The following is a 72089-nucleotide window of genomic DNA, read 5'->3' on the forward strand; positions in this document are numbered from 1 at the left end:
GCATAAAAAGATAGACAATAAGTCCCAAAATAGCATGAGAAAATACAAATGATTGTATATCATAATTTTCAATGATTTTCAACAATGAACATAAATCATGATATCACTATTTGACAAGTTTAACTCTCCCTAAATGAAGTATATTTCATATTCAATAGATTTAGAATTTCATTCATGAAGTATAAATTATGTATCCATGAATAGTATGAGTGTAAATATCATGTGAAGCTATCATCATTATCAGTCATCATTAGCAATCATCATTATCAATCATGCTTTTAAATTTATTATACCATGCTCATGCTCAGTTTGCTCACATTTAGCTTTTCCTAAATTTTCTCCCCCTTTTTATATAAACAAAAGGACAAACCGAAAGAAATATTATGCAAAGGTACTAAGGACTAAAAAATTTGCATTTAGATCGCAATAACAAAGTCCATAATCCAGCATATATTTCAATCATAACATGGTCATTCATCATTCAGCATGCAACATATATATAATATAATCCAACATCAATATGTGAACTAAGATGGTCAAGAGAAACAAGCAAAAAAATAATAGAATCAAACATTTCAACTCAACTTAGTGTTTCATTTCAGAATTTCTCTCGTTTGATTAATCCTTTTTCTAGTTTACCAAGCTTCAATTATCTTTCCAAATTCGCTTATTGAAGTATATAACTTCTTTAACTTCGAAGATAAGCCTTGTATAATCTATCCTTTGATATTGCCAACAATGCTATGTTTTTATATTCTTTTAATTCAATATAATAGTTATCAATAAGTTTAGAAACTTATCTTTTTAGATTTTCATACCTTGTTTGAACTTGTTCAATATCCTTGTATATTAGTTTGAACAAGGATAAATTTTCTTTTTGGAATTTTTGAATTCTCTGGATTTCTTAGATTTTCTCAGCTTCTCAGGTTCTCTAATATAATAGATATTTCAACTATTGATAACTTACATTTTAAAAAGTTTATCTACTATCCGAGCACTTTTATAGTCATTGCTAAATCTCTTAAGATTGGCTACTTTAAATCTTGTAGGCTATGGAGGCATTACCATATTTTCATTTAAGTACAAATTTATCTTTCTCAATTTCTAATAAGAATGACTATTCCTAAGATCTATGCAATTTTAGTTTGTGAACTAAGCTTTTTATCTAGGTACCCATATTTTCTTGGGTTCAGATGGTTTAACAAGAGATGTTTCTTTTACTTTTTAAACTTATTTAGTTTTCATATCCTTTCTCTTTAATGGACATTCAAACGTTATGTGTCCTTTCTTCTTACATAGAAAGCATGTGGTGTGAGTGTAAGCATTTGAAGAGGTGCTAGCATAGTCTTTAGAGACTTTTGCAAAATACCCCATGTAGAGATTTTTTTTCCTTGTGTTCTTAACTCCATTGAATCATATGCCTTTTTTATCCAAAGACATTCTTTGTGATCATTTTATCAAAGTTCTCATTTCCTTTAGTGAAGTTGTAAATTAATTTATTTTAATCCTCAATTTCACTTTCAAGGTAAAGTATTTCTAAATCTTTTATTCCTTTGCAGCTTGCTTGTATCCTTACTAGCTCTTTAGTCGTCTGATTTATTTTGCTTTCAAGTTCATCAACGACTAGGTCATTTTCTTTTTCAATAGAAGTTTGCAATCTTAAATCTTCTAGTTCTTTCATTACCTTTTCATTCTTACTTTCCAATTTTTTGATTTTTAAATTCATTTCTTTTTCAGCAAGATTTTTTATATTCTAATTCTTTTATTACAACTTCATTTTTATTTTTCAATGAAGTATATCGTTTAATTACTTTAACTAAAATCTTATGAACTTTAAATAATTCACTTTGTAGTTCTTTATAAGATGATCTACTCTCATAAGTGGATTCATCAAGTGAACTAGATTCATTGTATGAGTTATCACAAGATTTGGATGAAGAGCTTTGTTCCTCATTATCGTCTCATGCCATAAGACAACCATTTTCAACCTCTTGATCGCTTGATTTGCTTTCTGAGCTACTAGAACTTATATTTTTCCATATAGTTACCTTCATTGCATTTTTCCTTTTCTTTTTAGAATCCTTCTTTAACTGTGGACAATTCGGTTTTATGTGTCCAACTTTCTTGCAATTATAGCATGTAGGAGGTTCTTTCTTTATTTTCTTTTCATTAGTTTCTTCTTCATCTAATTTTAAATCCCAAAATTTTCTTGTAAATTTATTCTTCTTTCTAAGGATTTTTGCAAGTCTCTTGGTTATGAGGGCTGCATCATTTACATCCATTGTCTCTTCATCTTCATCGCTAGAACTTTCATTTGAGACTATAAGGACTATTGATTTCTTGTGTTTGTTATTTTCAGAATTTCTTTCATTCATGGCCATCTCATAAGTCAAAAGAGATCCAATTAATTCATTTAAGAAAGTATTTTTCAAGTTTCTTCCTTCTATTATAGCAGTGACCTTTGGTTCCTATATTGGAGGAAGTCCTCTAAGGATTTTTCGAATCATCTCATAGGTTGAATAATTTTTCCCTAAAGCATTGAGGGAGTTTATTATATGGGTGGCCTAATGTACATACTAGTAATAGTTTCATCCGAGTTCATCCTAAAAGTCTCATACTCGCTTGTGAGCATGTCAATTCCACTGTCTCTAACATCAATTGTTCCTTTATAGGTTATCTCTAATTTATTCCATATTTCTTTGGCTAATTTACATGCTATGACCCTATTGAATTTATTTATATCAAGAGCACAATATAATGCATTCATAGCACTTGAATTTGCCTGAAATTATAGAAAATAAATAAATGAAGAAAAATAAAATAAAATAAACTTAACTTATACATTCATGCTCGTATTAATTAAATTATTTGTATTGGTTTTTCACTTTCACTACGAGAGTAAGCAAACTTAACTTATACATTTGTGGTCGCATTAATTAAATTATTTTTCTAACTAAAGTCTTTGATTGGAATTTTTATAAATGACTTGAAATGCTTATAATTTTACATCTCCAACTATTTTTTTTATCTAATTAAATTCTCTGATTAGAATGGGTCTTGAAATGTCTCAAAAACCAAAATTTAAGACTTGATTCAAATACAACTAAATCAACACAAACTTTGATTTAAAAATTAAAATCAATGCTCTCAAACCTGATTTATTAGTGATTAGGAGCCTACGAATTTGAATACATAAAATATAAATTTTATATTGATTTTCATACAAATGCACTCCAAGCATAGCTTCAAACATTTCAGAAAAAAATTCAAAAGAACATTTACATCTAAAGAAAGTCAATTAGAAATATTTACAGAACCTCTGATTGCAGAGACAGAAGACGACATGGAAGATAATCCAGCAAAGATGAAGCAGTTCGTGCTGAGCAAGCTCGGCAAACTCTCTCAACAAGTCCAGAGCGTTGTGGAAAGAACCGAGCTCGTCAACATCTCCCGCACGCCGCTGAAGCTCCGGTGGCCCTGGGATCTTCTCCGGGGAGAGATCTGCAGAGGCAACGTCTGCGTCGCCGGCGACACCCTGCACCCGATGACGCCGGACATTGGCCAGGGCGGCTGCTCCGCTCTGAAAGACGGCGTCGTTCTGGCGAGGTGCCTCGGCGAAGCCTTCCTGGCGAAAACACAAAACGGCGACGAATGGGGAAGGATCGAAAAAGCAAGCGGTGGAGAAGTATGGAAAGGAGAGGAGGTGGAGGAGTGTTGGGCTGATAGCGACGGCGTACGCGGTGGGGATGGTGCAGCAGAGCGACGGGAAGGTGATGAGCTTCTTGAGGGACAATTTGTTGCCGGGAATTTTGGCCGGATCTCTTCTCAAGATGGCTGGTTTCGACTGCGGGAAGCTTAATTGATTCATCATGTGGGACTGATTTATTTGTTGATTTGATGTGTAACAAATGAGGAGTGCTGTGCGAATTGGAAATTTGGAAGTATAAGTAAGACAATTAAATCTGAATTGGAAGAACAACATACAATTGTTTGTTTTTTTGGTATTTTTTTTCCTAAATATAAAATTTAAATGTCTTTTTTATTTTTTATTATTTCAGAAATTATTCTCTTAAATATGCATACATATATCACAAGAACCCATTGATTAGCTTCTATACCAACAAAATAGTAAGTGGTCTCACTTCAAAATAATCAAGAGAGGCCCAAAAAAAAAACAGCCAAAGAGAAGGAACATAAAATCTGCTTACATATTATTCATATTTTATTTTATGCTTTCGACATGGCTCACTTACAATTAAAAATATGAAAACAATAACATTATAAGATGGATATAAAATTATAACTGAATACTTGAGCTAAATGTTGTTCATTGAATTGCCAAGAACAAGGATCTTCTTCTACAAAGATTCTTCTTTTTGCCCTTCCAAACAAAACTCTTTTGTCTTGAAATGCTTCAAAAGGAGAGAACCATCCACTATTGAAATGAAAAATTTCAATGCCGCCTTGAAACTCATTCTACTTTTATCGTTCAAGTACAAAAGAAACGATATGGAAAGTATAAACATAAGTGAGTTTATATAGAGTCGGGGGAGGGTAAAGTTTTAGATCTTGTAGTATCCTAATATTTTTACTATTATTACATTTTATGGTTAGATTTTTCCTTATTTGTTGTCATAAAGATACAACAAATCTTTCTTTTTTAGGCCCTTGTAATGACATGAGAATTTTAATGTGTATTTTCTTTTCTTTTCTTAGATAATTATTTCAATTATCATCAGGTTTATTAATATTAGTTAGGTGTTATCATTGCATTGAAATTATTAAATTTTTTAATTGAATTTCTATAGTAAGAAATGTGTTTGTCAAGAAAGACACCTAAATTAAATGCTCATCAATAATTTTAAGACTCATCTTTAATTGTGATTATAATTATATTCATAATATGTTAGATGAAATAAGTGTTCTGTTTAAACATTTCCAAAAAAATTACCTTTAAAAATCTTAAAAAGTTTATGATATCATGAAATATGCAATTTATTTATCAAAGAAATTTCAAACAATTTAGGAAAGTGTTACTAAAAAGAAATTAATTTTACAATTTTGAAACTATATATTTTCTAGAAAATGATGAAAATATATTTCCTAATTTTTCTATATATTTGAAAAATTGAAAAAGATAGTGATATTTTTGTAACAATTTGAAAAATTGGAAATGAAAATAAAATTGTTCACACATCTAATTAGTGCCCAAAAAATTTTTTATTGTTGTTTATTTATTTGCATAAATATTTCAAAAATAAAAAATAGCTATTTTTGTAATTTTTTAGAAACTAAAATAAAAAATAAAACCCATTGTCTAACAACAACAACACCAAATCAAATTTTAACCCAACTTGGTGAGATTAGTTAATCATTTTACACCAATTTAAATGTGTAAGGTTAATTTTCTCTGCAAATTCATGACTATAAACGAACCCTAATTAGCTCTTTTAAAATTTTTAAAAAAGAAAAATACGATTAATATTAGCACATTTGTAACGACCCGACCCTTTATACAGACTCAGGTGTCACTCACTCATACAAAATACCTGTACCTGTTCAAGATGCATAGACAACCCGCCCTAAACAGGGACATACGAGTGTAAGTCATACATAACAGGATTGTAAATGTTGCGGAAAAACATAAACATTCATCGGGATTTTTAATAGACATATACCAGAGTTTATTGTTGTATCCTCAAATACATTTATACTGACTTAGAACATATCCCACTAATACAACTCTAAAAGAGATATTCCAACTAAGTTCAATACACCCATAAACCACTTACGTATGCTACAACTAAAAATAATTCTCCAAGTCCCTTAAGCACCTAGGATCGACGTCCTGATGGACCTAAAAACAATCATTTTATGAATTCAACTCTTATGGTTATTTTTGGTCAACTCTTTTTCTTCTTTAGGTATTTCTTTACCATCTACAATTTTAGTAGGGATAAGGTCACCTTGTGTGACAGTTTTCCATGCTTTCTAATCCATGGTATGCAAGTATATCCTCATTCGTTGTTTCCAAAAAGTATAGTTGACACCGCAAAAGAGGGGTGGTCTATAAGAGGATTGAACCTCGACAAAGGGAGCTACACCTAGGTGTGCCATAGGGATCTTTATGTAACTTATAGTTTAAGATTTACTACAACCTCTCTCTGATACCAATTGATAAGTAAGGTGTACTCCCAAGAGAGGGGGTGAATTGGGTTTTTTAAAAATTTCTTTAGAAACTTTTTGTTTTGCAAATTCCTTTAATTAAGTATTTACCCCTTTTTAAGAATGAGTTGATTACTATCCCACCCAGAATCAATCTCTTATTTATTACCTCAATTATTGTCGTATAAGGACGATGTAATCAAATTAATATCAATACTTCAATGAATACCAATTTCAGATTAGATTTTATTTTCAAAAATGAGTGGTGATTTCTTCAATTAATAATTTCAATCAACCAATTCTTGCAAGATAAATAAGATAATCATACAAGATTTAAATAAACTTTTAATCCAATCAAATTCATTGATTTAAACCAATATTCATTATTCAATCTCAAGTTCAAATCTTTGAGGTAAATGCACAATAACTTTGACTTGTAATATTCAATTTATAACAATTCAGCTTTTGAATATGTCAATCCAATCAATAAGGTAAGCTTGATTTCTAAATATGAAATAAAATAGAAAATTCAACCAAACTTCCAAAACTCTGATATTGATATCAAATAAGTAACTTGAATTTAAGTATGTAACCAATCAATATATTAATGAGCTTTGGTATTGATCAATCAATGTACTCTCTTGCGGTTTCTGCAATATAATATTGATCAATCAATGTACTCCCTTACGGTTTCCGCAAACCACCCAAGGATTTCACTATACTGCTCTCTTAATTGGGTGGAGCAAACCGATTACACGCTCCTTCAAATAGGATGGAGCTCTCCTCTACAAGTGATACCCCACGCTCGGTAATCCAATGATTCAACAATCCTGAATCGTCAAAAAATCTCCCTAGCAAGAATCCCCTTTCGGTAGTCCAACGATTCAATAACTTGAACTGTCAAAAATAAGAAAAAGAACAAGAGCCTTGTGTACAAGTAATACTCTCAACAAGAGAAGATTAGTACAATTAAAAGCACAATATACTTCAATAGAAATCAATATAAACAAATAAAGCTCAAGAAGATATCACCGGGGTTCTTTAGATTTGAAAGATCTTAGTTTATGCACAAGAACCTCAAGATTTAATTTAGCAAATTTGCAGCAATAGCTTTCAGCAAACTATGCTTAGCAAGAACGCTTTGAATGTGGAAGAATTTGAACAATAGATGATTTGCTCAATTGTTGGTGTGTAAAATCCTTAGGTTTAGCATGTATTTTATAGAGTTAAAGAGCACATTTTCTTGTTACCCAAGTTGCTTGGAGTATTTTCCAAGTTTTTACAATGTTTGAAGCCCAAGAAATTATTTTTGGAAATATTCCCACCCTACTTTATTTTAAATTTGGAAAGTCACTCGCTTGTCAAAAAGAGGTGTTGTCAGCTTCGACCAGCATTCAGTATTTTGGGTATAACTTTCATTATACAACTCTGATTTGAACGTTCTTGGTATCAACAAAATTCTAAGATAAAATCTCAAAACTTTCATGTTGGACACTTTTTAAGATAAGAAGTTTTTGATAGAGAAAATTGCTCATCAATGCAAATATAAAAAAAAATAGCGGAATTTGGAAAAACCTGTTTTGGTGCTTTATATTTCAAAAATAATTTTAACCTTTTTGAAATAACTTTTGACTTTATAAAAATATTTTCCAAGTTTTTTAAAAGGTATCTAGGTCCAAGTAATTAACCTAAGAGTTTCATGCATTTATATTACAATCGTTTGAAGTACTTACATTAGACTCTTTAGAATTTATAAACTTCTAAGCACTATGTCTTCATGCACTTGCTTTGCTTCTCAATATCTTCATGCATTTGCTTTACCTTCCTTCATGATTTGTCTTTTTCTTAAGTCTTTCTTGACTTCAAGCTTTAATATACATTAAGCTTTCATTTGATTGTATTTGAAGTATAAGCTTTCACTTGAGTCACTTGATCTTGATACTCGAGTCCTGAAACTTCACTTAACCAAATATGTTAAGTCCCTTTGATCTTTTTTTCCATCAAAATAAGATTCTAAACCTTATGAGGCCAACAAACCATCCCATGACAACAAGATTAAAGAACAATTTTCTCAAACCTCACAAGCAATCACATGACTATCTTAGGCATCCACTACCTCAAGCATTGCTAGCCGAAAGATCCATCACAACTGTAGAACCGAGCTATTATACTGAAGCTTCAAAATCAATTCTTTGGCAAGAAGCTAGGAACAAAGAATTTAATGCATTGCAGTAAAATGGTACTTGGTCCTTAGTTCCACACTCACTAGGTACAAATATTGTGGGATGTCGTTGGGTTTACTGAATTAAAAGTAAAGTCTATGGAACTATTGAGCGTCAAAAAGGTCGACTAATCGTCAAATGCTTCCATCAACAAGAAGGAATTGATTTTTCAAAAACATTTAGCCCAGTTATTAAGCATGCCATAATTAGATTGGTTCTTTCAATTGCAATTTCTCATGATTGGCCCATTCACCACATTGATGTGCAAAATGCATTTTTGCATGGTGATCTTCAAGAAGAAGTTTTTATGACTCAACCACAAGTTTACATTCATCCTCAATTTCCAAGTCATGTCTGTAAGTTACAAAAATCACTATATGGTCTGTGACAAGCTCCCCGAGCTTGGTTTTCTAAACTTTAAGACAAGTTAAAGTCATTACACTTCCATGAAAGTAAAGCTGATACTTCACTATTTGTTCTTAAAACAAAAACAACAACTATTTATGTTTTAATATATGTGGATGACATATTAATCACTAGATCAAGTTTAGCTACCATCAACCGAGTAATTCTTTGCTTAAAAGAAGCATTTTCTATCAAAGACTTGGGCCCTCTTAACTTTTTTCTTGGTGTAGAAGCACTTAGATGCAGTGAAGGTATTTAGTTTACTTGTCGCAAATATATAGTGGATTTGCTAAAAAAGAGCGACATGGATCAAGAAAAACCATGCAGTGGCCCAATGACTTCCACTTGTAATCTCACTTCAACATATGGCAAACCGTGTGCTAATGCAAGCCTTTACGAGAAGTATTGTCAGCAGCAGGCAATACCTTGCATTTACATGGTCTGATTTGGCTTTTGCAATCCACAAAGTCAACAAGTTTATGCATAATTGTAACGCCTCGAACCCTTAAACCCGGTCTCGTGTGTTATACCCAATAAAATCCTGATAATCCATAAATAAATACCATATACGCAGCTAAAAACATAAACATAATCTTCCATCCAAAAAATACCAGAGTTTTTCTACATCTATCTATACACAAAAAATACATTGTTTATCCACATGCATTCACATGTTTATACATATCTCCAAAACATAACCTACACTTTTAGTATTCTCCAAAAGACTTAAAACATAAAACATAAAACATAACTTATATACATCCCAAAATATCATCAAAATGCTTATACCTTATAAACCAAAAATGCTATATCCAACTTAAGCTCTCTGAGCTTGATCTCGTGGAGGTCCTGAAAAAGATAAATTTGTATTCAGGTGAGACACATCTCAGTAAACGAAGAAACAATATATATTAAAACAGCGTGTGACCAACATGAGGTTCATAAATAACATATTAATATCATTTGCAAACCATTAACATAAATTCTTAAAAACGTTTCCTAAGCCTAATCAAACACATGCAAGATATTTACCCACGAGACTACCCAAGGATAGGAGTGATTACCCGCCTATACAAGTAGCACCCCTCTGCTCTGATACATTAAGTAACCCAAAGGTCACAATTGAAGCATATCAAGGCACTCACTTTTCTCAGTAAGTCCTCAAGTCATAAATTAATCTCGTATTCACACAGTTCATACAAAAGTTTACCAGCAAAGGCTCCCAAGAATAGGGAAATCTACCCACTCATACAAGTAGTTTCCCTCTACCCTAACATGTTATGCAGCCTACTATTACACCTGATACAGATAGGACACTCGCCTTTTTAAGCAAGCCCTCAGGTGAAGAGTTTGCCTCGCCCTAACGTAACTTGTTCTACTAACATAAATACTGGTAATACTCTAGTATATTATTCTGCCTGTCATTATTCAACCATTCATATCTGTTCATATTCATAACTTTAATATTTCATAGCATTTCACTTTACGTATTTCACATTTTACATCGTTCATATTTCACATGTCATATCCATTTCATTCACATTTTCATTTCATTTCATTTACAATTCATTCATTCGTACTATAGCTCCTTTTAGTTGTACATCAGTTAGTCCACATAGATATGTGCTAGAATCTGCTAACATAGCTCATTTTAGCTGTCATCACTTAGTCTGCAACTCTTTTTAACTGTCATTGCATATATGGTTGCATTATCAAACACAAGAAACATAATCCTTATAACATTTCATTATCAATGCATTTCTTACATAGCCTGCGTCTCATACATATAACATAAGTTTTTACTGCATTGTTATCCACTCATGCCACACAATTTTGCAGTAAAGTTCATACAGTGCCTGTAAAATAAGTCAACTAATATTTAATGTTTATATACTGAAAATACACCTTCATTTCTTACATAATTATCCTAAAAATATTATTCACTTTCATTAGTTTATTTTCACATATACATAGTTAAATAAGCAGCCCTAAGCTCAAAAAACACAATTTACATGGTTGACATTTTATACCCACATAAAAACATATATACATATATATATATAACATAGTCCATTTTCATTTAATTTATGAAAACTTGATTTAATATATAAATTTCCCCTTACCTGAATCCTTGAACTACGTCAACAAGAATCCCCAATAGATGCCTGTGACGCTCATCCGGACCCTGGTTCAAAACCCTAGTTTAATTAAATAAACTCCAAATAAACTACTATTTCTGCATTTTCTCAATTTATAAACTTCAATAAAACCTTTAAAAAACCCAAAAACTAGGAATCATAATCCTTACCTCAACTTAGGAGCGTTTTCCAAAAAGTACAGTTTAGAAGACTGATCCGCTAGATGTGTAGAGAATCTTCCCTAGAACACCGTAGCGACCTCCAATCATTAATTCGGGCTGAATCTGGGCCGGAAAATTAGAGAGAGAAAGTTGAAGGGAAAATGATTTCCTTTGCGTGGAAGCTTCCCCAAACCTTCTTATACTTGACTTTGTCACGTGGAAGACATGACTCGTCGACGAACCACTGAAAAACACTCGTCGACAAGGCCATGAGCTCGTTGACGAGTTTTAGAACATCTCAAACCATCTCAGTTAATCTTCGTTGACAAGACATGCCTACTTGGCGACGAGGCTCAGAAGATCTCTCATCGACGAGAAAATCCTACTCGTCGACAGGCACCTGCTTGCTATCCTTTTTAAAATTTCTTTTTCCTTTCTTCTATTTTCCCTTTTCCTTTTTATTAACTTTCTTAAAATTTTTAAATAGTTAAAAATTCTCCAGGTTGTTACATTCCTCTTGAATCACATTGGCAAGCTGTAAAGCGAAAACTTTGCTATCTTAAATATTCAATTTCAATAGGCTTGCTAATATCTAATGTTGCAGACTTCAAACTTCATGCATTATCAAACTTAGATTGGGTAGTAGATAAGGATGATAGAAGATTTGTGGGTGCTTATTGTATTTATCAAGGTCCTAACTTGATCTCCTGGAGTTGTAAATAGTAGCCAATAGTAGCTCGTAGTAGCGCCGAGGTTGAATACAAGGCACTGGCAAACACTACAACCGGGCTAATGTGGATCAAGTCAATTCTAACTGAACTTAGAATCTCTATTCAACAACCACCTGTTCTTTGGTGTGACAACATTGGTGCCTCTTATCTCACATCCAATCCTATGTTTCATGCAAGAACGAAACACATAGAGATCGACTTTCATTTTGTTCGAGATCAAGTCCACCACAAATAATTAATAGTTTAGTTCATCTCTAGTCATGATCAGTTAGCAAATGCACTAACTAAACCATTACCACCAAAGAAGTTCCGAGATGTTCGATCCAATCATTCGTGATCTCCCATTCAAATTGAGGGGGGCGTGTAGAAGATCAAGTGATTTCAATTGAAATCATTGCTGAGGATTAGGAGAATTGATCCTGCTGAATGCAGTAAATGACTACCGAAATACTTTCTGAAGTTTAGGGATGATGAGATATGATTATGAGGACTTCAAACTTGAATTTGAATATTAGAAAATCAGTTGTAAATGTGTCTATATGCACTGCATGTAAGCTACAAGAAAATTAATGAGAAATATAGAAATCTTTCAAATACTTTCTTTCTTCTATTTCTTTACAAGGGGCAACAGAATCTCTTTACAGAGAATATCAACTATCGAGATCATACAAATGATGTATTGGCTAATTATATGAAAGAAGGTGAAGAGGCCGAGCCATTGACATAAATTATGAGAACTCTTTAGTGACCCATTACACTGAGGAGAAGGAGGATTTTGACTCAGCCAAATATAAAGGATACAAGAAGCTCTCTTTAGCCGAGGATTTAAGATAGTTGATGATGAACACTAAAGTGATCTTGGGAATAAAAATAATCTCAAGCCCAATCTAGAGGTATGTGAATTTATTGGCAAAAAATTTAATTCAAGTGATGACCCTCCCTTGGGTTGGCCTAAATTCAAGTATATATATATATATAATCTCAAGCCCAATCTAGAGGTTTGTGAATTCATTGGGGAAAAATTTGAATCAAGTGATGACCATCCCTGAGCTTGGCCTAATTCGATACTGATGACCCTCTTCAATCCTTCACTCTCGGTTGGTCAAAACATGCTCTAAATCCAATATACTTTAGAGTGTCACTTACAAATAATTTAAAACGATCAATAAATTACTCGATAGGGAAGAAAGCAAAGATAATACATTCTTCATGGCCAAAAGGATATATGTACCAATGCCCAAGTTGTATGATAGTAATCTTTCGGCTTAGGAAGATAGTATAATAAAAATTATTTCATGGCCAAAGGTATACAATTTTATAATCGGTTAAAATTAGGTTGTGGAGGTCATTATTCTTTGGCAAGTTTCAATTGATCATTTAAAAGTGTTAAAACAACTAATAAAGCAATCATGGGGAGCATTGTTTGCGGTATCTTTGTGCACTCACTTGTAGTATGGTGATGATTGCTCAGTCAAGAAATTGCCCTAAGAATTAAAATAAGATGTCACCTAGATGAGATGTGAAACAATTGTCGAGGCTAGACAAAATCACTTATTGCTCAATCATTAGGGGAATTGCAAGGGAAGTTGCCTAGGTGAGGCACATAATGAACATTGCAAACACCTAGGCGAGGCTAGCTATTTATTGCCAAGTCACCTTACAAGTGAAAAGGAAAGGTCGCCTAGGAGTGGCAAGTCACTTATCACTTTACCATTCAAAAAATCAAAAGTAGCCACCTAGGCAATGGAGGTTGCATATTCATTAGGAGATAGAACAACACCCCAATCGTTTAAAACAAAGGTTGCACACTCAACTAGGATATAGGTCGCCCATTCATTAGGCAACAAGGCAGACAAGTATTAGGCAAGCATGAAAGTTTTTGTCAACTATAATAATTAGGCCTTTAGAGTTTAGAAATTGATTGAATTTATAATTAGGATTAATTTTTAGAAACAAACCAAAATTATTATTAGCATTTATGACTTGATTTTATAATTTGTAACTGTATAAATTGATGTAGGTTTGACCTCGAATGGGTATAAATAGGTATCAACCTATATTGCATGGATCTCTTAACTAATTTCATACATCAATATAGTAGTCCTGTGCTAATCTAAGCCTCTTGTACCTCTTCTAACTTAAGTCTTTTTACCTCCCTCTCTTTGCTCCTCCATATATATTTTCACAATTTCTACAACTTTCTCCACTCCTTTTTTTACGGGGCGCTGCTTGTGAGTTAAGATAATTATCCCTACAAGTCCACTTCACCTAATTCTCCATCTCCCTCTCAATATCTTTCATTCCAAAATATGCTTAATTTTGATCAAACATAAGAAAAACAAAATGGAAAACTACTAGAATGGATGAAAGTGCAAGTACAATATTAGTCTAGGACCAACAAGTATGCTTGAGGTGATTCTGCTACATCAATCACTTCTCACAATATTAAACTAGGTCTAAATACTTAAATCTTGCACGCACACATACACATACAAAACAAAGGAAAATACACAACATCATGCAAAATTAGCAAGAAAGCATGGAAGAGTGAAACAATACTAAAATGCACACCAGAGGTCCTGAGTGGCTAAAGAATTTTCTTAAATTTTTCAAAAGTTTACATAAAATTTTCTTGAATTCTCTAGGATTTCTATGAAATTTTGAATTTTATTGATTTTCCAAAGTCTACTGATTTTTACGAATTATCTGAAAATTTTCCTATTTTTTGTATATTTAGGTGTTCTCCTGAATTTTTATTCATTTTTAAATGCATTTCCTCATTTGTTTTTTTAAAAAAAGCACATAGCATGTCCTGCTACACAGAAATAGCGACATTTGCATCATCATTTATTTTATAAGAACGTGTAAATTGCCAAACTCTTGTATTATAAATTATTCTATTCTTGTCCATGTAGAGAATAGCATAGCCAATATTGCTCAGAACATTTGGTTTGAAAACAGAGAAAATTGAAAGAGCTGCATAGTAGAAAAATCACTCTTCCATGGCCCGTACAGCCTCTGATTGTTGCTGGGAAACCTCGGCTTTGATCATCGGTAAGGTGAGAGATTGATCTTGTCGGAGCACAGCTGGAGCTTTGACCATGTGGATGCTCTGCTCCAATTCCTTCACTGCCTCCTTTTGCTCCTTGGCTGCCTTTCCTTTCATCCTGCACAAATTATTACCAATCAGCATTACCATAAAATTATTCATTGCTGTGTGCTCTATGACCCAATTAGCAAGGGAGGAAGAAAAACCTCAATTTAATATGCCTAGCCTCCCTCTCTGCTCTGACTTTAACAATCTTCTTCATGACCTTCAGTGTGTTCTCTGTGACATTTCTGTTGTATCTCTCTGGCCTATTCCTCTTCCTCTCAAACTCGAAAGTTGAATCCTTGTAAAGTGGAAGACAGATTAAAACAACATAGTGAGTATATTGAGGCCTACTCCAGTAATAACATAGTGAGAAAAAGAAGATGAAAAGCAAATTTGCCAATGGAAAATTCACAAACCTGTGTCATGTCCTTTCCATGCACCCGCCTGTAGGCCTTGGTCCATTTTACTTTGCGAGGGTTTCTTTTCATCTTAAAGTTCTTGTGGCATTTGGATCTGCAAAATCGGAAAATCTGCAAAACCAATGTCATCAGGGATCTTCTGAAATGAAAACATTTAATAACAAGTGCACCCAGTTGGTATGATATACTTTAAATTGCAGCAAAGCAGACACTATACTAGCCTTGAAACTGAGCTGTAAATGGAACCATCCCAAAATTAAAAGTTTGATCATTTTATTTTAATTTTTTTTTTTAAAAAAGAATGCTACTTATTATCGGGTTCAGGAGTCGAAGTTGGATTGTACAAAGAAAAATGCAACAGGCTAAACACTTAATCAGTTTGACTACCAGCTTTTCCAGTCAAGGTTTTGCCTGGGCAGACCAAGCGAGAATCAGTTTTGACATCAACAATTAACAAGACAAAGCATCAAACACCCCTGAAAACCAACCTACACACACACACAAGCATATGCTATATACATTTTATAACTACTTACATACGCTCATTTTTGGGACCACTCGCATAGCCATGAAGAACCTTCCCTAATCCAAACTCAAACTGGTATGAACAAAAGGTAAAATCAGAATTTGATTTGCAGATCAGAAGAACACAATATTTTAAGATGATTTGGGTTGTGATGGATAGGATAAAGAAGAAGCTTAGTTGTGTTGGACCAGGGTCAAAGTGTACCAGTATTGATACTCAGTTTGCAACAATTTCTGCTTAACAGAATTCCTCCAGACATCAGGTAAATAAAAATATAACCAGACTATGGCACTGCAGAGTATGCCAATAAGGTGCATCAAAGTTAAAAATAGTAAGAAAAGCATGAATACCTTTGCATCATTACGAACAAATTGAATACCATGTCCAGGGTATATAGTCGAGGAGCAGAACCAGCATTTTTCCAACCTCATTGTGTCTCGAGGTCAGAATATAAAGAGCCCCTAGTTTAGGCAAGAAACAAAATGTCATACAAATAAAGTAAAGAAATAAAAATTAATAAGCAAACAAACTTGGATACAAGATAAGTAATCATGCACAACTATCGCATTAAGTCCTCATTACATCAATGAAATGGTTTAAGACCAGAAAGTATCAATCTTCATATGACGAATATTCTTCCAAGTGAAAAAAAAAAAAACTACCCTAAATTTCTAACATGAGGACATTCAAAAGAATATAGTAAAACAAATTAAGGTTATACTAAAAAAAGAATGCAAAATGAGGGGAAAGCTCATTACTAGTACATAACAATAATTTTGCATGTATATTCATCTAAAAAAAATCTACAATTTATATTATTAAAATCAACAATAATATCCCCTGTGTAAATAGTATTGCTATGGTCCCTTTAAATACTGCCTAAGGGCCTCCAGTTTATAAGGCCTATAGGGTTGGCTGGCTGGCTGAGGGTAACCATAAATAAATGTAAGAAATCAGTTCATGTTTTTCGCTTTATCAAAACAGAGACAGTGAACACAATGACTAATGCAGCTTTTCACACTCAAGTCACAACTTATAGTGTTCCATAGAACCTATTAAACACCAGAAATACCCTCTAGCCCTAATCTAAATAAACCATCAATCTTTAAGGTTTAAACAATTAAACTGGCATGCAATGGCTCTCTAGTATGTTAAGAATTAGACATTTGTTTCCATAAAAAAAACCACACCCAGAATATAAATTTAACACAAAAGAAGGCCCAACATGTGTAGCCCTTAGCACTCATCAGCCATTCTCCTTCACTATTTCTCTCTTTCAATGAGTGACCACTTGTGAGGCTGCAACCGTTGACTAGTTGGTATTCACTTGTGTATGTGTATATTGTTGGGATTGTTGGGTATTCATGCTTCACTCAATGGGTGATCCCTTGTGAGTCTACAATCAGTGACTAGATGATAATGATAAAACTAGAGCAAAAGGAAGCGAGAGGAAAATAAAGAATAGAAGATTGCAAAGAATAAGTTGCTATTGATGTGTTTTCAATCTCTGTACAACCCCTATTTATACAAAGAACTAGGGAACATGTAATTAAAAGAAAATCAATATGTACGCTCCTTTCCAGAGTAGAAATGATCTGCTGACTTTTCTCTTTAGGAAAATTTACATGATTTCAGCTGTGCTTTGATTCCTTGGTTTTTGCCGTGGAATGCAACATTCCTCAACACTCCCCCTCAAGTTAGTGTAGATATTTATGACACCCAACTTGCTGAGTAAATAATTAAATTGTGCAAATCCAAGAGCTTTGGTAAAAAGATCGGCAGGTTGCTAGCTTGTATGCATGTAGAATGTTTGGATGATGCCACTCTAGAGTTTTTCTCAAACCACATGACAGTTTATCTCGATATGCTTGGTTCGTTCATGGAACATTGGATTTGAAGCTATGTATATAGCGTCCTAATTGTAACACTACAAACTGATTGGTTGAGAATGCATTATTTCAAGGTCTGAGAGTAGAGACTTTGGCCAAGTAACCTCATAACATGTGGAGGCCATAGACTTATATCTGCTTCAACTGAGGAGCGTGAAACTGTTGTTTGTTTCTTAGTCTTCCAGGAAATGGGTGATTTTCTGAGTAGGATGCAATACCCGGTGACCGATCGTCTAGTGTCCCTACATCGTGCCCAATCTACATCACAGTATGCATAGAGCTGAATTTCACTAGAAGCAGATAAGAAAATTTTTTGACCTAGGATTTTCTTAAGGTATCGTAAGACCATGTGTGCTGCATCCAAGTGTGGTATTCGTGGCTTCTCCATAAACTGACTTAGTACATGCATTGAATAAGCTAAGTTGGGTCTTGTGATGGTTAGATAAATTAATCTCCCAACAAGTCGCTTATATGACGAAGGATCTTAGATAAGTTTGCCATCACTTTCATTGAGTACAAGATTTTGATCCATGGAAAAGTTTCCAGGTTCAGCTCCAAGGAAGCCTGTATCTTCTAATATCTCGAGTGAATACTTCCTTCGAGATAAAAATATTACTTTGGCTGAACAAGCCACTTCGATTCCCAGAAAGTATTTGAGAATTCCAAGATCTTTGACTTTGAAATGATCGCTTGGGTGTTTCTTGATCTCATTGACCTACTCCAAACTATTTTCTACAACAATAATATCATCCACTTAGACTAGAATGGCAGTGAAATTGCCCTTATGGGATCGGATGAATAGTGAATAATCTGCCTTGGATTGTTTGTATCCTGTGTTGGCCTAATAAGACTTAATCTCGTTTAGATGATAACAAATCAAGGTTACTTAACACGCTTGTTTAAGTTAAGTTTCAGGGCTTAAGTATTTTTATGAAACCAAGTGAGTATACTTGAAGTGAAATTTACACTTAAAGCTATGAGCTATTATATCAAGTCATGAGGGACATGAAGTTTATTGAAGCAGTGAGTAAAGCTTAGAAGGATATTAGAAGCTTCACAAAATGAAGACTTAAGAACTTAGATAGATTCATCTTGTTAAATTCTAATGTAAGTACTTCAAATTTTAATATTGATGATTGAAGCTCTTAGAAATATATCATGGACTTAGAAACCTATTTTTATACATCGAAAATATTTTCATAAAGCCTAAATTAAGCTTTCCAAGTTATAAATTTAAGTTTTGGAACCAAACTTTGAAAAACAAAGTGTGGCTTAATGGTCAGGCGACTGAATGATATATCATCAAGCGACTGATAGGCTACTAACTTTGTCAATGAGCAAACAGAATAGGAACAGGCGACTGACTTATCAGGACCAATCGACTAACCCAGTACTGACCTTTTGAATGCGCTATTTTTAAAGAGCTCAAGCAACTGATCGATCGTGACCAGTCAACTGATGTCTATGTTTTAAACTGTTAACAGCGCAGATCTTGTTTCCAAATTTGAATGAATGGTTTCCAAATTCAGAGAAAAATTGGGGAAAACGTTTAGAAACCCTTGTGCACTATATATACATATTATTCTCACACATTAGGGCAATTCACAGCACACAAACAATTTGAAAATTGAGTTATATTGCTGAAAGTTTTTTCCTGAACGGCTGCTGTGTGTTCTTGCTGAACCTTTGCGAAAATCTGATTAGTTCTACTGAAATCTACACTCTATAATCAGATTACTGGTGATACATTTTCGAGCTTCATCTTCTTTATTGATTTCATTGAAGTATATTGATTCTAACATGTACTAATCTGCTCTTTTGAGGACTATTTTCATTGTACAAACAATCTTGCTTTGTTTGTTTTGTTATTGACGGTTCAGGGTTTTGAATCGTTGCCGAGCGAGAGGGTTGTTCTCGTTAGAGAGGCATCTCCACCTTGAACGGAGAGAGGGGTACTTCACCTGGTAACAAAGTGGAAAGGAAAATCCTCAAAGCGGGTTGCTTGAGGCAAGGATATAGGCTGCTGGCCGAACCTTGTTAAATTTGATGTTCAACTCTTCTTCCCTTACTCTTTAAATTCTTGCAAGATATAACCTGCGAGTATGCTTTATTCTTATTGAGAACTTGCTGAATATTGGTTTTGGCTGTGATTGAATCAAATTACTATATTGGCTGTATGGTTGCGTAGTTGGATTAAAAATTCAGACAAGCTTAAATCTCTGAATTCTTGAGTAAAATCAAATTCAGCTAATAAATTGATTTATTGAATTACTTGAAGTTTGATTTTTTATTATATTTTCAGATTTCATATTCACATTCTTATTGGATTCCCGATTGGTATAGTACGGTCATTGCTTAGACATTGAAATTGTGTGTGAAAGTTTAAATTAAAAAGGGGTTAAAGTAATCTAAATTCAGCTAATAAATTTTTAATTTCTCAATTCACCCCCTTCTTGGGAATACATATTTAATTTCAATTGGTATCAAAACCAAGTTGTAGTAAATCCTAACAAGTAGCGACATAAAGATTCCTATGGCACACTTAGGTGTATCCCCTTTTGGTGAAGGTCAATCTTCATCGAGACCTCTTATTTCTGCGGTGTAAACTACACCTTTTGGAAACAACGTATGAGGATATTCTTGCAGACTATGGATTGGAAGGTCTAGAAAGTAGTCACACATGGTGACTTTATTCCCACTAAAAATGTAGATAATAAAGAAGTCCCTAAAGAAGAAAGTGATTTAAATGACACAGATATGAAACAATTGCAGATCAATTCAAGTGCAATGAATGCACTATACTGTGCCTTAGACGTCAACAAATTCAATAGAATTATGGGTTGTAAATCTGCTAAGGAGATTTGGGACAAGTTAGAGGTTATTTAGAGGGAACCGCAGATGTGAGGAATAGTAGGATTGACATGCTCACCAAAGAGTATGAGATCTTTAGGATGAACCCTGAGGAATCTATCGCTAGTATGTATACTAGGTTCACCTACATATTTAATTCTTTTAATGCATTAGGTAAGAACTACTCCACATACGAAATGATTAGGAAAATCCTTAGAAGACTTCCTCCTGTTTGGGAACCTAAGGCCACTGCCATAACTGAAGGCAAAAATTTGAAATGTACTTCCCTAGATGAACTTATAGGATCGCTTCTCACGTATGATATGGCGATAAATGAAAGGACTGCTGAGGGTAGTAAACAAAAAAAGTCAATAGCCCTTTAAGCCTCAAAGGAGAGCTCTAGTGAGGAAGAGGACAATGAGGTGGACGATGATGATCTAGCCCTATTCACTAGACGTCTTGGCAAATTCTTTAATAATAATAAAAGATTTGCTAGAAAATTCAGAGGGTCAAAAACAGATAAGGGTGAAACAAATAAAAGAGAAACAAAAAATGAACCCTCTACCTGTTATAACTTAAGAAAGTAGGACATATAAAACCTAATTGTCCACAGCTTAAGAAAGAAGCCAAGAAGAAGAAAAAGAAAGTGATGAAAGCAACAACTTGGAATGACTCAAGCTCAAGTGACTCAGAAAGTGAATCAAGTGATCATGAGATTGCTAACCTGTGCTTCATGGCGAGAGACGAAGAGGTAAATTCTTATTCAACCTCATCTGCTGAAACTAGTGATGAATCCTATAGTGACTCATGTGAGAGAATGCCTTTGTATAGGGAAATTCAAGCTGAATTATTCTCATTGCATAAAAGGTTCATTAAAGTATCCAAGAGAAACATCACACTAAGAGAACAAAATGAAATGTTAATGAATCAACTAGAATCATCAAAATTAGTTGAAAAAGAAAAAGACTCGATCATTGATGAACTTGTTAGTAAAATCAATCAAACGTATCAAGAACTAGTAAAGTTGCAAGTAAATGGTAAAGGTATAAAAGACTCAGAAATATGTAGTATTGAAAGTAAAATTGATGATCAATCTAAAATCATCTACAACTTCACTAGAGGAAAAGAGAATTTTGATAAACTTGTTGGATCATAAAGAATGTCTTTGGATAAAGAAGACATAGGATTCAATGGAATTGAGAACAAAAGAAAAGGAACCACTACATGGGGTACTTTGTAAAAGCCTCTAAAAATTATGCAAGCACATCTTCAGTCAATACATATGAACACACTACGTGTTTCTTATGTAAGGAGAAGGGACACATAAAGTTTGAATGTCCATACAAGAGAAAGAATGTTGAAATCAAAAAGGCATAGAGAGTGAAAACTGAAACTCAAACAAATTCAAAACGACCTAAGAAGGTTTCGGTACCAAAAGTAACATCTTGAATCCCTTCTTGTAGGTATGCTTTAGGTCCACACCAATGAAAGACAAATGGTACTTGGACAGTGGTTGCTCGAGGCATATGACCGAAGACAAGCCCAAGTTCACCTCGTTGCCACTAAAGGATGGTGGACATGTCACCTTTAAAGACAATGCTAAAGGCAAAATTATCGGCATCGGTAAAGTCGGTAAGGAACCCTCCTTGGAAATTGATGATGTTTTATTGGTAGAAGGGTTAAAACATAATCTGCTTAGCATTAGTCAACTAAGTGACAAAGGTTTTGAAGTAACTTTCAAACAAAACAAATACATAGTTGAACACAGTGAAAAGCATGACACCTTGTTCATTGCTAATCGGGTTGATAACATATATTGCATTAACTTTGAAAACCTGATATCTCAAGAAGTTAAATGCTTCATAGCCTTAAATGAAGCTAGTTGGCTGTGGCATAGGAGACTAGGACATGCTAGTATAGACCTGTTGTCCAAATTAGCTGAAAAAAACTTAGTCAAGGGTCTACCTAGCACTAAGTTTGTAAAGGACAAGGTGTGTGATGCTTGTCAACTTGAGAAGCAAACCAAGATGAGTTTTAAGAAGAAGAAGAAGATCTCTACTGGTAGGCCACTAGAACCTATTCATCTAGACCTGTTTGGCCCCACCAGAACACAAAGCCTAAAAGGAAAGCAATGCGCATTCGTCATAGTTGATGACTATTTCAGGTATACCTGGGTACTCTTTCTATCCTCCAAGGATGAAGTGTGTAAGATGTTGACCAGCTTATGCAAGACGCTTCAAAATGAAACAAGATATGGTGTTCTAAACATTAGAGTGACCAAGGTAGAGAATCAAAAATAAAGACGTTGAAAACTTCTGTGATGAACATGGAATATATCACAACTTCTCAGCACCTCGTACAACTCAACAAAATGGAGTTGTTGAAAGGAAGAATAGGTCACTTCAACAAATGGTTAGGACCATGCTTAATGAGCATAACCTATCTAAGTACTTTTGGGCTGAAGCGGTGAACACCACGTATTATGTGATGAACAGAGTTTCCCTTAGGACAGGCCAAGAGAAGACTCCATATGAACTCTGGAAAGGGAAGAAACCAAATATATCTTACTTCCATGTATTTGAATATAAGTGCTTTGTCCTGAATGATAAAGAGGACCTAGAAAAATTTGATGTTAAATCATATAAGGAATCTTCTTAAGATATGCTTTGAATAGCAAAGCCTTTAGAGTCTACAACAAAAGGACCCTTTTAGTTGTAGAGTCCGTTCATGTAGCATTTGATGAGGCTAATCCATTTTCTTCTAAACCTACCGATGTTGATAAAGTAGAAGTTAGAAAAAATTTAGAAGACCTAGCAAATCAAGAAATAAAGGACGAGAGTAATGAAATCAGCACACCTTTGAATGATAACTCTCACGGTCAGTCTGAATTGTCTAAGGAGTGGAAGTTCGTAAGAAATCACCCTAAGGACCAAATTATAGGTGAACCTTTACAAGGAGTATCCACAAGATTATCATTAAAGAATCTGTGCAATCATTGTGCATTCCTATCTCAAGAGGAACCCAAGAACGTAAAGGAAACAATAAATGATGATTCATGGATAGTAGCCATGTAAAAGGAACTAAATCAATTTGAAAGTAATAAATTTTGAAAGCTAGTTCCTAGACCCGCTGATCATTTGGTAATCGGCACCAAATGGGTTTTTAGAAATAAGGAGGATGAGAACGGCATTGTAGTTCGTAACAAGGCGACTGGTAGTGCAAGGTTATAATCAAGAAGAAGGGATAGACTATGATGAGACCTTTGCTCCCGTAGCTAGAATGGAAGTAATTAGAATGCTACTAGCCTATGCATCTCACAAGAATTTCAAACTTTACCAAATGGATGTGAAGAGTGCATTTTTGAATGGATTCATAAATGAAGAGGTATATGTAGCACAACCCCCTGGGTTTTAAGACTTTCATATTCCTAATCATGTGTTTAGACTAACAAAAGCTCTATATGAATTAAAACAAGCTCCCAGAGCTTGGTACGAATGGTTAAGCGGCTTCTTGTTAGAAAATGATTTTTCTAAAGGGAAAATGGATAGCACTCTATTTATTCAGTCTAAAAATAATGATATGCTCATTATCCAAATCTATTTTGATGACATTATCTTTGCTGCTACAAATGAGGAATTATGCAAGGACTTTGCTAAATGCATGCAGGACGAGTTTGAGATGAGCATGATGGGCGAGTTGACATATTTCCTTGGTCTTCAAATCAAGCAAGCTAAGAATCACACAATCATAAATCAATCAAAGTATATAAGAGACCTGCTCAAGAAATTTGATATGGAGGGTGGCAAGCCGTTAGGTACTCGAATGAGCACCTCTATTAGTCTTGATAGAGATGAGCAAGGAAAGCCAACAGATGTCAAGTATTACCGTGGCATGATAGGTAGTCTGCTCTATTTGACGGCTAGTAGACCTAGCATCATATTTAGTGTCTGCATATGCGCTCCCTTTCAAGTAGCTCCTAAAGAATCTCACCAAATGGCAATCAAGAGGATCTTGAGGTATTTGACAGACACTATAGACTTAGGTTTATGGTATCTTAAAGATACAGCCTTTGAGATGATTAGCTATTCGGATGCAGATTATGCCGGATGCAAAATAGACCGGAAAAGTACAAGTGGTACTTGCCACTTCTTAAGACGATCTTTGGTATCTTGGTTTTCCAAGAAACAGAATTCCGTGGCATTGTCTACTACTGAAACTGAATATGTAGTAGCAGGTAGTTATTGTGCACAAATGTTGTACATGAAACAACAGCTCAAGGATTTCAATTTGGGATATTCGGTTGTACTGATTAAATGTGATAATACCAACGCCATAAATATTTCCAAAAATCCTATTTCTCACTCTAGGACTAAGCACATTGACATTAGACACACTTTCTTAGAGATCATGTGCAAAAGGAGGATATTGTTCTTGAATTCGTAAATACAGATGAACAATGGGTAGACATTTTCACAAAACCTCTTTCGGAGGATAGGTTCATCTCTATACGAAGAGAATTAGGTTTATTACATAGTAGAGAGGTGATTTGAGAAGGAGAAGTTGATAAGAATAAGTGGTTGGGTTAAAGAATCAAGTAAGTCAAAAAATCCTGAAGGACAGGCGACTGACTACTTACCATTAGTCCACTGAACTTACACTGACTTACGAATCTCTCAAGTTTAGGCTCATCAGGCGACTGACTCTTCGACATTAGTTGACTGACTCGCTACTAACTAGTGAAATTTCTCGAAATACAGAGGTCAGACGACTAACAGTATCAGGTCAGTCGACTGACCCGCGGCAGTATATAAACTTTATGTTCGTCAAAACCCTAACTTTTCAAGCATCAGTCAACTGACCTTGTTTCTCCACTCTCCCAAAGCTCCTCTCCTTTGTCCCCAAGTGATCTACAATGAAGATTCCTCCATTTAATTTTCAAAATACCTCTCCATCTTTCATTCTTATCTCATTTTCAAGGATTTCACCAATTATTTTCTCAAGAATCATGCCAAGAACCAAACAAACGACAAACCGGGGCTCCACCTCCGAAAAAGATGATACTCAAGATATTGAGAGATGGTTGGTGATGCCTCACGCTAAACAAATTTAATGGGAACATATTTGATCTATTGAACCCATCTTCGGTAAGGTATTAGATGTTGAATTCTTTAGAGAGGACTTTTCCAACAATTTGCCTATGTTTAATACCTTAGGTTGGGAAAGATTTATTACTTATCCAACAAAAGATATTTCTCCAAATCTAGTTAGGCTATTTTATGCGAATATGGTGAAAGAAGAAAATTTGTACTCCACTCAGGTTATGAATAAATCATTCGCCGTTACTCCTCAAACCTTGACCATTAGGCGTAGAATCCAACACGGAGAGTTTGAATGTCCACCACTTGGACAATCTTGGATAATGGCACAAGATTTCACTCTCGAGGAGTTTTTACCCATGATTATGACAAACAAACCCGTTTATTTTGGTCATCCTTCGTTGTACCGTCAGCTGAATCTACAAGCCCAAATATTACAAAAACTCATCACATACAACATTTTGCCTAGGGTAGGGTCCCATGATCATATATCCTACCTAGATTGCTTTGTGATATGGTGTTTGCTTTAGGGTAAGCGTCTTGACTTGCCTACCCTGATGTTAAAATGAATGATTTCGAGAGAAGAAGCGAGAAGGGTACTTCTTCCTTACAGAGGAATTTTAACCCTCATTTTTGAACATCTAGGCGTCACTACTCCGCCCACCCTGTTTATAAAACGAATACATTATGATATCTTTTCATCCACGACCATTAAACAAATGGGTTATAAAACGTATCAACAACATGGAAGGTTGCTTAAGGGTGGTAAGGCACATAGGGCTCCGCACCAGGCTCCAAAATAGCAACAAGCACAAGAACCTTAACAAGCTGCTCCACCAACAGACGATGCTCCCTCATGGTTTGTAACTTATCAACAGCACATGAATATGTAGCTGAGCAATTAACGTGGTGAAATGCGTACTAGTTTTAGTTCACTTTAGTCAAGCTTTACGGGTCTTGATCAACGGCTTGGACGCCTTGAGCACTACATGGAAGACTCATCTTCTTCACGAGGGAAAACTCCCATGGAGACGAGCTCTAGGGATTATGATGATGATGATGATGATGATGAAGAGGGTACGGACACTGACGGTGGCAATGATGCTTAGCTTTTATCTCTTATCTCACTAAACAAATTTGGGTTGTAATATTTGAGTTGCTACAGCTTTTGACACTGCTCTCTTATATTTTTTTTGGTACTTCTTTTTAATGTTTATTTTGGATATGTTATTTTGCAAGCTGTTTCGGATTACATTGAATATCTTTTGCATGTTGAATGATGGATATCTGAATTGCACATCATGAAAGATGATTGACTTGAGAATTGCATGCTGAATTACGGACCATGTACTTGTGAACTGAATGCTGATTTTAGGTCCTACGTTGTTTGCATGTTATTTTTCTTCGTTAATCCTTTTTATTGATGTCAAAAGGGGCAGAAGTATTTGCAAAATGAGAAAATGAGAACATGAAATGTTTTTGCAAAACATGAGCATGAAACTGAGATTATATATATACATGTTGAAATTGAGATATACCCGTATGAATGAATTTCTGATCTTATTGAACATGAACATTGAATGTGTTTAGAGAAATAGTTCATTCAAGGGGAGTTATACCATGATATATGTTGAAAGTGCTAACTGTTTGATATATATTCTAATACGAGTGTTGAAAGTGCTGAAAGCTTGATATATTCTAATATGAGTTTTGAAAATTCTACAATTCATGCTATGACTTGTTAAGGATATGCTTATTATAAGGGGGAGCCTTATTAAGGCTTTCTCATTTTTACTCCTTATTTGTCATCATAAAAAAGGGGGAGATTGTTGACTCAACAAGGCTTAATCTCGTTTAGATGATACAAATCAAGGTTACTTAACACGCTTGTTTATATTAAGTTTCAAGGTTTAAGTGTTTTTTATGAAATCAAGTGAGTATGTTTGAAGAGCTTGAATGATATTTACACTTAAAGCTATGAGTCATGATGGATATAAAGTTTCAAGTCATGGGGGACATGAAGTTTATTGAAGCAGTGAGTAAAGCTCAGAAGGATATTGAAAGCTTCACAACATGAAGACTTAGGAACTTAGATAGATTCATCTTGTTAAAGTCTCATGTAAGTACTTCAAATTTCAATAATGCTAATTGAAGCTCTTACGATATATCATGGACTTAGAGACCTATTTTTATACATGGAAAATATTTTCATAAAGCCTAAATTAAGTTATCCAAGTTATAAATTTAAGTTTTGGAACCAAACTTTGAAAATCAAAGTGTGGTTTAATGGTCAGGCAACTGATGATATATCATCAGGCGATTGATAGGCTACTGACTTTGTCAACGAGCAAACAGAACAGGAACAGGCGACTTGACCTATCGGGACCAATCGACTAACCCGCTACTAACAATCTGAGTGCGCTATTTTTAAAGAGGTCAAGAGATTGACCTATTGTTATCAGTCGACTATGTCTATGTTTTAAACTATTAACAGCGCTGATCTTGTTTCCAAATTTGAATGAATGGTTTCCAAATTCAAAGAAAAATTGGGGAAAACGTTTAGAAACCTTTGTGCACTATATATACATATTATTCTCACACATTAGGGCAATTCACAGCACACAAACAATTTGAAAATTGAGTTATATTGCTGAAAGTTTTTTCCTGAACGGCTGCTGTGTGTTCTTGCTGAACCTTTGCGAAAATCTGATTAGTTCTACTGAAATCTACACTCTATAATCAGATTACTGGTGATACACTTTCGAGCTTCATCTTCTTTATTGATTTCATTGAAGTATATTGATTCTAACGTGTACTAATCTGCTCTTTTGAGGACTATTTTCATTGTACAAACAATCTTGCCTTGTTTGTTTTGTTATTGACGGTTCAGGGTTTTGAATCGTTGCCTAGCGAGAGGGTTGTTCTCGTTAGAGAGGCATCTCCACCTTGAACGGAGAGAGGGGTACTTCACCTAGTAACAAAGTGGAAAGGAAAATCCTCAAAGCGGGTTGCTTGAGGCAAGGATATAGGCTGCTGGCCGAACCTTGTTAAATTTGATGTTCAGCTCTTCTTCCCTTACTCTTTAAATCCTTGCGAGACATAACCTGTGTGTATGCTTTATTCTTATTGAGAACTTGCTGAATATTGGAACTTGCTGAATATTGGTTTTGGTTGTGAGTGAATCAAATTATTATATTGGCTGTATGGTTGTGTTGTTGGATTAAAAATTCAATATTGAATTACTGAATTAGTATCTAGAAAACTTCATTGAGTATTGCTGAAAATCAAATTCTGATAAATTGATTAACTGAATTACTTGAAGTTTGATTTTGTATTATAATTTCATATTTCATATTCATATTCTTATTCATATCTACGATTCCCGATTAGTATAGTACGGTCGCTGCTTAGACATTGAGATTGTGTGAGTGTGGAAGTTTAAATTAAAAAGGGGTTAAGGTAATCTAAATTCAGCCAATAAATTTTTAATTACCCAATTCAATGAGAGTGGATGAAAGTTTGGCATACCATTGCCTTGAAGCTTGTTTGAGACCATACAGAGACTTAACGAGCTTGCAAACTCAAGTCTCCCCCTTTCGTCCGAATCCCAGGGAAAGTTGCATATAGACTTTTTCATCAAGGTCGCCAAAGAGAAAAGCATTGTTGACATCAAGTTGATCGATGTGCCAATTGCGAGCGGAAGCAAGAGTCAAAATTGTACAGATGGTGGTCATTTTAGCAACCGGAGGAAATGTCTCGATGTAATCAATGCCTTCTTGTTGACTATAGCCATTGGCAACTAGGCGAGCCTTGTATCGCTCGATGGATCCATCAAGGTTGTATTTGATCTTGTATACCCATTTGCAGCTAATGAGTTTCTTACCAGGAGGAAGAGGAGTGAGGTGTCAGGTGTTGTTGAACTCAAGAGCATCAATTTCAGCACACAGCGCAGTACGCCAGTTGGGATCTGTCATGGTCTGAAAAAATGACTATGGTTCTTTGGCAAGAGAGAGGGTTGTGGTGAAAGCACAGTAAGAAGGAGATAAGCGGGAATAAGATAGAAAATCAGTGAGAGAATAAGGGTTACCTAACGAATGGACCATTGCAGGGTCAGATGATTAAGCGGGCCGAGACGGCATAACCTGTTCCACGTGAAAATCTCTGCAAGTATGTCGGTGGCTGAGTAGGACGACTGGATCGTCGGGGTGGTGGAGAAGAGGGTAAAGGATTAGATGAGGATGGAGGAGAGGTAGGCGCGAAGGTGGAATTTCATTGATGTTGTCAAGAAAAGGAATAGGATAAGGTAGGACGGGTTCCATAGGTTCGGGAATAGATTATGCAAAGGGGAAGGAATCTTCATGAAAGAGAACATCTCGAGACACAAAGATTTTAAGTGTCGCAAGGTTATAAAGTTGGTAGCCCTTTTGACCATATGGATAACCAAGAAAAGCACATCGAGTTGCTCTGGGATCAAGCTTAGATGGGTTTTGTGAGTGAGTGGAAGCAAAGCATAGGCATCCAAAGACTCGCAGATGGCTATATGCAAGTTTGACATTATGCAATTTTTCATAAGGAGACGAACCACCTAAAAGGGATTTGGTTAATGAGATAAGTTGCGGTAAGAATGACTTCCCCCCAAAAGTGTTTAGGCATATGAGCTTGAAAAATTAATGCACGGGCAACATTAAGAAGGTGACGATGTTTGCGTTCAACTACTCCATTTTGTTGGGGAGTGTTGACGCAACTGATTTGATGTATAACACCTTTGGAAGCATAGAATGAGGGCATGTCGAACTCAGACTCATTATCGCTTCAAATGACTTTTATGGTGATGGAGAATTGATTTTCGATAAGGTGGATAAAGAATTGCAAGAGAGAGTGAGTGTCAGATTTATGGCGCATTAAGTAAACTTGGGTACAACAGGTATAGTCCTCAACAATGGTGAGAAAATAGTGAGCACCAGTAGTGGAAGGGACACGATGGCTCCACCAGATGTCAATATGCAACAAGTCCAAAGGTTTAAGAAAAGAAATGGAACTAGATGGAAAAGGTGCATGAGTCTGTTTAGCCAATGGGCAAATTAAACATGAATCCGAATTTGAACTACAAATTTTTGGGAATTTATTGGAAAGAAAGGATAGATTTTTATTTGACAGATGACCCAAACGACGATGCCAAAGTTGGGAAGTGGATGTGGATGTAGCCACTTGACAACAAGCATTCCCAGTCTTGGTGAAGTGGTATAAGTCATCCCGCTCGGTTCCCCTCCCAATCATCTTCATCAAGCGCAAGTCTTAAATAAAACAAAAATCAGAAGAAAAAATAATGAGACAATGATGGATTTTGCATAATTTATGAACAAAAATTAAGTTGAAATAAAAAGTCGGGAGGCAAAGGACATTGTCTAAAATAAGATCGGAAGAGAAGTGAACTAATTCAATATGAGTGATAGTGGCATGATATCCATCTGGTAATCGAACAATACGACCATGTACTGGGAAAGATTAGGTGAGAGCAGTGGGTGAGCGAACCATATGATCGGTTGTGCCACTGTCAAGAATTCATAAGAGATCATTATTCGGTTTACCTGACAATGAAGATTCAACACTACCTACTTGGTGTGCCATGGGTTGAGGGGGAATGGAGTTGTTGAGAATGACCCAAAGCATCTGACACTGTTCAGGGGTGAAAGGAAACCTACTAGTAGATGGATTTGAAGAAGACTAATAAGCACAATGCTTGAGACCCTGATTGGGTTTAGAGTTACGAAACCCTGGAGTGAAGCCATGGATGTGGTAGCATCGATCTATAGTATAACCCTCTTTGCCACAGTGAGTACATTTTAGAGACTTCCTAGGTGGACCGGGGCGTCCTTCCTTTCGTGATTGATAGTTGGTGGTGGCCAGAACAATGTCTTCAATGGATGGTAGAGACAAAATGTTGCGATGACATTCTTCTTGAAGCACAAGGGCATAGGTGCGGTTGAGAGTGGGAAGTGGATCAATCAGAAGTATTTGCCCACGGATTGCAGTGTAGGAATTGTTGAGCCCTATCAAAAACTTTAAGACATGATCTAGTTCTTATTGTGTGAGAGTTTCCATACGTGCGCTGCAGGCACAGGTAGACGTTTCTTAAACTGTGCACAACTCATACCACAAACTCTTCAATTTGGTAAAGTATGCACTAACTGATAAAGATCCTTGAACAAGATTAGCAATATCTTGTTTAAGCTTGTATAGGCGGGGGCCATTGACTTAAGAGTATCAATCTTTCATATTGTTCCATATGGCATGGGCAGTTTCACTATAGATCACGCTACCAGAAATCTCTTTCGAAATGGAATTGAGAAGCCAAGAAATTACCATAACGTTGCATCGTCACCATTGTGAGTATTATGAGGATTTGGAAGATGGTGGAGGTAGCGTGCCATCAATGAAGCAGATTTGGTTCTTCACTTGAAGTGCGAGAATCATCGCATAGCTCCATGTGGAATAATTGTCCTCCATGAGTGGTGGAGAAACTAAAATCAGTCCAGGGTGATCTGATTGTTGGAGGCATAAGTGATGATTGAGATCATCATATTTTTCCACCTTAGTTGCCCTTTTAGCCATGAAAAGTGAACCTGTTTTTTTTTTTTCTTTTTTGAAATACAGAGCGGGGCGGATATGGGGCGCGGCTTAGATTTTATGACACGGGTCTGATTTGGGGTGTGGGTGTAGGCTTCAAATCAAAATTTGTGAAGAGAGAGAATGTGGCAAAAAAAAAAAAAAACTTTTTTGGATTATGCCTATGCGATCTACCTTGAAAACAGAATAGTGTGAAGCTCAGGAAAATAGCCCAAATCTTATCTTCTTCAGCCTTTGAACAGAAAGAGAATGTGTAGGTTGTGCACCTCAATTGTTCGACAAAATGTCCAATGAAAACAAAAATCAAATTGAACAAGTTGATCGAACCAAGTGAACAAGAAATAGCATCAGAATAATCCCACAATCAATAGCAGCGGAATTTTGAAAAATAAAACTCACACTCAACGTTTGACAGTAATGTTGATGTGAGAGAAGATGAAAAAAAAAAGAAAACAACCTTTGATTTGTGGTATTCAAAGATAGAGGGATAGAACTTAAGGAGAATTATCCTCAAACAAGAATTGTACCTCTCACAGATAGATTTGCTCTGATACCATGATAAAACTAGAGCAAAAGGAAGTGAGAGGAAAATAAAGAATAAAAAATTGCTATTGATGTATGATCTATTGACTTTTCTCTTTAGGAAAATTTACGTGATTTCAGCCATACTTTGAATCCTTGATTTTTGCCGTGGAGTGCAGCATTCCTCAACAGATAATCTCCTTCAGCCAAGGTTTTCTCGCTTGTGTATGTATATTGTTGGTTATTCATGCTTTACTCTTCCTTTTTTTTTTTTTTTTTCAGACTTCAGATTTTTCTGGAGGATTGCATGCTGGTTTAATTTTTCAATCAGCTCAGCAAAGAAAATTTTATTAAAGGGGATCAAGGGGACACCAGCCAGCCAAGTACAGACAAAACAAAAAGATCATCCACACTGCTGGGTTTTGTTTTTGTTTTTGTTTTTTTTTTTTTTGCTTGTTTTCTGAAATTCTAATAGTATCTATTTCTAACAGAAAAATCAAATCACACCATTACACAATAATGATAAATGGTTGAAATAGATGTCCCTGTTAAAAATAGTGGATGCGAAAAAAAAAAATAGCAAATAAATTCGATCAAAACGAAATAAGGATATAAGGAGACACTGAGACAGCAGAGAACTGGTGCGCGCGCGCGAGAGAGAGAGAGAGACAGAGAGAGAGAGGGAGGGGGGGAGTGAGAGACCAGCTGGCATGAGAGAAGGATGCTGCATGCGAAAGCAGGAACTTCAAGGGTTTAGGGGCAGCTGAGTGTAAGTGCAAAACTGGCGCAAAAAAATCAAAATTTTCCAGGTGAATTCTAAGAAAACAGAAATTCAATGGTTAAATACATCTCTGCACACTCAAGGGTTCGAATCTGTCTTGAGGAAATTGCAAGAATTAAGAGTGTTTGTTCTCAAGAAAATCAGAAAATAAAAGAAAAAAAGAAAAAGAGAGATTTCGGGGCTGTTTGGACTGCAAGAAAAATAAGAGAGAGAGAGAGAGAGAGAGAGAGAGAGAGAGAGAGAGAGAGAGAGAGAGAGAGAGAGAGCTTACCAGGGACAGATGGCTGGCGACTTCGTAGGCTCGACGGAGGCCGGCAGCGGCGGGAGGGCGGAGGCCTGCGGCGCGGCTGTACCCTCGAGGAGAAAGAAAGTGCGTCTCGGTGACTGGTGACCCCACCCAGCGCCCTTTCCCTTTGTTTCTGCAACTGGTTCGAATTGACCCGATTTGAACCGGATTCCCAACTTAATTATGGTTTCCACTTTCTTCTATTTTTATTGATTCTTTTAACCAAATAAAAATTTTAAAAGAGAAAAATCTAAAGAAGTGGGGGTAAAAAAAAAGATAAAGATTTGGAAGAATATAGCAAAAAATATTTTAAGATTTTTCATGCATTACTATAATTATTTTTTTTTATTATTGTTATTATTAGTCTTAGCAGTTTTTTTCGTTGTCATCATTATTATTGTTTTTTTATTTTTTAACTTGAAGCTGTCATAATTATTATTCTTATTATCACTTTTGATTTAGTTTTTAGTTATTATTCTTCTTATTAAAAATTTCATAAAGTAAAAAAAAAAATCAGGTGTTGAAAATTAAAATTTTGATTTTGTAGAAATTTTAATTTAAAAATTTTCAAAATCATTGAAAATTAGTTTTGGCATTATTTTGAACAACTCTTACCTTGAACTTATCAACGCTCAATAAGTCCTTTCTTAATTTGGTCATTTCATACCTAAGTTTAGAACATCTTATTGATCATACACCCTTATTTGTTCGAATTTTGAAATTTTATTTCACTTATACCATACCTGCATATAGTGCATCATTATCAAACGATTTTACAACTTAACTAAATGTATTCAAAAATTAAGTTAAAACAAAGAGTAAAGGAATACTACATATGGTAGTCGACTGATCACTTAGCGGTGGTCGTTTGATCCCTTTCTCCTTGCCTACCTTTGGTGCCACCCAATAGCAGTACAACGGTCTTTGGTGTAGGATGGGAAAGGTCAACCTATGTCTTACGATTTCAACCCTCACAAACAAGCACATACACTCAATATACTTTAAATTAAGAATTCAATTATCCAAACATAAACATAATAAATCATGTTATACTTCACATGTTCAAGAATTTTGAAAAGGTGTATGATACTATTTAAAAATAAGTCTCAATTGATTCTTTCACAAAGGAATCAAGTTAAACGCTAAAAAGATGCTATTTCAATATTTGAAGAATAAAGTTATATGTTTAGCACAACATATTCTCAGAATTGATTTAAAGCTAGCAAGTATCAATATTGTAATCTTTTGGCTCAAATGTGTTTATTCAAACATAGAAGTTTAGAATTTCAAGCATGGGCTTACTCAAGATTAAGAAGGGACTCAAACAATGTGAATTATTATTAAAAATTGCAGGTTTTGGGTGACTTCAGTTGCTTGGCTTTCAAAGTCAATCGCTTGATGAATTTCTAAATTGAATTCTGGAGGGGCAGTAGCAGGTTAGTCGACTGACCATCAGGGTCAGTCCCCTGACCTAGGTTGGTCTACTAACCGTTAGGGTTAGTAGCCTAACCTACTACAGGTTTTAAAGAAATGGCCATAATTCAAGAGTTATTTCTCAACTAAGGCTTATGGGCTTCAAATAAGAGTTCACAACCAATTTAAGGATTAAGAAAAGAATAATCTTGCCAAAGAAAATAGTTGGATGACTTAGATTAATTCACCACAAACTCAGATCCTACTAGAAAATTCCTTGAACAAGTAATCTAAATGATAGAAGACTTGACGATATGCTACACAAGTTAGAACTCCTATGAAGTCCTTCGTGCACACTTTGAAATATGGATATGTATGCAGCAAATGAAATGATGGATTGGTGGCCTTGGGGTATAACTTGGTCATGGTCGTGTGGGTGATGGAGGGAAGTGGTGAAAGTGGGATAGAGATGGAGTCGCTGGATAGAATAGTGGTCTCTCACCACCTGATCTCCAGGGAGAATGATGTAGCCTTTTACTACACAATCACAAGGATTAGACAAAGTTTAACAATTTTCAACAAAGGAAAAACCCTCAAAGTTTAACAATTTTCAACAAAGGAAAAACCCTTTTCAATTTAATATCAATACTCAGCTACATTTTCATTTCTTGTAATGGAGATATAAAGACTTAGCATGAGGGAAAGGGGAAGACAAGACATTAACTCTTACACAAGCATGGGGGACAAGGCATGGGAAAACACACATGGAAAATTAACACACAACTTACAAACATATTAAAGACTCCAACTTACTAGACACACATAAATACTCTTATAAGTAACTAAGCACACACACATGTAAGCTTGGTTGTCTTACAATATTACAAGTTAAATAAAAGTCAAAAGGGAGGCCCAAATTGTGTGGGGCCTAATGGAGTTGTGTGGGGCCCACATGGATCTTGAACTCGGACTTGCAACGACATGTCAACTCGGGTCTTCTCATGCTAAAAATCTTCAAGATACTCCATGTATACCTGCAAGAATTATAAACCAATGTGGACATCGGGTGGGCATCCATGTGTCACCATGTCGGCAAAGGACAAGGGTAAGGTGTAGAGACTCGAAGAATTATAGTAATTAAATAGTAAGAGAAGGAGAGAAAATGGAATTTTCTTAAAAAATTTCAGCAGGGTCTCGTCGACGAGTGAAGAAGTGCTCGTCGACGAGAAGGATTTTTGGGCTCGTTGATGGGGACTTGCGTCTTGTTGAAGAGAAGTTACCGAGAGAACTGTTTTAGACTCTGAAACTCGTCAATGAGGAGAAGGTGTTTGTCGATGAGTTTTCTTCATTGACTCGTCAACAAGGAAATGTGACTCGTCGACGAGGCCATATGGACAAGCTTTCTATATAAGCTCAAGAACCCATTTTTCCTGCGAAAAAATTTATAGAATCCCTCTCTCTCTCTCTCTCTCTCTCTCTCTCTCTCTCTCTCCCCTACTACTCTCTTCCCCATCTCTCTAGAAATCCAGCCCCATTCTTTGCCGGTTCGACAATTGGAAGCCGCCACGTCACTCTTGGGAAGATTCTCCACAAATTTGCTGAAGTGATTCGTCGTTAAGCTAACTTAGGAACCATCTCAAAATTTGGGTAAGTTGATTATTTTAGTATTTATTAAGGTATTTGGTATTTCTGGGACGAGGAAGGGATTAGATGGGTTTATACTGAATTTTTGTTGAAGAAAATGCAAATTTTAGGGTGTTGAGTTAGGGAACATACGAGTGTGATTTTGGAGTAATTTGTGGGCTTTTTCATAAGTCGGGTAAGGGTATAAACTAAGTCAGTATTTCCATGAAATTATTTATTAATATTCAGCTTTTATTTTCAAGGAAATTTACGTATGTTATAGAATTGAGTTTGGAAATATTGTTGTTAATAAGAAAATGATTTTAATACAGTTCAATAAGGGATAAGATTTTGTGTAGATTTTACAAAATAAGCAATATTTATTTTGTGTGGCATAAGTATGAAATTATACGATTTTATATAATATCATAATATTATGTTTTCAGAATAAGCATGTTATTATTATTTTTAAGAAGAAATTAAAAATGGTACAGAGATTTCAATCTATGAGGTTTTATATGATATGCCAGCGTAAGGACCGAGGTTTTACATAATATGCCGATGTAAGGGCCGAGGTTTTATATGACATGCCGGCGTAAGGGCCGTGATTTTTATATGATATGCTATGTCGGCGTAAGGGCCATGAATTTCATGTTTTACTATGTAGGCGTAAGGGCCATGGTTTACAAGATACAAATTACCGGCGTAAGAGTCGTGGTTTATATGTTATGATATGCAAAAATTCATGAAAATATTATCTTGACTGATTTTATTATGAAACAGTTATGTATCATTATTGAGATTTGCTATATGTTATCAGAACCCAAATGGTTTGATTTAGGCTTTCACGAAGCACAGTACTGTGGTTATATGATCATGATCATGTATATGTTAGTGCTACCACTTGTCGTAAGGAGCAGTGGGAGATCGACAATCGATGTGGTTTTATGGTAGTGCAGGCATCCCTCTGGTGTCCAAACCAGGAGGAGCAGACCCATCGTACTTACAGACTTATGTTGATCTATGGTGGTCGGCCTGCCATTGCTAGTTCTCGCCTTCGGGCCGCACAACCTAGTCATATGGGGTAAGACATGACACCGGCCAGCTTTCCATCCAGGGTGTTATTTCATATATAGTTACGTATGATGATTTCATGTATAGAAAATCAGTATATTATATCATGTTATGATAAATTATGTTTTAAATAGATATGAAACAAACAATTTGACTAGATATGATTTATGTACAATTATATATGTAACGACCCCGACCCCCCACGTGGGCCACTCCCATCCCTATCTTATCTCAACCTATACTCTGGTAATTATCAATCCTCAAAGTCTGCAGAACCTAGCAAACCTAGGCTTTCACACCACCTGTAACGACCCCGACCCGCAACGTGGGCCCGGAGTGCTACTTTAGTGACATTTGTGCACCTAATACCTTGTTCATTCATATATAAAACATACATATGCAGCGGAAATAAAATACAAAATCCTGAAATTATATTACCAAAGTTTTAACTATCTTTATACCCAAATATATCCATTTTCATATAATCACATCCCATAAAACTAAACAAAAATAAAATCTTTATCTACACACTGCCTACATAAAATTTACACCACTAACCCGGCTCCTCTAGCTTGCTAGACCCGATCTCTAGGATTCCCTGAAAAGACAGTTTGTAAAGTAGGGGTGAGGCACAACTCAGTAAAAGAAAGATTAATTAATGTTAGTGTGTGGCCAACATGCATTTAGTGTACAGAAAATAACTAATTCATTAAGCAAATAAACACATTTATAAAAACATTCTTATTTTACCCTCACACACACAATTAGCCGAGGATAGGGAAGATTACCCACCCATACAAGTAGCTTCCCTCTACTCTAACACCATTACTGCTACTAACGCACTTGCCTTTCTCAGCAAGCCCTCGAAATTGTCTCATTAATTATTCGCATTCACATAAATTAATAGATATGCATATAAGACACTCCCAGTGACAAACACGCCATTTACTTCCCCCATGGCATGGGTTGTGCGGCCCGAAGGCTGGACTATTGTCCTGGGAGATCCACCCAGACAATAGTCATCTTTACTCTCTGCTAACATACTCCACGAGTCTATGCAACTCCAATTGCTGGTCCGATTGCCCTCATCTAGGGGGGTGCATTCACCTCACACAGGTAAATCGGACAAGGTCACCCTACACCTCTCAGCACAGGTGTGGGTGCACACGACCACATAAAAAATCTCTAGCAATGGTATCGTGCTCATAATACGTTGGTCCCAAAGGTTCCTAAAGCATATTGTGCAATTTAGATAATATAAATCACTATTTAAAACATTAATTCACATATATTCCCCGTTATTCCAAAACCTGGCCCCGACCACAAAATACAATCCAGCATACAACTGCTAATTAAAACTCGGCCCTCAGCCGTCAAATAATAGTCCTAGCCCTTGGCCAATCAAACAATACTAGGCCACTGGCCATTATTTCAAACTCTTGCATTTCATAAACAGTTCCAACATTTTTGCAACAATGCCAATATTTCACGAACAATTCAGTATTTTAACATCCCAAATTCAGATATACAATAATCCATACCAATTAAATCATTTTCCAGAGGATTTTCCACATTTTAACATATCCATATAAACAAACAAATTTTCCACCGTTCATTTTATTCAGAAACACCATACCATATATCCGAAGTTTGTAAAATCCATTTCGAACGGTTGGTTTTCAAAATAGCCTTTAAATTCCCAAATGAATAAATAAATAAATAAATATATTTATATAAACATAACAATTAAATTGATTCAAATTTCATAAAATTACTCACTTAACTTAATCCCCTTACCTGATTTCTAAAAAGCCCGATAAAACCCCGACCTACGCCTTACGGCGTTCAAAACCCCTATGCCCTTAAATTCAAATTTCACCATATTATTCGTCACAATCCTCGGAGTAACTTTCCCTAAAATTCCTCTAGGTTCTAAATACCCTAAATAGCCTAATAAAAGTCTAAATTATTAAACTTGCCCCTGATTTAGGATTAGTACCACGGAGCTCCAATTCGAAAACCCGCTTCGACTAGATTGTAGAGAATCTCCCCACGAATCTCCTGAAAATTTCCATTCGTTAATTGAGTTTATGATTTGAGAGAAATTGAGGTAAGTTTGAAAATGGGCCTTACCCTAGGAGATATACCTACGCCACTCCCACGACAGATCCGCTCTAGTAATAGTGTCGATGGCGGTGAACATAGCCCAATGGTATTTTCGAATTTCCGATCGACTGAATATTGGAGACGAGATGGAGGAGAGTGGGAGAGAGGAGACGAAGGAAATAAGGGGGGGCGCCTCTGTCTGCTGTGGTGCGTGAATCCTGAAGGATCTTTAATCCTACAGCAAAGTTTAAATAAATAAATATATTTAATTTTTTTAATTTTAATTTTTTACTTAATTTTTAATTTTTAATTTTTTTTAGGATCACTGCAATATATGTATATCACAAAAATACTCATGTTGTCATACACTGATGTTAGTTTATTTCCCTTATTGAGAGGTGTTTCACCCCAGCTATATAAACATTTCAGAAGCCCCAGATTTAATGGCAGATAGAGTTCTGCATCGCTAGAGTTCGACTGTTCTACCATGTCTGAAGGGTAAGTCATTTTGCTAGGGTCTGACGGATTTTTGGGTGGTGACCTTAGGCCACTTTTGGATATTTTGAGATGTGTGTATGGATATGATAGTTGTAGTAAAACTCTGGTATTGTGTTAATTGGATGATTTGGTATGTATATGATTTTATGTTTTGTGCCGCTTAGGTGTCAAAATTGTATTTCAAGTATATCCCTAGTAGCCATGGGTCCAGGTTGATTATATTATTCAACTGTACAGGATTATTATGTTATATGTTATTATGGAAAAAAAAATTTACGGTAAAATAGGCATGTCTTTACAGTTTGGTATCAGAGCCTAAGTTGTTAGGTTCTGTAGACTTTAGAGTGCAGCGGAAACGATACTAGAGTATAGGAAAAGGATTTAAGGTTTTTTTTTGCAGTTTAGAGGTAGGACTTCCGTGGTAGTTTCTGTGTTTTTCCTGGGGTGACGATTTCAGGAAAGTCATAGTAAACTATTGTCGGGTTGTGTTTCTAAAGTGTAGGACTGAATCTTGAAATAAGATAAGGATGTCAAGATAAGGGATTTTGGTTAGATGTGTAAGTTATAAGGATAGGATCCCTAAGTCATGTTTATTGTCTTTTTAGGATGGACCCTGGAGGAGGTAGTGCCCATGTGAGCGGTAGTGATGGTGCAGGGCTCTCAAGTGCAGGTGAGGCTGATTCTGATGCGGTATTACATAGTGTGGCTTAGTAGGTTACGACTGAGATCGTTAGGAGCTCCAGAGAGCAGGGAGGCCCGTTTGCAGGTCATGGGTGCACGATAGAGAAATTTACCAAGATGAATCCTCTGAAATTTTTAGGAGGAGTTGATCCTACAGCCGCCAAGAATTGGATGCAGGAGATTGAGAAAGTTTTGACAGTATTGCAGTGTACGGAGGAGCAAAGGGTTCTTTTCACCACCTATAAGCTGATAGGGGAGGCTGAGAGGTGGTGAACTACCGTGAGACTTTTGGAGCAGCAGAGGACAACGCCGATAGCTATGACATGGGACCAACTTAAAGAACTATTCTTTGATAGATATTTCCCAGCCACTGTTAGGGAGGCTAAAGTGGAAGAGTTCCTAAACTTGAAGCAGGGACAAAAGTCGGTCCAGCAGTATGCAGCGCGGTTTATAGAGCTATCCCGCTTCACCCTATATATTGTTCCTGATGAAGTAAAGAAGGCGAGGCAGTTTGAAAAGGGATTGAGGCGAGGAATATATAACAGGTGGTAGTACTGAAGATACATGATTTTGCTGAGTTAGTTAATAGAGTAGCTTTGGTTGAGGCTAGTGAGCATATGGATGCAGAGGAGTAAGGACAAAATAAAAGATCTACTCTTTCAGGCTTCCAGCAGGGAGCTATGCAGGGTCAGTGGAGGAGAGGAAACTATGGCAAAGGACAGAGGCAGGAGACTGGAGGTTATGAGTTTTAGGCAGTGCAAAATTTTCCTATCTGTCAGACTTGTGGAAAGAGACACTTGGGAGAATGTCAAGTGGGGAGAGTCATCTGCTATCGCTGCGGTAGGCAGGGACATCTGGTGCGAGATTGCCCTACACCACCTGATACCGCTCCTGCTCCTAGACTGTACCAGGGAGGCTATCAGGCGCCTCGTGGAGGCCAGTAGAGGAATGTAGCTCCGGCGAGGGTCTATGCTTTGACGCCTGGAGATGTTGAGACAGCCAGCGATGTGGTGACAAGTATGATTAACATGCTTTCATTTAAAGTTATTGTATTGTTTGATTCAGAATCCACACACTCGTTCATGTCTATGGGGTGTATTAGATTATGTGGGGCAGAAACACAGTTGTTAGACACCGAATTGTTAGTAACTACACCAACAGGGTTAGTACTGAGGTGTAGTAGAGTGCTTAAAGGTTGTCCAGTTGATATTCAGGAGAAAGTCTTGCCAGCTGATTTGATAGTATTGGATATGCATGGGTTCGATGTAATTTTTGGTATGGACTGGTTGGCAACTAATTACGCCAGTATAGACTGTCGTTTGAAAGAAGTAATATTCAGCCCTCCACGAAGACCAGAATTCAGGTTCATAGGGTCGGGTGTACAATCCCCGCCACAGATAGTATAAGCTATACAGGCGAGAAGATTACTCCTCGATGACTATTAGGGGTTTATGGCCTTTGTAAAGGACGTGTTAGAAAATGAATTGAAGCTGGGCAATACACCAGTGGTTAAGGAATTTCCAGACGTTTTCCAGAAGATCTATCTAGGTTACCTCCCGACCGGGAGGTAGATTTCATTTTTTATCTACTTCTCGGGACGACACCGATCTCTAAAGCTCCTTCCAGAATGGCTTCAGCGGAGTTGGGAGAGTTAAAGGATCAGTTGCAAGACTTGCTAAATAAGGGTTTTATTCGGCCCAGTGTATCACCATGGGGAGCTCTAGTGTTATTTGTAAAGAAGAAGGACGGGTCCATGAGGATGTGCATAGACTACAGGGAAATGAATAAGGTAACAATTAAGAACAGGTATCCTTTACCCCGTATAGATGATTTATTTGACCAGCTTCAGGGTACGCGAGTCTATTCCAAGATTGACCTCAGATCAGGCTACCACCAGGTGAAAGTAAAAGTAGAAGAAGTCTCGAAGACTTCAAGACCAGGTACGGGCATTATGAATTCCTACTTATGCCATTTGGTCTAACGAATGCTCCTGCAGTATTCATGGATTTGATGAATAGAGTTTTTCACCAGTATTTAGATCAGTTCGTTATACTTTTCATTGATGACATACTGGTTTACTCAAAGAGTTTTGAGGAGCATGAGACGCACCTATGGCTGGTACTTCAGATGCTCAGAGAAAAGAAGTTGTATGCTAAGTTTAGTAAATGTGAATTTTGGCTAAGGAAAGTGTCATTTCTGGGGCATGTTATTTCAGGGGATGGTATTTCAGTGGATCCCAGTAAGATTGAGACAGTGTTGAATTGAGAAAGACCGAAGAACGTTCATGAAATTAGGAGTTTTTTGGGACTGGTAGGTTATTACTGTCGGTTTGTAGAGGGGTTTTCAGCATTATCAGGACCTCTCCGCGTCTGACCAAGAATAATGTTAGGTTTGAATGGGATGAGGATTGTGAATAGAGCTTTTAGAAATTGAAACAAAGGCTTGTCACTGCACTAGTGTATTCTGTCAGGGGGTGATGGTTATGTCATTTACAGTGACGTGTCTTTGAAAGGGCTCAGTTGTGTATTGATGCAGTATAGTAGGGTTGTAGCTTATGTCATTTACAGTGACGTGTCTTTGAAAGGGCTTAGTTATGTATTGATGCAGCACAGTAGGGTTGTAGCTTATGCCTCCTGACAATTGAAAGAGTATAAAAAGAACTACCCTACCCACGATCTGGAATTGGCTGCAATGGTACACGCGTTAAAGATTTGGAGGCATTACTTGTACGGTGAAAGATGTGAGATATTCTCCGATCACAAAAGTTTGAAGTACTTTTTCACTCAAAAGGAGCTGAACATGAGACAGAGGAGGTGGTTAGAACTTATTAAATACTATGACTGCACTATTAGTTATCACCCAGGGAAAGAAAACGTGGTAGTCGATGCTCTGAGCAGGAAATCAATAGGACCAGCACTGGTAGCTATGGAGGTTCAGCATCCGATTCGGATGGATCTAGAGAGACTCGGTGTAGAATTGGTAGAGAGTGATCCTCAGGCATTTATTTGCCAGCCTGGTAGTGCAACCCACTCTATAGGAAAGAATTAAGACAGCTCAGAGAGATGACGCAAAATTAGCAGAGCTGATAGCTAGGGTGTAGGATGGACAAAGATAGGGATTCAGTATTTCTGATGACGGGGCTTTAATTTTCTGTTCTAGTTTGTGTGTGTATGCAGATATTGATATCAGAAGGTCGATTTTAGAGGAGGCTCATAGGTCCTTGTACACGCTTCATCCAGGTAGTACAAAATGTATAGGGATTTGTGAGAGTCTCACTGGTGGAGTAGCATGAAGAGGGAAATTTTTGAGTTCGTACATCAGTGTCTGACGTGCCAGCAGGTAAAGGCTAAGCACCAGAGGCCGACGAGCCAATTGTAGCCACTTTACATCCCAGAATGGAAGTGGGATCATGTATCTATGGACTTTGTGACGGGTTTGCCACCGACACCACATGGTCCGAATGCTATTTGGGTGGTCGTTGATAGATTGATGAAGACCGCTCACTTTATTCCTATTAAAGTCAACTACTTCATGGACAGACTGGCAAAGATTTATGTTTAGGAGATAGTCCGTTCTCATGTTGTGCCAGTGTCTATAGTGTCAGACCAAGACCCACATTTCACATCGCAGTTTTGGAGGAGCTTTCAGAAGGCTCTGGGGTCTCAGTTATCCTTTAGTAAGACATTTCATCCTTAGACTGACGACCAAACTGAGAGGGTGATTCAGATATTAGAAGATATGTTGCAAGCGTGCGTGTTAGATTTTGGGGGTAGTTGGACCCAGTATATGCCACTGTTAGAGTTTGTATATAATAATAGCTATCAAGCCAGTATTGACATGGTACCTTGTGAGGCGCTCTATGGTATAAGATGTCATTCTCCTTTATATTGGGATGAGATAGGTGAGCGACGAGTTGTGGGGACAGAGCTAGTGCAGCAAGCATATGATAAAGTTCGGCTCATCAGAAATAGAATCAATGCAGCTCAAAGATAACAGAAGTGTTACGCTAATACTCGCCGCAGGAAACTGGAGTTTGATGTTGGAGATCACGTGTTTTTCAAATAACTCCATTAAAGGGAATTATGAGATTTGGAAGGAAAGGTAAGCTTGACCCTAAGTTTATTGGTCCGTTTGAGATCCTTGAGAGAGTGGGGTCAGTTGCCTACAGGCTAGCCTTACCAACCGTTTTGTCCAGAATACACGACATATTCCATGTCTCCATGTTGAGGAAATACGTCCTAGACCCCTCCCATGTGATCAGTTATGGTGAGATAGAACTCAGTGATACTTTGGCTTATGAAAAAACTCCAGTGCAGATTCTGGACAAAAAGGATAAAGAATTGCGCAATAAAAGGATTCCATTAGTGAAAGTTTTGTGGAGAAATCATGCGATAGAGGAAGCCTCATGAGAGCTCGAGGAGCAGATATGATAGGAACACCTGCACTTATTCAGTGGAGATCAACACTAGGTATATGGGTAAAGTAAATGTAGTATGATTTAATTTCATGAAAAGCAAGATGAGACATGTATAAGTAGTATTGTAGGTTATAGAATAGGTAGTACTTTGCTTTTGAGAGAATTTTAGTTTGTGTATTGTAATCTCCCAGAAACCTGAATGTAACCACGGTATTCCTCCGCCACAAGTGAGGGTAAGTAATAAAATAAGTAGTTCATTTTCTTTTAAAGGATGGTGTCAATACAGATAGTAAGTTTCAAGAACCAAATTTTTATAAGGAGGGAAGAATGTAGAGACTCGAAGAATTATAGTAATTAAATAATAAGAGAAGGAGAGAAAAAAGAATTTTCTTAAAGAATTTCAGCAGGGTCTCTTCAAGGAGTGAAGAAGTGCTCGTCGACGAGCAGGATTCTTGGGCTCGTCGATGGGGACTTGCGTCTTGTCAACAAAAAGTTACCGAGAGGACTATTTTAGACTTTGAAACTTGTCGATGAGGAGAAGGTGTTCGTCGATGAACTTTCTTCATTGACTCGTCAACGAGAAAATGTGACTTGTCGACGAGGCCACGTGGACAAGCTTTCTATATAAGCTCAAGAACCCATTTTTGCTATGAAAAAATTTACAGAATCCCTCTCTCTTCCTCTCCCCCCCTCTCTCTCTCTCTCTTTCTCTCTTTCTCTCTCTCTCTCCTACGACTCTCTCCCTCATCTCTCTATAAATCCGACCCCGTTCTTCGCCGGTTTGATGATTGAAAGCCGCCACGTCACTCTTGGGAAGATTCTTTACAAATCTGCTAGAGTGATTCGTTGGTTAGGCTAACTTGGGAACCATCCCAAAATTTGGGTAAGTTGATTATTTTAATATTTATTAAGGTATTTGGTATTTCTAGGTTGAGGAAGGTATTAGATGGGTTTATACTGAAGTTTTGTTGGGGGAAATGCAAATTTCAGGGTGTTGAGTTGGGGAACACGCGAGTGTGATTTTGGAGTAATTTGTGGCTTTTTCATAAGTCAGATAAAGGGATAAATTAAGTCAATATTTTCATGAAATTATTTATTTTATTTTCAAGGAAATTATATATGTTATAGAATTGAGTTTGGAAATACTGTTGTTAACAGGAAAATGATTTTAATATAGTTCAGCAAGGGATTAGATTTTGTGCAGATTTTACAAAATGAACAATATTTATTTTGGTGTGGCATGAGTACGAAATTATACGATTTTATGTAATATCAGAATATTATGTTTTCAGAATAAGCATGTTATTACTGTTTTTCAGGAAGAAATTAAAAATGGTCATCAATTAGGCTAACTTGGGAACCATCCCAAAATTTGGGTAAGTTGATTATTTTAATATTTATTAAGGTATTTGGTATTTCTAGGTTAATGAAGGTATTAGATGGGTTTATACTGAAGTTTTGTTGGGGGAAATGCAAATTTTAGGGTGTTGAGCTGGGGAACACACGAGTGTGATTTTGGAGTAATTTGTGGCTTTTTCATAAGTCAGGTAAGGGGATAAACTAAGTCAGTATTTTCATGAAATTATTTATTAATATTCAATTTTTATTTTCAAAGAAATTATGTATGTTATAGAATTTAGTTTGAAAATACTGCTATTAACAGGAAAATGATTTTAATACAGTTCAGCAAGGGATAAGATTTTGTGTAGATTTTACAAAATGAACAATATTTATTTTGGTGTGGCATAAGTATGAAATTATAAGATTTTATGTAATATCAGAATATTATGTTTTCAGAATAAGCATGTTATTACTGTTTTCCGGAAGAAATTAAAAATGGTACAGGGATTTCAAACTATAAGCTTTTATATGATATGCCGGCGTAAGGGTTGGGGTTTTACATAATATGCCAGCGTAAGGGCTAAGGTTTTATATGAGATTTACTATATGTTATCAGAACGCAGATGGTTTGGTTTAGGCTTTCACAAAACACGGTACCGTAGCTATATGATCACGATCATGTATATGTTAGTGTTGCCACTTGACGTAAGGGGCAGTGGGAAATCAACAGTCGATGTGGTTTTATGGTAGTGTAGGTATCCCTCTGGTGTCAGGACCAGGAGGGGTAGACCCATCGTACTTACAGACTATGTTGATCTAACGTGGTTGACCAGCCATTACTAGGTCTTGCCTTTGGGCCACACAACCTAGTCATGCGGGGTAAGACATGACACCAGCTAGCTATCCATCCAGGGTGTTATTTCATGTACAGTTACGTATGATGCTTTCATGTATAGAAACTCAGTATATTATATCATGTTATGATAAATTATGTTATAAACAAATATGAAACAGACTGTTTGACTAGATATGATTTATGTACAATTATATATGTATAACACGAAAATACTTATGTTGCCACACACTGATGTTAGTTTATTTCCCTTACTGAGAGGTGTCTCAGCCCAACTATATAAACATTTAAAGAGCCCCAGATAGAAGAGCGGATAGAGCTTCGCAGCGCTAGAGTTTAACTGTTTTACCCTGTCTAAAGAGTACGTCATTTTTCTAGGGTCTGACGGATTTTTGGGTGGTGACCCTAGGCCACTTTTGGATATTTTGGGATGTGTGCATGTATATGATAGTTGTAGTAAAACTTTGGTATTGTGTTGGTTGGATGATTTGGTATGTATATGATTTTATGTTTCCTGCTGCTTAGGTGTCAGAGTTGTATTTCTGGTATATCTCTGGTACTTATGGGTCCAAGTTGATTATGTTATTTAGTTGTACTAGATTATTATGTTATACGTTACTATGGAAAAAAAAATCTTATGGTAAAATAGGCAGGTCTTTACATAAGGGATGTTGATTGTAACGCCCCAGAAAATGATATGCTTGAGAATGTAATATATATATATATATATATATATATAGAATTCTTGAGGATTCTAATTTCAAATTGGAATTTGATGTCCCCCCTAGCGTCACCTCTCGCTTTTCTTTGCTTCTCATCTGTCTCCTCGTCTTCTCTCTCTCTCTCCTTAATTTTCTCGGCCAAATGGGCGCTAATCGAAAAACAGAAGATACCCCTGGGTTCCATTCTTCGCCACCGATATTTTAACCAAAGAGGATTTGTCGTAGGAGCGTCGTAGGCACCACTCCTGGGTTAAGGTAACCTCTCACCCTCTCCTCAATTTTTTCTTAAATCTCCAGTCAAATTGACGATCGGACGCCACCACAGGGTCTTAGGTTCAATCCTCATCATGTTAGCCAGAGCAGATTTTTTATTTGGGGGTCTTAGGCACCACTCCAAGGTTAAGGTGAGGAATACAAATTATGTTAATTATTTTAGAAATTCAACCGGTTAAATTATAATAGGTGATTATTAAATTGGAGTATTGGATTATATTAGATTTTTTGGAATGTTTTGGCATTACGTTAAATTATAGGGAATTGATTAAATGGAATTTTGGAGGAATATTTTGGAATTAGATTAAATTGTGGGGATTTGATCATACTGATATTTTTAAATATTTTGAAATTAAAGTTAAATATGGGAAGTGGATCAAACGCGCATTTTTAGAATTTAACCGGTTAATGGGAGTGTGTGAGCCTGGGAAATGTTAAAAATAATTGTAATTTTGGGGTTGAGTTTATTGAATTGGGGAAAATGTGATTTCAGGATTTTGAGCTTTGTACGCTGCGGGTAAGGGTTTAGAGATTTTTAGCAGGTCTCGCAGTAAGCAAGTAAGGGAAATAAATATAACAATTATTTTTGGAAATTACTGGTTGAATAAATATGTGGAAAAGAGAATATGATATTTTGCCTGTGATTATTATGATACGAATATCAAATTAAATTGTGTGGCATATGATTTATACTGGAAATGTATTTGAGACTGGGTTATGTGATTTGCACTGAGAATAATGAGACTATGATATATATATATATATATATATATATATATATATATATTGAAATGTTTTATGCAGAAATAAAGATATGGGAAAATTTAGTTATGTTTTATATACTGAATTGGGATGATATGAGATTTGAAATAATGAAAATGATGAATTGTGACTTACCAATGTGTATTTTATTGGGAAGGGTTGGAATATGATATGAATGTATAGAAATGTTTTCTATGACAAATGAGGAAATAAGAAATATTGATATGTTTTATTGAGAAATATTGAAATACGTGAAATGGGATATATACTATTATGAGAATGGAATGTGTACCGAAATGATGATAATGAAACGGAAAATGATGAGACTATTATTGATGTGGTGAGATGAACGAATATACTGAAATGAGAATATTGAAATGCGAATATTGAACTGTGAAAATGAATTCCTACTGATGTCGATGGGGAGGTATGCTCAGTATGGAAATTGTGTGTGTAGTTCCTACTGATGCCAATGGGGAGGTAAGTTCAGTATGGAAATTGTGTGCGTGTAGTTTCTACTGATGTCGATGGGGAGGTATGCTTAGTATGGAAATTGTGTGCGTGATGTTCCTACTGATGTCATTGGGGAGGTATGCTCAGTATAGGAACCATATTGTGAAGTTCCTACTGATGCCATTGGGGAGGAATGCTCAGTATGAAAAGTAAGTATGTGTCGAGAGTTAAAATTAGGCGATCTGTTGTATTATGTAAATTACATATATGTGAATTTATGTATAAATGGATATTTATTGAGCTAGAACATGTTCTTGAGAATGAAATCTATAGAATATGCATTTGAGAAATGAAAGCTTATGAAAGCTATAAAGTATAAAATGAGAAATGAAAGAGTGTGTATTTAATGGTATAAATAATTAGAGCAAAGCAAAACTCTTCGCCTAAGGGCTTACTGAGTAAGGTGAGTGTTCTTATGAGTATCAGTTGTAGCCGCACTTGAATTACTCGGGTAAGGTTACAAATGAAATCAGAGTAGAGGGTTGTTACATGTATGGACGGGTAATATCCCCTATCCTCGAAAACTTTGCTGATAAATATTGGTTAGATATGTGCGAGTATGAGAAGTGGTATCAAAGCTTATAAAATTATGTTTTATAATTATATTATTGTGAGTACATATCTGTATATTTTCTCAAAAGATATAACCACTAAAATGAGTATATTATGATATAACTAAACTCATGTGCCACACACTGTAAAAAATTTATTCTAACTTACCGAGAGGTGTCTCTCCCAAATATTTAAATATTTTAGGGAACCGTAACAGACCAGGAGAGAGAGCTCCATGATAAAGGGGAGCTGGTACCCTGATAGTCAGGGTAAGTGTTTTGTGTTGGGGATCCGTTTGTGTAATCCCCTAGAAAATCTTATGGATTTTTAGGTTGTGTATGGATGTATAGAATTCTGGTTATTTGTATTCTGGATAGTATGTAAATATTGACTTACTCTGTTAGGAGTGTGTGTGTATGATGAACTGATTACCCACTACCCTATTTTGGGTAGGGTTATGTTGATATGGTATTAGAGTCTGTGACGTGGTAGATGAATGATTATTGTATATATATAAAATTTATGAAAATCAAGGCGTCATATTGATCCCCATCATCTCTCCCGGACCCAAAAGAATTCTTCTCCAAAGAATGAGAAGTGAAGTACTGGGAGTATAATTCTGAGTTGAGATGAAGTAGATCTTCTTTCAAAATCCAGCTACGCTTAGAAAGTGGTTTACCTCTCCACTTGACCAAGAATTTCTGATATGATCCTGCTTGTGTGAACGTTATTTTATCATCCAGGATTCCCTCAATTTCATCACATTACTTGGGTATAGGTAAAGATGGAGGCAAAGGCATATTCTGTTGTTCAAGTTCATGAAGAGTGGGGTCACCTACAAGGTTAAAACTTGAGGGCTCCACAAAAGTAGATGTTTCAAGAAATGGGGTTAAGTCCTCTACATTAAACACATTACTAATGTCAAATTCAATGGAAATATCAATCATGTAAGCATTAGAACTGATTTTCTTTAAAATCTTGAAAGGACCCATCTTTTTAGCATGTAACTTTCTTACCTTTCATATAGGAATCTGCTCAAGACGAATATGGACTATAACCATATCACCCTTTGAAAATTCTTTCAACATGCAATGTATATCAGCACGAGATTTATGATGTTCAAAATTCAAATTAACCTTCATTTTTATTTTAGAGTGTAGATTGTATATATGCTTTGAACAAGTAGCAGTCAACTCACTCACTCTAGACATAAGTGGTAGTGGAATAAGATCTACTTGATTTTTAGGACTATATCTGGTGACGTTCTAAAATGGGCTAAGGCATGGGGTCCTATCCATTGAATTACTGAATGCAAAATTGACCATAGGATGGTATAAATCCCAAGCTATGATATTCTTAACTACCAAATATCTCAATAGGTCCTTAAGGCTCCTATTCACTACTTCAACTTGCCAATTGGTTTGCGGGTGATAAGCACTAGGACATTTAAGTTTGGTGCCTAACATGGTCCTCAAGGCTTTCAAGAAGTAACCTATGAGATGTACATCTTCATTGGAAACAATGGTTTTAAGAAACCTATTCTCAATGACAGTCTTGTTGGTTGCTCTATTATTGATGCATGTGCTCAATGTGTTATCTTCCTTGGGATTAGGGAAAGCAGGGCAGACAAGTTGAACTAAACTCTTCTAAACAAAGTCATGTTCCCTTATTTTATTCACTTGTCTCATTAACATCTCATGTTCTCTCGCGTTCACTCTAGAATGTGGAAAATGAGGGAGAGATGAATAAGGAACAAGGTCAGTGACATGTGGAATCTTTCTCATGAGAGGTAACTCACTAGGTGGTTCAGGAATGATTGTAGAGACCCGGAAAAAAAATTAAATTTATGAAAATAATAAAGGAAAAGGGAAAGGAAAGAGAAAGAAAAAGAAGCGAGAAGAAATTAAAAAAGGGGCATTAGCAGGGACTCATCGACGAACCCATTGTCCTCGTCGACGAACGTACTTCTTGGTCTCGTCGACGAGCACACGTGTCTTATCGATAAGGAGATATCAAGAGTAGAGAATTTTAGAAAATTAAGGGTTCGTTGACAAACCCATTATCTTCGCCGATGAACTCTCTTTTGTGACTCGTCGACGAGTACACGTGTCTCATTGATGAGGACACATGGCCAGTAGTATATATATATATATATATAAAATCAATTTTTCAGCTAGATTTCATTTCTCTCTCTCACTTTCTCTCTCTAAGTTCAGCCCCTCCCCCTTTTCCTTTTGATTGCGGTTCTTTTTAAGCCCGTTTCGATGATCAGGAACCACCACAACAATCTAGGGGTGATTCTTTGCAAGTTGACCGGAGCGGATTGTTCATTTGGAGTCCTTGGGCACCACTCCAAAATCAGGGTCAGTGAGTTATTTTAGGGTTTAGATGATTATTTGGGATATGTAGACCTAGGAAATGTATTAGATGATAAAAATATTGGGGTTGAGTTGATTGAACTCGGGATAATGTGATTTCAGGGTTTGGAGTTCTGAACGCTGCGGGCGTGGTTTAGGATTTTTCAACAGGCTTCTCAGGAAACAGGTAAGGGGATAAATTAAGTCAGGTATTTTCAGGAAATTAATTATTGAATATACAATATTTGATTCAGAAATTTTTATATTTATATATACATGATTTAGTATAGTTTTTGGGAATACTGATGTTGAACTGAGGAAACTTTGAAATAGATTTAATATTATTTTGTCAGCGAAATATGTTTTCCCAGGCTAGAAAATTTATTATAGAGTAGTACTCACTTGTGTGTAGCATGAGTATAAATTTTACTGTAAATAATGATATATCAGAATATTATATGAATTTACAGAACAAACATGATTTGACAACAGTTTTTAGAAAAACTACAAACAGTGCAGAAATTATATTTTCAGTATATTATGATATACAGTCGGCGCAAGATGTCGTGATTATTCAGCCGGCCTAGATGCCGTGATTATTCAGTCGGCGCAGATGTCGTGAAAAAATTTATATATATATAGCAGTTTACTCAGAAATTATGATATGACAGATTTTATGCAGAAATATGAAATGAGATTTGTTTCAGTTATATATTATATGAAATGTACTATATGATATCAGAATCCCTAATGGACTAAGTATGTTATGAGCACGGTACCGTAGCTAGTTAGGCAGATTAGACAATCTAACCCCTGTGTGCCGACCTGAGAAGTGTTGCTAAACTTTTTTAACAAATTTAAGAATGCCATGTATGTCCCCCAACTGTTATAATTTTGTCATTCTCTACATATAGGGGCTCATTTGCAAAAATAAGAAGAGATTGGCCAAAATAATTAGCAAAAATCCTCTCTATCTCAAAATCTCATTTTTCCCAAAATACTCTCAAATATTGATTCCCTTAATACATTTTGATATTGTGAGAGTTTATTGATTGTCTTTGTGTTTATTAGATAGTGCTAATACTCCATTTGTTTGATTGATTGTTTAATTCATTTTCAGGGAGTTTAGTTAGGTTTATCCCACAGATTTGAACATCATAAATCTTGTATTGGGATAGACTAACAAGGTTAAGGATCTTTGCATTGTCATTGATTTTGTTGTTCATTTTTGGGGAGTTTAGCTAGGTTTATCCCACAGATTCCTATAGCTTTGATTTTGTTGTACAAAATATTTTTCTACAAGCTATATTATTCTTTCAAACAACTCTTGAGCATATTTCATTGAAGAAAATATTTTTGAGTTGTTCTGAATATTTGCAGCATCTTTGAAACTCTGATTCATTATTGAGATTTGATATTTATTGTTTCAAAGAAAAAGCTTGATTAGAACACTGTTGAGCCTATTAGTGATAATACCTTGTTGAGTGTTGCTTGCAAAAAATCACATCACTGAGCTTGCATTTCCTATATTATTAATGTGTGATTGATTGAATATACTGTGCGTATTGGGGTACATGTCTGCTTTACTTGAGAAGCATAATCACTGTACTAGTCATGTTGTGAAAAATACTGTTGTATTTCCAGGTATGGCCTGAGGGGGCAGTAATTCAGCCCGTAAGGATTGTTAGGGCCTTCTCCGCCCCACAAGGAAAATTTGTAAAGGTTGAGGTCAGCCCTGTGCTAATTGACCTGGTTGTAATTGGTGCCGCTCCACTTATTAAGTGAGCTTTAGTGGAATCCTCGGGCTTGCGAGTTAGAGGTGGGGACGTAGGCACAGTTGGATGGACCCTGATAACATTTCTTATGCGTGCTTTTAATTTCTGCATTTTAAATTCCAGCACATGAATGTTTATATTTTACTATTGTAAATGTTTGGGTTTATAATTGTATAGACAGACCCTAGGTTGAGTAATACTGCTGTTAAGCTAATTGACCTAGACGATAATTTTTAAATACTCAATTCACCCCCCTCTTGGGAATACACCAAAGCTAACACATTTATTCCAAGCATACAAAAATTAAACAAATAATAATTATTTACAAGCAAAATATTCACAAGTATAAAAAAATTCATATTTACAGACAAAACATCATGGAATAATCAAAAAACCATTAAATTCATATTCAGGATAATTTAAAACTAATTGATGGCTTGACCTTCTATATCCCCAGTGGAGTCGCCAAGCTGTCGCAACGTCCCGGAGATGGGTCCGGAATGGTGAGAGATAATAGGTATTGACATTTGAATGGAGTCGCCACTAACCCATTATTTATCTTAGTACGGTTAGAACACTTATTTACTACTCATTGATTGGTCTCTAGACTATTCCTAGGCCAAGGAACTAGTAGTCTTTGTCTGTTTTACTAGAATTGAGATCAGAAGTTCAATTATGCGAGGGGAAGGTACTAGCACCCCCTACACACCTGTTCTATGAACGGTACGTAATTAGTTATGAATTATCCCTAAATTGAATTTTTATGGTTTTAATTAACTCCTTAAAAATAAACAAATAAATAAATAACAAAATGGATAAATAAATAAAGAAAATAAATTTTAAAAAGGAAAATGAAAATCAAAGTACGATTTAGGAATGTCTAATAAGACCTCCAAATGACGAGATCTTATTAGATAACCCCCCCAAAGCTAATACAAGTGAGGTTTGAAATACCTCTTTACCCTTTTTGAAATCATTGGGGATGCACCTACCTAAAAATCAAGAAAATCATAGAAAGTATCTTTGAAAATAATCCCAGTTTTTTCAAAGTATATTTAAAGATTTTTCCTTTTTTTTAAAAAAATCTATTTTTTTCTTTTTTGTTGTTGTATAAGATCCCCGGACAAATTGGGGTGTGTATAACACCAAAGTACTACCCTTTTAAACCTATTTGGAGATCTTTTTGCTTTTATTTTTCACTAGAGAATTTCTATTTTTAACCCATAGTTTCTCTCTAAAACCATTGTCATACCTACATAATCATCCTATATATGACTTGATGATTAAGATACTATAGTTGCCTAGTTCTTCTTCATTGACAACCTCAGCTACATGCATTACATGTATGCAAGAAACTGCCTAGCTTTCATCCATATCCAAGAACTCACATTTACAACATGTATGAGGAAAAGAGCACTATATAGTATTCTTTTAGGAATCAAAACCAATAAGTGCAGGAATTATGATGTGGGCTAAAGAGAATACTTGACTCATGCATGGAACGAGAATCAGAATGAGACCACTCACTAAATGTAGTTGATTTCCAATTACCAAATGCTACCTAATATTATAAGCCCATACTATTTTCAAAATATTTAGGCATTAACCTATCATTTGTCAATAAATCTTTCTTTTTTACTTTATAAAAGAATATAATATTGTGTTTATTAATAATGGTTTTGGTAGATCACCAATAGTTAAACATCTTACTAATTTAGTGTAATGAAGGCTGTGGAAAGCTAGAAATGACTAATTTAGTGCATTTTACCTTTTCTTGTCTTTCCTTTTACCTTCTTATGCCACCTATTAGGCTTCCTGATGGTTACCCATTGATTTTAATAGCCTTCCCATTTTTTTTTTTTTTTTATATAATAGGGCATAGTGGGGGGCAATTCACTTGGGTATGGGACTACTATGCACTTACGCTTGCATTAGTTATTGTTGGGTCCAGCCAATATGAGAAAAAGAAAAAGAAAAAGGGGGAGCCCATGTGCTTGAAACTCATTAGGGCAAATTTAAAGGAGGCAACAAGAAGCTGCGCCACACATCAGAAAAATAAAAGAAAGAAAAAAGCTTCTACAACAGTCGTCTCCTCCACACCTTTCGTCTTTATCAACTTGACGATCGAAAAGTCTTTTGTGATCCGATTTTTCTGAAATTTGGAGAGCACGTTCAGGATTTGTCGACCTTTGATTTAGATGGTGGAGATCTATTTTAGAGCTTTGGAGGACTTGATTTGTAGTACTGACGGTAACTGCATTCGGGTGACTTCTTTCCGCTCATTCTTATTTTATCATGATTCTTTTAGGAATCCTTTTTGCTCAAAGTTTGTGAGCATTTTTGGTGATTGTACTGCTGTGATTTTTGCCTCTATTATAGTGAAAATTTTATTGGGTCTCATAGGCCTCGTGGTTTTTACCCTTCACATTGGAGGAGTTTTCCACATTAAAAATCGCGGTGTTCCTATTGTGGTGTGTGATTTATTATTATTATTGGTTGGTTATTTTTATTCATCATAGATTTAATTTTTGGAAAAGATTTATCCGTTGCGCTAGTTGTCTTGTTATTTTCCCAACAAGTGGTATCAGAGCTTGGTTCATATAAAATATGGAAGACAACGTAGGTACTATGTGTAAGCTTACAACTTCAAATTATTCAATTTGGAAACCAAAGATGGAGGATATTCTTTATTGTAAGGATTTATTTGATCCGATTGAGTTGGGTAGCGATAAGCCGGAAAAACAAACTGAAGCCGACCAGAAGAAAATGCATAGGAAAGCAGTTGGAAAAATCAGATAGTGGATGGATAGTGGATGGATAATAGTGTTTTTCATCATGTGGCTCAAGAGACAGATGCCCAACTTTGGTAGAAGTTGGAGAGTCTTTATGAGAGAAAGACTGCTCACAATAAAGCTTTTGCAATTAGAAAGCTTATAAATTTGTAGCTTAGAGAAGGAAAATCTGTTACTAAGCATTTGAGCGATTTCCAAAATTTGGTAAACCAATTAACCAACATGAAGATAATTTTAGATGATGAATTATAAGCTTTATTGCTATTAAGTTATTTTCCAGATAGTTGGGAGACTCTTGCAGTATCTCTTAGCAACTCAGCCCCAAATGGTGTGTTGATCCTATCTTTTGTTAAAGATAGCTTGTTTAATGAAGAGACCAGAAGGAAAGAAATGGGTATAGATAATAGCCAGGTACTTGTTACAAAAGATGGGGAGAGAAGCCATTACAAAATTGAAAGGGGTAGAAGTAAAAGTAGAAGCAAGTCAAGGTCAAGATTTTAAAATCTTAAGTGTCATTATTGTGGTAAAAATAGTCATATCAAGAAGTACTGTTACAAGTGGAAGAGAGAAAATAAAAGTAATAGTGACAAGAAAGAAAAGAAGGATTAGGATAATAATGATTGTATTGCCACTACTGTTGGAGATGATTTGGTTCTTGCGTATGATGATAATGTAACTAGTGTTGCCTATAATGAAATTAGCTGGGTGGTTGACAGTGGTGCCTCTTTTCACGTGACATCAAGTAAGGATTTCTTCAGTTCATATACTTTCAGTGACTTTGGAGTTTTGAAGATGGGAAACAATGTTGTGGTGCTGATAGTTGGCACTGGAAATATTTGCTTAAAGACTAACAATGGAACATAATTGGTACTCAATAATGTCAGGCATGTGCCTAGTGTTCGTTTGCATTTGATCTCTATTGGAAGACTTGATGATGATGGATATTGTAACTTCTTTGGTAATGGACAATGGAGACTTACCAGAGGAAATTTACTTGTGGCCCGAGGTAACAACTTTTCTAATTTATATTTTATGAATGCTTATATTTGCTTGAATTTTGTGTGCAGTTGATAGCAATATCACATCAGAGTTATGGCACAAGCAACTTAGTCACATAAGTGAGAAAGGACTTAATTGCTTGGCCAAGAATAATTTGTTTTCAGGCTTAAATGGTACAAAACTAAAAAGATGTGTTCACTGTTTGGCCGGGAAGCAGAAAAGGATTTCATTTAAGAGTCATCCTCTTTCCAGGAAACAGAGTTACTTGAGTTGATTCATTCAGATGTTTGTGGCCCAATGAAGGTAAGGACACTTCGTGGTGCACTTTATTTTGTTACTTTTATTGATGATCATTCAAGAAAACTCTGGGTTTATGTTTTGAAATACAATGATCAGGTGCTTGATATGTTTAAAGATTTTTAGGCTTTAGTTGAGAAACAAACATAAAAGAAGATAAAATGTATTCGCACTGATAATGATGGCTAGTATTATGGTCCATTTGATGTGTACTGTAGACAATAGGGCAACCGACATTAGAATACACCTCCTAAGACTCCTCAATTGATTGGTTTGGCAGAAAGGATGAATAGAAAAATGGTAAAGGGAGTCGGATGTTTGCTTTCAGAAGCAAAACTACCTAGATCATTTTGGGGTGAGGCATTATATACTATTGTTCATGTAATTAACTTGTCTCCTACTGTTGTGCTGCAGACTGATGTCCCTGATAGAATCTGGTATGGGAAGGATGTTTCCTATGACCATCTACGTCTGTTTGGTTACAAAGCATCTGTTCATGTGCCTAAAGATGAAAGGTCCAATGTTGGAAATGGTGTGATCTTGAGAGAGGGGGGGGGGAGTGAATTGGGTTTTAAAAACTTTTTAATTAATTTAAACATTTCACCGATTCACCATATATCATATCTCATTCATAATACAAACATATATGTAAATTAATAAAATGATAAACGCAGACATACACATAGAACATATCCCATTTGAAATAAAGGTGTACATGCAAATAATTATAACTATAATTGAAAGCATACACATGCGGAAATTTAAGTGCAGAAATGTAAATGAGAGAGAGAGAGAGAGAGAGAGAGAGAGAGAGAGAGAGAGAGAGTAACACACAATATTTGTTATCAAGCTTTGGCCAAACCAGTCTACGTCCCCGCCTTGGGCATACCCTCCAAGGATTCCACTATCCCTGCTCACTTAAACGGGCAGAGCAAAAGCCATTACAAACTTTTCTTACAGGGTAAGATAAACCCTAACTCAATTATAAGGTTGAACCCAACTTGTCTCACTTACGGGGCTGAGACTTCCCAATTCAATTTACGGGCTGAACCCAACCAGTACAATAAAAATCATTTTTGTACATATAAAAATGCTTCTAAATACAAGCAAGAATGTATGCATTAAAGCTCAATACAAACACTCTAGTATGATATGTTATAATACTCAGTAGAGTAAGGGTGTTTTCAAAATAATTGTGCAATCTTTGAGTATGATATATAAACGAAATTTTTGTACAAATGTAAAGTACATGATCTTTGATTTAAAATAGAGTATGTAATAAAATACTTCGAAGATCTTAAAGCCTACAAAAAGTTTCTCCGAAAATATTTATCGGGAAAATAATTGGGAGAAACCAAGATTTACTCTCAATAATGATTTTAAAACAATGAAAGAATTTATGAGAGTAAAATGATTTTGATAAAATAAATACCCAATAAAAAATGAATACTCTCTTTCAAATGATTTTCCAAAGAGTAATAAAGAGAGTTTGGAGAGCATAAAATTTACCCCATAAAATATTTTTGAAATAGAAATTGAAATGGGGAAACTTTGATTAAAAAATATTTGAGATAATTTTAAAGCTAATCAAAGTTGCTAATTTGAGTTATGAAAGGGGTATATATAGACTTAGGGAAAAATATGACTGTTTGCCTAACAAGGCTTACAATTCTTATTTTGAAGATAACAAATCACGATATGTTTAATATGGTTTGTTTCAAGTGAAATTCTTTCAGGAAGAAGGCAAAGCTTAAAGATAGTTCAAAGATCAAAAGGATGATAAAGCTTATGGTGAAAATACTATTCAAAAAAATCAAGAAAGAAAGATGATCAAAAGCTCAAAGATGATAGAAGAACAATGACTTACTTGAAGATCAAAAGAATATAGTTTTAAGGATGTTTGTATGTAAGTACTTCAAGTAAACTTCACATTAAATTGAATTGAAGCTCTTATAAATCAAAAGAAACTTAGAAATGTATTTTTAGAAAAATCCTAAAGTATGTTTTTCAAATCAAAGAAAATAAGGGTTTAAAAGAATAAAAGTTTTTTGAAACAGAAGGGCCAGGCGACTGTCTACTTGTGGTAGGCGACTGCCCAAATTAGAAAAAGATTTTTTAAAGAGGCAGTAGGGTGCCAAGCGACTACTTGAGCACAGCCAAGCACCTAGGTGGTCAAGCCAGGCGACTGCCAGTATTTTGTGTGTTGAGATTCTTCCATGGCAGGCGACTGCCACTCGAACAGAATTTTAAAATTTTCAATGAGAAGATTTTTTAAATGGATTTCTTGGGCACCACTCTTTTGAAAAACTTGAGGAATACTCCAAGTAAACATGGGGGGCAAGGAATTACTTTTAAACATCTATAAATAGCCCCAAACTTCAAATATTTCACCACTAAGAAATTTTTCAGCAATCAAAGTTCTCTAATAGCTCTTAATCTCTTTTGTGTTCATCCTATTTCAAATTACTGAATTGCTGCTAATACAAATTCCGAAGTAGAGCCTTCAAAGTCTGAATCTTTCAATACTTGGAAGATATATTTGGTGATCTAAATTCAGTTTGAGTTTCAATCTTTTTATATTGATTTACTTTGAAGTATATTTGTTCTGAATCTTGTACTAATCAACTCTACTGTGAGAGTGTCTCTTGTACACAAATCTTTCTCTATTTTGTTTCTTATTTATAGATGATTCAAGGTTGTAGAATTGTTGGACCGAATGAGGGAATATCGGTCGGAGAGGCGGGCTCTAGTCCAAAGGAAGGAGTGGTTGTAATCGGTAATGTTCCACCCATAAACAGAACTGAACTAGTGAATCCTTTGGTGGTTTGCCAAAGGCAAGGATGTAGGCTGGATATAAGCTGAACCTCGTGAAACCTTGTGTCTCTCTCTTTCTTCCTTACTCTTTATTTTTTAGCAAAATTTACAACCTACGTGGATGCTTTAAAATTGATAAATTCTGAGTGTATGGTTGTTAAATAGACCAGAAGATAATTCATTTTGACTTGATCAACATTGATTGCGGAAATCGAAAGGGACTACATTGGTTGATCATCCTAAACTTATTAAACTGAAAGTTTATTTAAAAATTGAACACTAGGAAGAAGTATGATTGTGAAATAACACAAGGCTAATATAAATTCAGTGTGTTTTACACTTTGATATAGGGCTATTGCTACAAAGATCAAGATATTGATTACTTTGTTGTTTGGTTGTGGTTGACTTGATTTAATTTGGTGATTGTGTTGGAGGTATACTTGTTGTTATAAAACAAAAACATTAAAAGGAAATATTTTTTTAAAAACCCAATTTACCCCCCTCTTGGGAAGCTATCCTAATTTCAATGATAGTTGGGGACATATTATGAATTTTTAAAATTATTTAATTAAGTTTTTACCCTAATTACCACAGTTAATTTTAGTGAACCCGAGAGGTTCAGTCGCACGGTGCATTGGGTCGGTCGCCCAAACAGACACAAGCATGTTTTTGTGTTTGAGTGACTGTGGGTGAGTTTGGTTGGCTAAAGCCAAGGCAATTTCCCAACCTTCGTAGGTTCGGGCGCCTGATTTATGGTTTGGGGTGCCAAACGTCACAATGCGGTCACTCGGGGTGATTTTGAACTATAGGTTCAGGTGCCCGGGGATAGTGAAAAAAAGTGACTTTAAGAGTTCGGTCGCCCGGTGACGTTTAGCTCAAATTTGGGATGATCGCCCGAGCCTTAGTCAACGAATTGACTTTAGGTTGGCTTGGTCGACCAAGGCATTTATAACGCCAAGGTTAGGTCACCCGAGGCTATTAAAAATGTTCATTGAAGTCTTATTTAGCCCTCGTGCTTTTTCAACCCTATGTAAATAAGCTTGTGGAAATTTAGTTAATGGGTATAGAAACCCAAGGTCGGTCGACCGTCTGCCGTAAAGTCTGTCTATGGCCTATCTGAGCATTAAGTCATATCATGCAGGATGTATGCATTTATTATAGACCAAAATATAAAGACCAAATGCATTTACAAATTAAATGAAGTGTCTTCTTCTTTTGCTCTTCTGGTGTCATGGAATGTGCCAAAGCGTGTGGTCTTTACGTCCCTTCTGGCTTCCATGTCCTTTACCTCATGTGTGTACTAAATCATGAACCCGTTCAAAAATGCTAAATGCACACATGAGATACTGGTGCTTTGTCAACATTAAAATAAGGATCGGACTCAAAAAGTCAATAATTTCTCTTTTTGATGATGACAAACACCCAAGAGCAAACTGGGTATAGCCTGAAAAGGCTCCCCCTAAGAATATGCATAATGTAAAATATAGACAGTAAAACTCAAGCGTATTCATGAAAGAAGACATTACAAGAAATTATGCATTTAAATTTTTGCGTTAAAGCACATGCTCAGATATTTTACCCCTATATTTTTGCCCTAACAATTTTCCCCTTTTTGGTCATAATCATTTTACTTATAAACATTCTTCCCTTTTTGTCATCAGAAAAAAGGGCTAAGCAAGTATACAATATTTTTATCTTTTAAAACAGACTTAGCAAAGAGAACTCCCCCATTTGATTTTTTTTTTTTTAATTTTTCTTAGAAAAATCTCCATTTGTTTGGCACAAGATTTGGGCATTAAAAATCATTCTTATATTTTCTTGAAAAAAATATGGCAATAAAGCACACAACAATATAACTTGTCAATTAAAAGATTAAAATGACAAGTTGACAAGATCAAACCAGAAATATCCTTAAACCATTGCAATTTAAGCACAACGTAAGACCCGCAAAAGATTTGAATTTAAAGCATGCGGCATATATAAAAATTGATTTGAGCATAAGATTGGTCTAACTAGTTCGCATGTGTCTCATGTTAGATCAATGAACCAGTTATACAACACCCTTAACAAATAAATTTCCTGACATAAAAATTTAATACAACAAAGCAAAAGTTATGAAAACATTTAAGCACATAAGTAAGAAATAAGGTATATTCTATATAAGTTCAAATCTTACTTTTAAAAATATATATAAATAAATATATGTGTATAAAAATATATATCCCCTTATGGTTTTCAATAAACACTGGGGGCGATGCTTGCTGAAAAAGAAACTTTAATTTAAAGATCAAGCAGGTAATGTTTTTCTAGTTTGTCATTTAAGTGCAATCCATAATGTAACTAGAAAAACCAACCATATAGATCCTACAATGATTTAGACAAATTAAACCTAGATCATATGGCAAGACCAAAGACACTGTAGCAAATCAAAAATTTTTTTATTTATGATATTCAATAAAAACATTACAGTAAAGCACACGCCACAATGAACTACAACAGATCTAAGCCAAAAATTTGGTGAGCATAACAAGATAGAATTTTAGTTTAAGATGCACCCCCTATCAATTTGACTACATGCTTAGATTCTTTAACTACTTATACTGATGTTGATTATAAAAGTTCTTTGAGAGTTCAAACAGTATAAGTACAATTTTTCATTCCTAATAGATTTTACTGAATATACGTTAAACAATTTATGTTGCACCAGTAAAATCTTTCCTAGAACACACATGCACTAAAAATCAAACACTATGCATGGTGTTCGTATGCCCCAAGAACAATCCATATCAAGGAAGGATATGATGTTCAAGGTGCCTAGAAAAACTTCGGATTCAAAAAGTGGAAACAATAATAATGTGAGTCCATGGGGTAGGTGCTATCAATCATTTTCACAAGGATGGGGTTTAAACTCCCCGGTGTAGTCTCAAGCACACAAAAGTGTGTTTACATTCAAGGATGAATTTTCAATTAAGCACATTCAACATGTGTTCATCCTTCTTAATATTACTTAGCATGCAAGAGATTTTAGGCATTACGTTCTTATTCGTTTTTCCTAAAAGTGGGGCTTAAGCTCCCCCTGTATATTTGCGTGCACACATACTTGCATTATAGTTTAAGTATGATAGTCATTTAAAACCATTCCTTATATATTCATCTTATCGAAGGGTTTCGATATGCAGCAAATATTGGTCATTCAGCACATAGTATGACATATTGCATTTTGATTTTAAAAACGTGATAGCCAATCAGGGCTATACTCAAAGGTAACGCAATAGGGCTCAAAATACTAATGACACAACTCAAAACTCAATGAGTGTGTGTAATATGAAACCTCCCCCTACGTCATGCAATTGTCCCTAGTCTATGGACCATCATCAAAACATAAGACGTTTAAATACAAGGATGATGTTTTACCATTTGGGTCTGAGTGAAAGTGCATAACCCAAAGAGTTGGACCAAATGGTGTCCATGAACTAAGTTATCCTAGGAAAAAAGGAAGTGTATATGATGAAGAAAATCCTAGGAGAATTCGAAAATTTTGATTGTACATGCTTTCCAACTTAGCACATAGTATATAGGATTCAACATGTACTGACCTATTTAATTAATTTGCATGCGTTTTCTACAATGGATGAGAATTAATGTTCCTTTTATCACTCATCATTTCAAAAATATTTTGGCATGCATTTGATTGTTATCTCAATGCATGGTTTTATTCTTGGGAAAAGTTCTACCGAAATTTTGGCAACATGTCGTCTGTAATGTGAACATTTTCCCATTTTAACCATGTACCTAAAACCTGATAGATTCAAGCAAGCAGTTTAAAATAATCTGCATCATGCAGATACAATTTAGATTGAGCATGCGAGAACCTATAATATCTACCAGCTTGCAATTCACATCACTGCATCAGCCATGCAGAAGGCATTCAGTTCAAAACAATTAAAAAAAATTATCCGGTCATCAAAGAATATAATCATTTAGCACAAATGGATATTTGTGTTCATCTCATACAAAACATCCAATATATATGAAATGATAAGCACATTACAATAAAATGCATATTGGATGAATTTTCTAAAATTTGCTGCTCCCCCTCAGTTATGCAGTCAAATCATTAAGTTCCTTAGCCAACAGTATTACATTTTCAATAGACAAAATTTGGCTTTCAATTGATGAGTTCCAGAACATATGATATACAATATAAGTTTTAATTTCCTAAAGCCCAATTTAATATGATGGACAAACCGATATGCTATATTTAAAATATTTATACTAAAGCTTATATATAGCATCATTTCACAAATTAACAACCATTGTCCATATGAAGGATGTTTTCAAACAAAATCATTCTATAGCCAATATTGTTATATAATAGCCAATCATAATGATATTTATATATATTAAGCAAAAGGATTGGATATATCACAAAAAATTTCATATTGGCTAGCTTCCCTAATGTTCTTAGTATAACAATAGAGTATACTAAAATTTAAGCTTTTAAGCACGGAACTCTATTTAATCATTTAAAGCATTTTGTATATATATCCTTAAATCTTATACGTATTAACAAATTTTCTTCTTAAGTGCACCTCATAAGATGGTATGCTATTATTACAGAATTATCATATGATTCACAACAAAAATCTAACACGAAATATATCATGTGAATCAAAACATGAAACATTCAATAAATTAGAAGGAGGATAGATATACCTTTACGCTTTACTCCTTCTTAAACGTGTAAGCTCTGAGTGGTGCTCTCCTCTCTCTTAATTTTTCAAAATTTTTATGGTTCCCCAAAATCCTTAGCATTAGGAAAAATATAAACTTGCAAAAACATTTGTGACTAAGGCACAGAAAAAGAATGCATGACACTCAAGATGATATGCATTAAGAAGCATGTCATGCACATTCAATTCATGTTCAGGTTTGGGAAACTTTGCATTTTAAAAACATTTTCAATAAGATATGAAAAACTTTGACAAACACTTCCCAAATCCTTCAATAAATTGATTTTACAAAAATCATTTTCAATGTTCAAATGGTAAAATCTATGTAGTGAAAACAGTGGAGGATTTGCAAAGATTTGGCCCTTAAAATAGGGACACACTAAAAAACGAGCCGTTGCAATCTTTATGCAAATAACGATTAAGCTTATTGCAATCGGGCTCTGATACCAATTGTTGGAAGTGGTGTGATCCCAATAGGGGGTGAATTGGGTGTTAAAAACTTTTTGACTAATTTAAACATTTCACCGATTCACCATATATCATATCTCATTCATAATACAAATGTGTATGTAAATTAATAAAATGATAAACACAGACATACATATAAAACATATCTCATTTGAAATAGAGATCTGCATACAAATAATTATAACTATAGTTGAAAGCATACACATGTGAAAATTTAAGTGCAAAAATGTAAATAAGACAGAGAGAGAGTGACACACGATATTTGTTATCGAGGTTCGGCCAAACCAACCTACATCCCCACCTTAGGCATACCCCCCAAGGATTTCACTATCCCTGGTCACTCAAACAGGTAGAGTAGAAGCCGTTACAACCTTTCCTTACGGGGTAAGGTAAACCCTAACTCAATTACAAGGTTGAGTCCAACTTGTCTCACTTATGGGGCTGACACTCCTCAATTCAATTTTTGGGCTTAACCCAACTGGTCTCACTTACGAGGCTGAGACTCCCCTATTCAATTTACGGGCTGAACCCAACCGGTACAATAAAAATCATTTTTGTACATATAAAAATGCTTATAAATACAAGCATGGATGTACACATTAAAACTCAATACAAATACTCTAGTATGATATGCAATAATACTCAGTAGAGTAAGGGTGTTTTCAAAATAATTGTGCAATCTTTGAGTATGATATATAAACGAAATTTTTGCACAAATGAAAAGTGCATGATCTTTGATTTAAAATAGAGTATGCAATAAAATACTTCGAAGATGTTAAAGCCTACAAAAAGTTTCTCTGAAAATATTTATCAGGAAAATAATCGGGAGAAACCAAGATTTACTCTCAATAATGATTTTAAAATAATGAAAAAATTTATGAGAGTAAAATGATTTTGATAAAATAAATGCCCAATAAAAAATCAATACTCTCTTTCAAATGATTTTTCAAAGAGTAATAAAGAGAGTTTGGAGAGTATAAAATTTACCCCATAAAAGATTTTTGAAATAGAAATTGAAATGGGGGAACTTTGATTAAAAAATATTTGAGAGAATTTTAAAAATAATCAAAGTTGCTAATTTGAGTTATGAAAGGGGTATATATAGACTTAGGGAAAAATATGACCATTGGGGACATATTAGAAATTTTTAAAATTATTTAATTAAGTTTTTACCCTAATTACCGCAGTTAATTTTAGTGAACCTGAGAGGTTCGGTCTCCCAGTCCATAGGGCTAGTCGCCCGAACAAACACAAGCCTGTTTTTGTGTTCGGGTGATTGTGGGTGAGTTCGGTTGGCTGAAGCCAAGGTGATTTTCCCAACCTTCGTAGGTTCGGGTGCCTGATCTATGGTTCGGGGTGCCAAACCTCACAATGCAGTCACTCAGGGTGATTTTGAACTATAGGTTCAGGCGCCCGAGGATAATGAAAAAAGTGACTTTAAGAGTTTGGTCGTTCGGTGACGTTTAGTTCAAATCTGGGACAGTCGCCCGAGCCTTAGTCAACGAATTGACTTTAGGCTGGTTCGGTCGACCGAAGCATTTATAACACCAATATTCGGCTGCCCAAGGCTATTAAAAAATGTGCATTTAAGTCTAATTCATCTTAGTAAGAATTCAACCTTTTAGGGTAAATCAAAGCATATTGATGTGAGATATCATTCGATTCAAGATATTTTGGATTCTAAGTTGCTTGAACTTGAGAAGATCCACACTGATAAGAATGTTGCTGATATGATGACAAAGGTGGTGCATCGTGCGAAGCTTGAGCTGTATGCTGAGGCTATAAAGACCTAGAAATTTTAATAATTAAATAATTGAGAAGAAAGATTAATTTAAAGGAGATTAAGCAGGGTTCGTCGACGAATTTGTTCTCTTCGTCAATAAACCACCTTCTTTACTTCATCGACGAAGTTACGTGTCTCATCGACGGGAAAATACTGAGAGAGGTTATAGCAGAGCTTGAAATTCATCGATGAAGGTTAGGAGTTCATCGACGAAATTCCTTCCTGGACTCGTCGACGAGGTGACGTGTCTCGTTGACGAAGCCGCTTGTATAAATATGAAAAATTTGGGTTTTCAGCGAGATTTTCTTGCAAAATCCTTCTCTCTCTCTCTCTCTCTCTCTCTCTCTCTCTCTCTCTAAACTCATTCCTCTCTCATTCTCTCTAAATTTCTAGCTTCGATTTTCATCGGTTCGATTATCAGAAGCCGCCACGTTACTCCTGGGACGATTCTCTTCAAGTTTTTCGGAGTAGATTGTTTAAGCCAACTTGAGTACCATCCCAAAATCTGGGTAAGTTGGTTATTTTGAGTTTTATAGAGTATTTAGTATTTTTGGACTGAGGAAAATGCTTTAGGTAGAATAGTAGAATAACACTGAAGTTTTGTTGGGGAAAATGCAATTTCAGGGTGTTAAGTTGGGGAACACACGGGTGTAGGTTTGGAATATTTTGTGGGCTTCTCAATAAGCAAGGTAAGGGGATAAATTAAGTCAGTATTTTTCATAAATTGTTATGAATTAAACAACATTTATTTTCAGGAAAATATGTATGATATATAATTATGTTTGGGATTACTGTTGTTGAAGAGGGAAATGATTTTAACACATTTTATATGAAAATATGATTTTAGGATAAATTATAAGTTTATAAGGCTATGAACATTTGTGTGGCATGAGTATAATATTTCCATAAAATTTATGTTATATTGAAATATTATGGTTTTTCTAAGATAAGTATGTCATGACAGTTTTAGGAAAACCCTAAAAATAATACCAGAACTATGGTTTTGAGAACAATGATAAACAGTGCAAGAATTTATGATTATTACATTATGAATTATACCAGTGTGAATGCAGTGATTGTTACGTTATGAATTATGTTGGCGTTGACGCTGTGATTATGTATGATATGTAAGAAATTATGAAATATGTTTATGTTATCTTTACCCTAAAATATGAAACTGCTATGTTCAATATTATGAAATGTATTATATGTGATCACAACCCAGATAGCTTAGTTTAGTTTCACAAAGCATTGTACCGTAGTTGTATGTTTACGTTTATGTTTACGTTTATGTTAGTATTACAACACATCTTATGTAGAGTGTGGGAGATGGCAGTCGATGTGGCTTTATGGGAGTGTCATAGTTCCCCTAGTAGTCCGACACAGGTGGAACAGACCCATTATACTTACACTATAACTGATATTGACTTAGCATGGTTGGCCAGCCATTGCTAGGTCCAGGCTTCGGGCCGCACAACCCTGTCATGTGGTGGCTAAGACATGATGATAGCTAACTATCTATCTATCTTGGGTAACAATTTAAGTATGATATGTTTATATATGATGATTTTCCAGTACATGAATTTAGTATATTAAACTATGTTATGTTAAATCATGTTTTATTCAATTATGATACAACTGTTTATCCCTGGTATGAATTATGTACTGTTTATATGTATATCACGAAAAATACTCATATTGCCACACACTGATATTAATTTGTCTCCCTTACTAAGAGGTGTCTCACCCCAGCATTAGAAACATTTCAAGAAATCCAAGTAGGAGGGTGATAAAGCCCCGGCAGTAGAAGTGGGCTGAGCTACCCTATCTGTAGGGTAAGTGGTTGAGCTAGGGTTAGTTGGATTTTTGGATTGAGACCTTAGGAAGACCTTTTGGTCTTTTGTGGATGACTGTATATATATAACAAATTTAGTATAACTCTGGTATGGTTTCTGGTGTTTTATGGCATGTATATGATTTTATGTTTTCCGCTGCTTAGGTGTTAGAGTTGTATGACAGGTATATCCTTGGTATCCATAAGTCTAGGTTGATCATGATTTTGATAGATTAGTTGGACATTAGAATTATTATTAATATTATCTTTATGTGGAATATATATATATATTTATATGGTAAATTAGGCAGGTCGTTATAGTTTGGTATTAGAGCCTAGGTTGCTAGGTTCTGTAGACTCTTGAGTGCAGCAGAAACAATACTAGAGTATAGGAAAAGGATTTGAGGTTTTGTTCTACAGTTGGAGGCAAGACTTCCGTGGTGGTTTCTGTGTCTTTCCTGGGGTGACGATTTTAGGAAAGCCATAGTAAACTATTGTCGGGTTGTGTTTCTAAAGTGTAGGACTGAATCTTGAATTAAGATAGGAATGTCAAGGTAGAGGGATAATATGAGTTTTTATTAGATACATAAATTATAGGGATAGGGTCCCTAAGTCATGTTTATTGTCATTTCAGGATAGACCCTTGTAGTGGCAGTGCTCATGTAAGCGGTAGTGAGGGTACAGGGTCCTCAGTGGCAGGCAAAGCTGATTTAGATGCAGTATTACGCTTTGTGGCTCAGCAGGTCATAGCTGAGATCGCACGGAGCTCCAGAGAGCCGGGAGGCTCGTCTGCAGGCCACAAGTGCATAATAGAGAAATTTACCAAGATGAATGCTCCGGCATTTTCAGGAGGAGTTGATCACAAAGTTGCCAAAAACTAGATGCAGGAAATAGAGAAAGTTTTGGCAGTGCTACAGTGCACGAAGGAGTAGAGGGTCTTATTTTCCACTTATAAATTGACTTGAGAGGCTGAAAGATGGTGGACTGCGGTGAAATTATTGGAGGAACAGAGGGTGGTGCCTATAGTTATGACTTGATGTCGGTTTAAAGATTTGTTCTTCGATAGATACTTTTCGGACTATTTGGGTAGCCAAAGTGGAGGAGTTCCTGAATCAATCCAGAAGTACACGGTGAGGTTGATAGAATTATCCTGCTTCGCCCTGTATATTGTACCCTATGAAGTAAAGAAAGCGAGACAGTTTGAAAGAGGTCGGAGGCGAGAAATTTATAAGTAGGTGGCAGTGTTGAAAGTGCAAGACTTTGCCAAGTTGGTGGACAGAGCAGCTGTGGCTGAGGCTAGTGAGTGGATGGGTGCGGAGGAGCAGAGTAGAGGTCTATGCCTTCAGGCATATAGGTAGGCTCTAGTTAGAGTCAATGGAGGAGAGGTAATTATGGCAGGGGACAGAGGCAAGAGATAAAAGGTCGTGAGTCAGGGTATGCAGATCTACCTAGTTTGTCAGACGTGTGGAAAGAAACACTTGGGAGAGTGTTGAGCAG

The 72089-nt window shown here is 35.6% G+C and overlaps 2 protein-coding genes and 1 pseudogene across 2 annotated transcripts; 2 read left to right on the forward strand and 1 right to left on the reverse strand.

Annotated features, from left to right (window-relative positions):
• Positions 1–3339: 3339 nt before the first annotated feature.
• Positions 3340–3998, forward strand: LOC131161939 (monooxygenase 2-like; annotated as a pseudogene).
• Positions 3999–14668: 10670 nt separating this feature from the next.
• On the reverse strand, positions 14669–34091 carry LOC131162043 (probable ribosome biogenesis protein RLP24). The gene is made up of 5 exons (XM_058118151.1): positions 33898–34091; positions 16212–16322; positions 15333–15446; positions 15078–15214; positions 14669–14989 (listed from the first exon to the last, which is right to left on the reverse strand). The coding sequence occupies exons 2-5, from the start codon at positions 16290–16292 to the stop codon at positions 14815–14817; spliced, it is 507 nt and encodes a 168-aa protein (XP_057974134.1). The 5' UTR covers positions 16293–16322; positions 33898–34091; the 3' UTR covers positions 14669–14814.
• On the forward strand, positions 24393–26805 carry LOC131162628 (secreted RxLR effector protein 161-like). Its single transcript, XM_058119236.1, has 2 exons — positions 24393–24764; positions 26638–26805. The coding sequence occupies exons 1-2, from the start codon at positions 24393–24395 to the stop codon at positions 26803–26805; spliced, it is 540 nt and encodes a 179-aa protein (XP_057975219.1).
• Positions 34092–72089: the final 37998 nt, after the last annotated feature.

The sequence above is a fragment of the Malania oleifera genome, chromosome 8 (genome assembly GCF_029873635.1).
Source record: "Malania oleifera isolate guangnan ecotype guangnan chromosome 8, ASM2987363v1, whole genome shotgun sequence".
Taxonomy (NCBI): domain Eukaryota; kingdom Viridiplantae; phylum Streptophyta; class Magnoliopsida; order Santalales; family Ximeniaceae; genus Malania; species Malania oleifera.

Excerpts from the sequence above, each read along its gene's own strand:
- LOC131162628 (XM_058119236.1), top strand. The coding sequence starts at position 24,393 with ATGGAGGGTGGCAAGCCGTTAGGTACTCGAATGAGCACCTCTATTAGT. Across the intron at positions 24,765-26,637 it reads ACTTCTTAAGACGATCTTTG|TCAAGCTTTACGGGTCTTGA; the intron begins GTATCTTGGTTT and ends AGTTCACTTTAG.
- LOC131162043 (XM_058118151.1), bottom strand. The coding sequence starts at position 16,292 with ATGAGGTTGGAAAAATGCTGGTTCTGCTCCTCGACTATATACCCTGGA. Across the intron at positions 15,447-16,211 it reads TTGTTCGTAATGATGCAAAG|ATTTTCCGATTTTGCAGATC; the intron begins GTATTCATGCTT and ends TTGGTTTTGCAG. Across the intron at positions 14,990-15,077 it reads GCTAGGCATATTAAATTGAG|GATGAAAGGAAAGGCAGCCA; the intron begins GTTTTTCTTCCT and ends TAATTTGTGCAG.